The sequence below is a fragment of the Vigna angularis genome, chromosome 1 (assembly GCF_016808095.1).
Source record: "Vigna angularis cultivar LongXiaoDou No.4 chromosome 1, ASM1680809v1, whole genome shotgun sequence".
NCBI lineage: Eukaryota > Viridiplantae > Streptophyta > Magnoliopsida > Fabales > Fabaceae > Vigna > Vigna angularis.
The window spans coordinates 20,949,361-21,021,449 of NC_068970.1; the positions used below are offsets into that span (position 1 = coordinate 20,949,361).

The following is a 72,089-nucleotide window of genomic DNA, read 5'->3' on the forward strand; positions in this document are numbered from 1 at the left end:
AAGCTGTTTGAATTACTTAAGTATTGATAATTAAAAGTCCTAAAGAAATTTGTGTTAATAAGTGATGGTTTTGTGAAAGTATGTAATGTATGAGTTGTTTTTATGACATGGTTGATGTTATATGATGGTGTATGGGTTTGGTATGAGACAATATAGTAAGAATGCACTTGAATGACTATGAAAGTTTATGTTTGATGAATCAAAGTGGTTCTGAGGTACATTATTGATCCAAGAGGAATATCATGTGATTTAAAGTGGTCGGATTGAATATGAAATTAAGATCTCTCGGTGGGATCAGTTAGTGTATAGAATGAATGTGAGAGGCTTCCATATGGGGGGTTATCCCTAACACTCCAACGGTCTTTCATTCTCACTTAGAGAGGATTGACGCGTGTGGTGGGAGTAGTGGGAGGTCTTAGGGTAGACGCTATCACTAGAGGTCTATTCCGCGGTAACGGACTAGCCTTGTGTGTGGTCGGGTGAAACCCCTCGGCAATGGCTTTGCAAAGCAGTAGGGGCCACCACAAGTGCACAACCCGCCCCAGCTCTACATTCATTCCAAGTCCGGACGTGTCTAGAGTCTTAACATGATAGGATTCTTGCTTTAATGAGTTTTGTGAAATAAATATTTATGTTTATGATGACTTACATGTTTATGTGTGTATGGACGTTCTTGGAAATGCTAGATTGAATTGAAATTATATGTATGTTGGTTTGAGACCTAGCTCACCCTTGCATTGTATGTGTTGTATGTGTTTGTCTTCCCCTTTGCGATGATCATCCAATCCTTTGGATGTGAGCAGTAGGTGATGATGTACCTTTGGAGCAAGCTTTGGAAGTTGAGGAAGACCCAGTCCCTAGTGCTTAGGATTTGTACTAGCTCTTAATTTAAATAGCTATTTATTTTGAAAGACTTCTAGCCTTCATTTTATCATGATCTGTATTTTGGAGAATTATGAACTTGTACTTAAGTTTTAAAACTTCCTAGCCAGGCTTGGATAACTGTACTCCTTAATCCTATCTATTGTGTACTCTTAACTGCTTTCTATTATTATAATCGATGCATTCTACATATATACATTGCTATATATTTTGGGATGTCACATTTATGGTATCAGAGCAGTTTGTCCTTAGGATGACCTGTGAGTTGAGGGCTTGTCTTGCCTTCTCTGTGAAGAATTGAATCTAAATGGTATGATTTACCATTTCCTCCAAGTCTATATAGTAGAGTGTGTATCTAACTAGAAGTTTTGAGAACAGAAAACGTCTTGATAAGAGTAATGAAGGTGCACACTCATGACTTTTACTAGAGATGATTTTCCTTTCTTAATTCTGAAAGTTTTAAAAAAAAATAAAATAATAAGGGTGGCGATGCTAGTATCGTTGTCAATAGTAATCCTTGTCTTGTTCTTGCCTTTATGATAGTGTATTGTGCTCTATAGTGATAGAGGAATGCAGATTCAAGGACAACTTGAGTTGTATACCTTTATTAGAATTGGTTTAAGCCTTTGAGACAAATTCTTACCTTGAAGATAAGGAGTTAGAAGACCAGAATCTTGGTTTCACAAGACAAGTGAAGATATTGGAATTTTGAAGTAATGTTCTTGGGTGAAGAAAAAGTTCTCAAGGACAGAGTCAGAAGATCAACTATTGTACGTTTCACAAGAAGAGTTGAGTTCAAAGGCTAGAATAAGAGGAACATTGGGTAAGCATAGGTGTAGTAAGTTTAAGAAATCAATTTGGTTCAGTACATCAGTAAGGTCAGAGGACAAAAGAAAGGAAAGTATTGGTGATCAATGGAGTAGCATTGAGTGAAATCGGTATCATGGGTCGGTGTATCATCGATGGTTGAGATCTGAATAAGAAAAGGGGTGGATGGTTTGAAGTTTAAGTTAAGAAAGGAATAGGAATTCTAAAGTGGACCAAGGGGAATAAATATCAAGAAGAGAAGTAGAAGAAGAAGAGTTTGAGAAACAGTCGTTAAGGCATAGAGTAGAGTTACGAAAGAAATAGTTGAAGGCAGAATTGCCAAGTTGAGAGAGAGCATGAGGTCTTTGAAGAAGAATGAAGTATTGTAGGGTCTTAAGTTAAGTGAATAATTGGAAGGCGGTAGTAAAGTTTTCTCAGCAAGTGGACAATTTAGAGTCAAGTTTAGAATGATGTTTCAAGATCAGTGGTTCGTATAGAAGAAAGGTTTGATCATTGGCTGAGATGAGAGATTTCAAGTGTTGAAGGAAGGAGTACATCAGAATGTCAGTTTGGTAGGAAAGTATAAGGTTAAAGAATTAAGAGCATAGTGGATGAGAAAATGAGAAGAAAAGGTTTTAGAACATATGGCAAAGGGTGGTCACAATATAAGTTGTGAAAGAGGGTATCGCGAATGATCAGAGTTATGAAGCTGCATGTTGTGATAAAGTCAGTTTTCATCGAATGTGGTTTTATGGTGATGTTCAGTGACCGGTTGAGTTCGATCGAGATAGAAGTAGATGTTGAATAATGGGTTGCAAAAGGCAGTGAGTTGGTAAGTTCAGATAAGGTCAGAGGATTGGTGTTGTTGGTTAAGGGTATCTTGAGATTTAGAGGATTCAAGATAGGGTCTGTATTTCTGAAGATTCTGAGTGAAGAGGGCAATTCTTGAAGAAGAAGGTTTTAAGTTAATTTGGTCGAAATGAGTGCATGAAGAATTCTAAGTGATGTGGCATTTGTGGAGTTAACCTAAATGCTTGGGTTTGAAGTCTATATGGAGTGGTTTCTTGGCAAGGACGGAAAGCGAAGGTGGTGCATTAAGTATAGTTGAACGAAAGATGGAAGCAATTGTTATGTCAATCCAAGATGTTTGATAATTGTAAGGGAAGAAGAGATGATGTTGTTCTTTCATAAAATTGAGGTGTGATCATAAGGGGGGTTTGATTGTTCCAATTCGATTTTGGGTGGTTATGGTCTTCAAAAGAAGTATGGTTTTGAGAAAGAGAACAAATGGGTATGTATTAGACGTGGTTCAAGTTATATATGAGAAGAGGAAGGGTTGTAGAAGTCAGATGATTCTAGTAAGGATAAGTGGAGAAGAGAAGATAGATCTTTTGGGTGTAAGGGTTTTGGTTGGTGTTCTGTGACAAGTATGGGATTTTTATATCTTGGAGAAGTGGAATTCATTTTGGAGTGGGGTCTTAGGCAGCACCGGTGTCAGTTATGGATAGTTCTTGTTGAAGTTGAGTAGTATAAGAGGAATGTGGAGTTTTGGTTAGAGCAGCAGTGTTTGGACTCAGTGTAATCATAGGGAGGACTACAAGGTTGAAGAATCTCAAAAGAGAAATAGAGGACAAGTTGGAACAATCTAGTATAAGTCATAACAATCAGGAGTGATTTCGGGCATGTTTGTTCTGTGGAGTAGAAGACAGTGTTGAGAAAAGGGAATGACAAGGATATCATGGAAGTTTTGAAGAAGGTTTTTCAAGGGCGATCATTTTTGGGTTACGATTGACATAAGGAAGTGTTCTTTGAGTCAACTAGTGAACAAGGGAGTGTGAGGAATCAGAGTAGCGTAGCGGATGATGGTGAGCATGTTGTTGTCAATAATAGGTATGCATGAAGAGCTTTCATAATTTGTGGATTGGTGGTTTGTGAGGGATGAGTTCTTTGAAACAGTATTGGTGTTGTTATATGAGAATGAGTGGGAGTGTTTGGTAAACTTCAAGAGTCAGAAGTGAGTTTAGGTAAGGAAGAAATAGGTATCAAGTAGAGAAGATAAGTGAGTGACGGTTTCAAGCTGCAATGTCAACCTTAAAGTGAGAATGTATCAATGGACGATGAATAGGTTAAGTGGGTCAGGGGATCAAGGAGATTATTTGAGCTATGGTTTTGAGTTATAGTGGCAATCTACAGGTAAGGAAATGTCAATTGTTAGTTTGAACAGAGGAAAGATTCAGGTTCTTGGTGTGATAAGGATTAAGTAAGAGTGGGTTGAAGAATATGAAGATTAGGGGTCTATAGTGAAGTTGTAAAGCAATTTCATTAGTATAGTTGAAATACTATAACTAGTGAGTTTCTCAAAATGGTTGAGAAAGCGCAGTTTGGACAATCCTAGTTTGAGATGTATCCTAAGTTGGCTTGATACTGATCAAGCTAGTGATCTCAAGTCGAAGAGGTTACAGCTCTAAGTATGACTTCAGGCTAGTGGACCAAGAATTAAATAGAGTTCAGGTCAGTAAGATAACGTAGTGGAAATGGAGTGCTTAAATTGGTTTTGTCGTTCCAAGGAGAAGAGTTTTACTATGGTAATGGGATAATATAGTTGGAAACTATACTACTCAAGAGTGTAAATCAGTAAAGTAATGTGAAGTCTTCAGAATGGGTATGATTGAAGATGATCAAAAGCATAACAGTTGGTGGATTAATCAGAAGTGGTAGTGATAAAGTCAGTGGTATGATGGTTCTTAAAAGAAGCAAGAGGAGGTAAACGAGTACAATCACAGGTTGATTTGAAGTCAGGACTAATAGATGTTTTAGAAGAGAATTACAAGAAGTGGCGAAGGATAGAGGAGAGGTTGGCAGTGTGGCAGACACAATGCGATTGGTTAGGTGAAAGAAAGATTCTCCACAACTGAAGTTTAAGAGTTCAGATTTGTTTTGAGGATAATGGCTAAATCAATCTACACTATTGAACACTAGAGCATTTTAACATCGAGGCATGTGATGAGAGCAGGTTGTTCCTCTATTTGTTGAGCAAATTTTCAAGGTCAAAAATTTTTTATGTGTGGCAGAATGTGAGGACCTGAAAATAGGTGGCAAGAGCTGATAGGTACTCTGGATTAATGAAGCCAGGCTCTTAAAACCCATTAAGCTTAAAAAGCAAATTTTCCAGCAACTGGTTCATTAGCTCAGCCCTTATCTCTCTCTAGACCACTTGTTCTTCATTTTCTCCTCCTTCTCTCTACTACTCCTTCTCATTCAGCCGTTGCATGTCCGATTAGGTGGTGCCTAGATACACCTGACGCCGAGAGCTTCAAGTATCACCGATTACTTTCTCGTTTCAGTTGGTGAGTGTTCTTCTCTTTCTCTGTGGTTTCTAGGGCTGTGAACATGCAAGTATTCTACTTTGCATGTGATTAGTGGTTCTTCCTTCACTTTCTATCTCAAATTAGGTTTTGAGAACCGTTCTTGATCACTGAATGGTGAATCGTAGGGTCCTGTTGAGTCATTTTCACAGTGCAAGGTACTGTAGAGACGCATGTGTGAGTTGTGTTGTTCAACTTTAAGGTAAGGGGAGCTGGACATTCTTTGATTTTATTGTATGGTGTGCATGTGTGATGAAATATGTAATATTCTATTGTTTGGATTATATGTTAAGTTTTGAGGGTATGAAATGGTACGTATTGTTCATATGTGATGAAACTGTGTTGTGATGTTTGGAATTGATTTGGATGGGTTTGGAATGGTTATAATTGATCAATTGGAAGTGAGTGAAGTGTGAAGTCTGTATAACCTTGGTTGGATAGGAAATTTGGAGCTTATATAGTTCTTAGGTCACTTTGAGAGGAAGTGGGATAGTGAATTTGAGAGTTAAGGGTCTAGGGCTCTTGTAGTCTGTTGGAACAATATAGGGAGGTTATTTGTGACTTGTTAGAGTCATCAAACTGATCAAAACAGGTGCAAAATGGTTGAATCGAATTTGGGTCCCTAAGTGGTGGAAATTGGCGTTTTAGAGTTGAATTTGAGTTGTAATTACTTTAGAATGGTAGTAGGAAGGTTTTAGATCATCTAGACAAGTTTAATTAAGTATAAAATATAAATTAGAGGTGTTAGAAGTTGGGAAAAATGATTAGAAATGGTAAGGGGTGTGTGAGTTGCATAATTTACCAAAACTTACGTTCTGCAGATTATGCAGACTCGCTAAGCGAATGTTTTCGCATAGCGAGTCCTCGTATAGAGAGGTGCTCTCTGTTTGATCATTCACACAGCGAGTTGGTGCGTTGTGCGAATGGCTAGAAAGGGTTGCTCTCTGTTTGGTGATTCGCATAGCGAATCTGGGCGCCGTGTGACTGGGGTTGCCTGAGAAAAAGGCTAAATTAATTCGAATAATGAACTTGGTGCGGTATGCGAATTTTAGATGTCCCTTTGTCAGGAAAATTCGCCCAGCGCATCAAGGATGGTGCACTATGCAAATTTTAGCTGAAAAACACTTCCCCGTCAGGGAAATTCGCTCAGCGCACCAAGGGTGGTGCGTTGTGCGAATTATATGTGGCAGATTGAGTGTTTTTATGTTTTTGACGTTTTGGGAGTTCTGGACGTCCGTTTTGGACGTTCTTTAGTTCGTTCTGGGGTTTTTTGACCCTTCCGGAGCCATTGGTGAGGGTCTCCAAGCTGTTTGAATTACTTAAGTATTGATAATTAAAAGTCCTAAAGAAATTTGTGTTAATAAGTGATGGTTTTGTGAAAGTATGTAATGTATGAGTTGTTTTTATGACATGGTTGATGTTATATGATGGTGTATGGGTTTGGTATGAGACAATATAGTAAGAATGCACTTGAATGACTATGAAAGTTTATGTTTGATGAATCAAAGTGGTTCTGAGGTACATTATTGATCCAAGAGGAATATCATGTGATTTAAAGTGGTCGGATTGAATATAAAATTAAGATCTCTCTGTGGGATCAGTTAGTGTATAGAATGAATGTGAGAGGCTTCCATATGGGGGGTTATCCCTAACACTCCAACGGTCTTTCATTCTCACTTAGAGAGGATTGACGCGTGTGGTGGGAGTAGTGGGAGGTCTTAGGGTAGACGCTATCACTAGAGGTCTATTCTGCGGTAACGGACTAGCCTTGTGTGTGGTCGGGTGAAACCCCTCGGCAATGGCTTTGCAAAGCAGTAGGGGCCACCACAAGTGCACAACCCGCCCCAGCTCTACATTTATTCCAAGTCCGGACGTGTCTAGAGTCTTAACATGATAGGATTCTTGCTTTAATGAGTTTTGTGAAATAAATATTTATGTTTATGATGACTTACATGTTTATGTGTGTATGGACGTTCTTGGAAATGCTAGATTGAATTGAAATTATATGTATGTTGGTTTGAGACCTAGCTCACCCTTGCATTGTATGTGTTGTATGTGTTTGTCTTCCCCTTTGCGATGATCATCCAATCCTTTGGATGTGAGCAGTAGGTGATGATGTACCTTTGGAGCAAGCTTTGGAAGTTGAGGAAGACCCAGTCCCTAGTGCTTAGGATTTGTACTAGCTCTTAATTTAAATAGCTATTTATTTTGAAAGACTTCTAGCCTTCATTTTATCATGATCTGTATTTTGGAGAATTATGAACTTGTACTTAAGTTTTAAAACTTCCCAGCCAAGGCTTGGATAACTGTACTCCTTAATCCTATCTATTGTGTACTCTTAACTGCTTTCTATTATTATAATCGATGCATTCTACATATATACATTGCTATATATTTTGGGATGTCACAATTTTAATATAACTTCTAAAAACATAATAAGACCAAATCAAACTTTTAAAGCTTAAGTGACCAAAATATAAAAATATAGAAGACCATAAGGTTAAATTTAGCATTATGTGTGCTTAAATAGTAGAATAAAATAAATTCAAAATTTAAACTCATGTGTACTATAAATAAACACTTTTATTATTGTACAAAATATTAGTTTTTAAATATAAACTATCAATTAATACTTTACCGTTAGTACAAACATTTATTCCAATAATTTTTTTTAAATAGTTTATGGAAATTTGTACGGACAGTACGCAATAAGGCAGTATATTAAAAGGGTGGTTTGCTAATGTAAGATAATTTTTTATGTTATCTAATTGATAAAGGTTGTTTAACATTATTTGATAATATTTATAACATTAGTTTATTTGTTATTGGATGAAAGTGTTATTTTAGGTCACTTTTTTTCATTTCCAAAGCTTTGTACGAGAAGGAAATCTCATCGCTATTATAATCATTTTTCTTGCTGAGCTGCAGCTACAGTTTTTCATGTGTCTACACCTTATAGCATTCAATAAAATGAAGACGTGAATGCATTCAACAACTTCTCTTATAGCATGGAATGGATAAAAGAAGTAGACAACAAAGTCTACAAGCAAATAATTGGTTCCCTGCATCTAGATTAGATATTTGTTTCAGTGTAGATCTATGTGTTCACTTTCAAGATGATTCAAGGAAACTTCATTTAACAACAATTAAATGAATCTTTCATCATCTTATTACTATTACTAATCTTGCTCTATCCTTCAAAGGAAGATAAACTTTAAGGTTAATATGATTTTGGAACATAAATTATGTTGGAGATAAGATAGAAAGAAAAGCATTACTGGAGAGGAAACTTGGTTTTGTGGAATAGCAAACAACAAGGAATAATTGTTTTACCCACTGCATGAGTTGAGCATGTGTAAATCGTTAGTTGTTGTTCACAACTTATGTGGACAAAGAACCAACCAGAATATTACAGTGTTCACGAAGGTAACACTCTTATATGTGATAACAATGCAAACATTAGTCTATCTAATAATCTCATCCTATATTCTAGAGAAAAACCGCTTTATGAGGGTCATGTTCAAAAACAGATTATGGATTTACAGTTTGTACCCACAAAAGATCAATTAGTTGATGTTTTTAGTAACCTATAGTGAAAGAAAGATTGATACTTTTACAATCATTATTGAGCACATAATTTGTTAAAGAATAATTAATGAAGATATTTCATTGTTATAAACTATTCATAGAATCTAAGATTATTTAACTATAATATAAAATCTGAGTCACTTAAGTACGTTGTATCAGAAACAGGCAAAAACAAGTTGGTTGTTTAATCTGTACCTTCAAACAATTATTTCAATGTGCACCTCCAAAAATTTTAAAATTCCAAAACTATCATCTGTATCTCCAAATTTTTTCATTGAATTTCAGAATCCGATAAAGAATTTTTTATTTTCTTCACCAGATTCCAAAATTTGATGAAGTCTTTGAAAAATCCTTTATTGGATTTCGAAATTCTATGAAAAAAAAATCTTTTATCGGATTTCGAAATCTGTTGAAGAAAAATATAATTCTAAGACTATTTTTGAAAATTGGAGGTGCATAATAAAATGTTTGGAGGTGTAAGGTGAAACAATCAAACAAGTTAGCTTAGCCCGTTTTGGCCCAGCACGTCATTGGTCCATCAAATAAAAATGAGCCATTAGTAATAAACCATCTCGTACAAGACGGGCTAATGGATCGGGTCAGGTTGACCCGTCACTTTTTTTTTTTAATTTTTTCTTTTAATTTGTTTTCATTTTTTTTAATTTTTTATATATAAAATTTGTTTATATATACATATAAAGGAATATTAAAAGCATATATATTCATATAAAATATTTTAAAATTTTTTAATTTATTAGTTTGTGTTTTTTATTAGATAAATTAAAATAATTACTACATTTACATGTTAAATTACTCTATTATAACTATTATATATTTACACCTTTAAAAGTATAATATAGAAAAAGTTAATCTTTTAAAAAAGGTTTAATTGCTTCCTTTGTCCCCAGTTTGGTTGAATTGTGTCAAATTCATCCTCATTTTTAAAAAAGTTTCATTGTCGTCCTCACGTGGTATAAAAGTGTCAATTGAATCCAAACATAGAAAAAATTTGTGTCAAAGTAGTCATTTTTCCTATATCTCTGTGTCTTCCTTTCATATGTCACTTCTCTGGAGCTATGAAAAGCCTTAAATTGGATAAGGTAAAATGAATATCTGTACTTGATTGTATGAAAGGAAGACACAGAGATATAGGAAAAATGACTACTTTGACAAATTTTTTCTATGTTTGGATTCAATTGACACTTTTACACCACGTGAGGACGACAATGAAACTTTTACACCACGTGAGGACGACAATGAAACTTTTTTAAAAATGAGGATGAATTTGACACAATTCAACCAAACTGGGGACAAAGGAAGCAATTAAACCTTTAAAAAAAATTATTTTAATTTTTAATTTTAAAAAATACAAGTAAGACCAAAACGAGCTGACATGTTGAAATTGTCAGTCTAACCCGTTCCATTATAGAGAGACTAATAGACCAACCCATTAGACCTAGTCCGTTTTTCCACTCCTAATCAGAAAGCAATAAGTTTATAAACCTTGATTTATAATTTTTAATTTATTTGGCCTTATTGTCTTTTTTTTAAATCAAATGTACAACTCAAAAGTTTTTCCTCCATCATATAAGAAAAATGTAATTTTCTAGAAATGAGTCATCATTACATTAAACTAAAATTGAAATTGTCCTTGGAAACTATTTTTTTCAACCTCCCAAATAACTCATCTTTCTCTAGTAAAACCGACATTTCTGCATCCATGGTTGAAGACAAGATTATGATCAACATTTTGAAGTGTTCAAAGCAAGAAATAAAGTACTTTCTTGACGTCAATTAGTTTGACAAAAGGCGTCTAAACATCACTAAGAACTACTTGTCAAGTTACTAATCTATTTACCTAGATCTAGTGTTCATGTTTTAATGTAAAAACATACTTTTAAGGAAGAGGGATATCCAATGTTGTGTTGTTAACCATGATCATGAGTGAGACTACCACTGTTGACATCGAGGAATTGGTATTATTACAAGGTGACAACATGTGTAATAATTATTATGAAAAGGGTTTTGTATAGAAAAAACTTCAAAAATAGTGTGATCTTCCAAAAGAAGGTCGACCAAAACAAACAAGTGTGCCAAAATTAATATTTGATAATAGATTTGTAACAAGATATTCTCCACAGAGTTGGATTAAAGAATCATGTGATAGAGTTGAGAAAAATCATCGTCTATCTCTAAGACTAAGTGTTGAATAAATCTGATGAGAACACAAAGTAAATTTCTTGATTTCTTGGGACGTGAATGATCAAGAATTTATTTGTTGTGTTTTTTTGGAATTCGGTATTCATTAGTGTTTTAGAGATCATGCTAAGATCTCATATAAGTTTTATCAAGAGTTTGTTGCAAATCATACACTACTCCTAATGGATATAAAAATCATTAAAATAATAAAATTTTATTATTTTTAATTTACTATCACTTCTAAAATACTATTTTTTAGATCTTCACATTTAGTGTTTATTGATTAATCTTAAAGAGAAAATGAGAGTAATAATGTTAATGTTGATATAACAAAAATATATATAAAAACTCTATTCAAAAAATATATAAAATCTAAAAATAAGTAGAAGAAACTTTAAATTATTGTTACTAGACTAAAAATATTATTAAAATGATTGTAAATATAGAGGTATTGTATAATACCTTAATTAACTTAACTGGTTCCTGTAATGTTAAGTCGAATCCAGTGCAACGTGGAGGGAGAACATCTCCCTTTCCAACAAACGACACCAGCGACAACTGAGATCTCCAAAAGCTTCCGATTATTTCAAATACTTTTTTTTAGAGAAGTGCCAACAACTCCAGCGTCTAATTATTTAAATTTATTAAAAAATCATATAATCACAAAAAAAAATTATAAGAGATTCTTTTAGTTTTTAATTAATTAAAAATAATAGTAGATTATGATAAAATATTCCTAACATTTTATCTTTACAAGCTTAGGAAATAAGATAGTTTGTCGACAAAAGAAATGACAAGGAAATGACTCAATTTTCCCTACAGTTTGGTTATTGGTTATTAACATTAGACAAGTTAATGCAGTATTCTTAGTATTTAAACTTTCAAATTTCACATCAACAATTTTATTAATGTGGTTGCCATCTATAAAGTTCAAAATGCATTTTTTTTAATTACAGAAACTTTTTTATTAATTGCATGATTAATTATTATTCTTAATTTGTGAAAAAAAACAAATTTGAATCACATATTTTAAGACTAAAAGCATAGTTAAATTTATTTTAATATAATAGCAAATAAAGCATATTGTCTTTTGTTATAAAATATCAAAAGATAATGTTTAATAATAAAAACAAATACATATTGCATCAACTATAAGAATAAACATGTATACAAAATTTAATTAAAATTAATTTACATGCTATATAACCTCCATTAACTACACAATTAATAACAATTATTTATATATATATGAATTGAGTGCATGTAATTTTTTTTTTACTATAATTGGTGCATTACTCAAAGCAAAACCCCTTTATATAATTAGGTTTATCATTTATATAATTGTTTCAATAAAAAAAAAATACTTAAATTTGGCCAACGTGCAAGCCAGTGCAAGCAATAACAAAGTCTATTTTGCTCGAGGCAATAAAAAAGCCTGTTGACAATCATGGCAAGTCAAAATAAATTCAGATATGAAATTTCATACTTTGCTGATTATTATCATTATTATAAAAGTTTCTCAAACTAAGTTTATATTTGTGATTGTTCCTATTTGACAGTCTCTTTAGTTCCATTTGAAGATTATATATATATATATAGAGATTCACATATTGTTCTTATATATGTTCTAACTTTTAAGATTAAGAATTTTAAATTTTATTTTATTTTTTTATTTTAAATTAAAAATTAAAGTTATTAAAATAATATATTTTTTTTATAAATAAAAATATTTTTGTCAACTAAATTTATTACAGAGGTTATCTAAATTAACAAAATATATATATATATATATATATATATATATATTATTTATTCATTTATTTATGGTAAGGACGAGTTTTTATGTGATATTTTTTTAAAATTGAAAAAACTGAATGAACCACTTAAAATCTTTTCAATTCATTAAGAGACCAACATGGTAAATGTTACACTTTAATTTTCATTTTGACCCACGATTCTTCTTTTAAGAAAAAAAGATGATAACTTTTTTGGGGTTTGTGAAATTTCAAAACAAAAACCTTTGCTGCATCTATTATCAAGTGTGATATTCTATGAAAAAAAAGACAAAAATATAGTGATGTAGAGAGTTAACTACTCTCAAGATAGCAGCATATTTGAGAAACAATTTGATGGAAAAATTTGATGAAAAAAATTGATGGTGATGGTGATGGTGAGAATCAGTGGATCATTTAAAGCAGAAGAATGTAGATAAGAAATTTTAATGTAAAGGAGATTTTTAAAATAAAAAATATAGATGAAAATAACTTGTTTGAGGAAGAAGACAAGATAGATGGATTTTTTTTAATTAATATTTTATCTTTAGAGTGGTCAAAGTTTTTGAAATTAAGAATGAGTTACAGTAAAAGTTCTTTTCAATTTAAATTACTATCTTGATTTTGGGGAAAAAGATAAAACTTAATGAACTTTACAATCTTCCAAAATTTTGAAGCAAACAAGCAAATTTTACAATTTTGAAAAAGAATTTAAAATCCTATGTGTTCTCATTGTAATAAGATAATTAATTTTTCCTATATATTATCATTCATTACATTTATGAAGATTTGAGAAAACCTTATATAATATTTTGATATATTATAATTCATATTAATTGAAATATAAAATTAACTAATAATTATTCTAATTTAATTAAAATATTATAATAATTTAACCAATATCTAAAATATAAAATAAATGTGGCACATGAAGTGTCATTATTTATCTTTTTCTCACTAGTATACCTTTTTTTTTTGAAGATATAAGAGTCGTGTCGTTAAGAAAGTGTTGAAATGATAGCTGGGGTCTGTAAAATGTTCAGTTTTGTGGAACTGGAGTACCACATTACTTCCACAGAAAAACTATAAACTAATAAAATAAAGTTGATTTACTTTTTATGGTTTGATATGTAAACGTTCACCATAAGAGTAGTAACGAAATTAAACATTTTTCAACACTAAATTCGAGAGTAAAATTTTTATCTACAAAAGAGTGAAAATAAGTTTTAGTGAATTTTTTAAATAAAATATATGTATTTATAGGGTTGGAAAATCCTATATTACTTGTGTAGTTTGAATAAATGGAAACAAAATGTTAAAGACATTTAATGATAAAGAATAATAAAAGAAATCCTTCATGCCGTATTCCCTGACATATTTGTGGAGTATGTATACTTGAACAAGTGTTAGTTGTTTACAAGTTACAAACAAAGCTGATGTTTGAAGTAAGACCAATTCCTTAAAAAATTTTATATACTGTTTGCCTCGTTCAAACACATACCTTTTCTAAGTATTTGTTTTTTCAATGTATCATTTTGCAGGCACCACAAGGTGGATACTACTAAGAGCTAAGGGGCTATTTGACTGAGAAAATCAAGATTGGGATACAAATAAAAAACAAACAGATATGCACTTTCGTGGAAGTGGATATCTATATATATATATATATATATATATATATACTTCACAACTTGATAGAATTTTACAACAGTGCCAACGGCGAAGCAGAAACAGTCAACATAAGTTGCAGAAACTGAAGTTTTCTAATCAAAGGAGTGAGTAATAACCATTCAAAACATGATATATTCTATCAATGAATAAAAAAAAACATGAAAGCTAACCAACCTTGACCTCAAATATGCATATATAAAGCCTCCCACTATGTTGTGCTACACCATGTTTTCCCATTCATCTGCAATTTCCACCAACCCTTTTGCTTTTGCTCTCAATTTCTACTGAGACTACACCAATACTATTCAAAATCTTGTCTTTCAGAAAACAAGATCCAACCATGTTTAGATCCATGAGTACTCGGAGAGGTCCTGGAAGGTATGAGAGATTAGGTAAAGAATCAGTTACCACTGCACTTTTGAACGAGGGATTCAAGAGGAGCACCAGTTTGCCTTCTTGGGGACCCAACCCTTCACGAAAAATGGCTTTAGGTTCAACCTTTGGGGCCTTCAATCTTCAGAGAAACCCCACAAAGAAGGGAAGTAGCAGTGAAAAGAAGAGTCACCCTCTTCTGAGCTTCTTGGCTCTTCGTAAGAAAAAGAAAACAACAGCAAGGCCTGAATTTGCAAGGTATCTTGAATATCTCAAAGAAGGAGGCATGTGGGATTTGAACTCAAATAAACCTGTCATGCATTACATCTGATTAAGGTTTCAATGCAGAATATCAGTATATTTCGTGTAAGAATTTGTAGAGTCTGGTTACTTTTGGTATTAGTCATTCATTTGAATCGATTGGGAACATGCAAAGTTCATCAGCCTGTTTTCAATAGGTTCTTGTAATATAAAGATGTTCTTTTTTCTCAGTGATGGATTGGAGATTACATTTATTTTTACTGACTCGGTGTTGATAATGCTTTTGTTTTTAAAGACATTTCTTTTTATTCTATTTGGGTAAACTACCAAATTGCTGATGTCGTAAGGGGCAACTAACCAGTGATTATTTATTTGGGAATAGTGTGAAAATTTATACGACTGGCCATAGTTAATTAAACTATATTAAATTATAATTAACTATATTTTTAATAAACTAAAAAAATTAAACTACTTAATTCAATATCTAACTTATTATTTAAGGGTTTATTTTTAAAAAAACTAAACTAATATCAATTAAGTAATAATTGGATTTTGTATTCAAAAGTTAAACCTATTTTAGCTCCAGAAAACAGTAATAAAATATATAACTATAAATCCTTAAACTGTGAAATCGAAAAAAATTGAAAAATGACTGTGTTCCGATCCATATTAAAATATTATGTCTCATTAGTCCTTATTCAGGTATAAAATAATTAATATATACAATTTATTAAGAAGTAATGTTTATTTAAAACAATAATATAAAAACTTTAAAATAAAATATAGGTTTAATTGCTTGCATTGTCTCTAGTTTGGCTGCAACGTGTCAAAGTAGTCCATCTTCTTAAAAAAATTTCAATTACGTACAAACTTGGTTTAAAAGTGTCAATTTCGTCCAAACGTATGTAAAATTTGCTTCAATCAAGTCCCTTCCGTTAAATTCACCAAAACGGACGTTAATTTTTTAGTTCTCTCTCCTCTGCTCCTCTGCTTCTCTGCTCTGCTCCTCTGGACATTATAAAATAATATAATGATAATATAAAATATAAAATAATACATTAAGCAATTATTAGAAAATTTGAAAATATTATGCATATATATTAAATGAAAAAAATAGTATACATGGACTAAGTTATACGGAACTTCTGCACAGAGTAATGATTGTGGATGAAACTCTCATTTCTCATATATTTATACTTGGTTTTAGTTTATCTTACAAAAACATGAAAACTAAATCTAAACAAAAAGTATTCTTTTCATACCCATTTTCTGCTTCATTCGATAATTGCTTTTCGTAGTAAAATATTATATTAAAATAATAACAATAAATATAATTAAAATATTATAATTCGTAGTAAAATATTATCTAAAAATCAAATAATTCATTTTTCTGTTCTTTAACTAAAAAGGTATTTACAAAATTATTTATTTTGGTATAATATTGGTTGAACTGTTTCTACATATTTTCATTTTCTTTAAAAAAGAATTATACGTTTTGTGTTAATTATATATATATAATTTATCGTCATTAAAAGTATATTAAAAATATATATAAGATAATAGGATAAATCATATATATTTAAAATAATTTATTAATTTATTTATTTACTAAAATAGTTTTAAGATAATAAAATATAAGATAGATATTTATATTTGAGATTAATAAAATTATTTTACTTTAAAATACACACATATTTTAATTAATAGATACTGTATAACTTTAATTTTTTCTTTCAATTAACAGGCACAATTCTCTATTAATAAATCATATGTAGCATATTGGTAAAAAAAAAGTGGAATAATAATTTAGATAAAATCATTTAGTTACATCATGATCATGATTTAATTTATGTAAATATTAAATATAAGTGAAAAACATTTTACTAAAGGAGCAGCAAAGCATAGCAGCAGAGCAGAGAAGCAGAGGAGAGAGAAAAAAAAATTAACGTCCGTTTATGTGGATTTAACGGAAGGGACTTGATTGAAGCAAATTTTACATACGTTTGGACAAAATTGACACTTTTAAACCAAGTTTGGACGTAATTGAAACTTTTTTAAAAAGATGGACTAACTTGACACGTTGCAGCCAAACTGTGGACAATGCAAGCAATTAAACCTAAAATATAAAACCAAAGAGTTTACAGTTATCTTATCTGTATTAGTTGACAAAAATACATGAATTAATTAAATTATACATCAAAACATAATTAAATAGTTCAACTTTTATTTTAATTATATTAATTGATACTTTTTATTTTAATATTAAAATAAAAATAACTAAGGATCATACCTAAAAACATATAAATGTTAAATATTTAAAAATATTAATTTTTATACTCAATCAATATTTCTTAGTCTGTATTTATGTTTTAGTTAAGTTAAATTAGTTAAGAATGAAATAAAATCATACTGGTGCAGTATTTCCAAAAAGTAACATTAGGTTGATTTACGTGAACATGAATTTAAATAAATAAAAAATAAATATTTAAAAATGAGATAAGATTGATATTACATTTAATTAGGTTAGGTTTTTCGTATAGTTATCCACCTAACTTACATTATAAGACAAAATGAAAATGGAGGAGTGATTGAAAATTAGAAGTAAAAATCCAGTTTTCAACTAACTGTACTAGAAATGTAATAAGTTTAGTTTTTTTTAAATTGAACTAAATAATAGTATAATTAATTTTTATTAAAATAGATTGTTTTTTTAGTATAAAATAGTACAATTAATTATAGTTTAGTATAATTAAGTTATTTTTTTCAGTCCTAAAAATTTCCATGCATTTGAAATGTTATATATGAGTGTTTGATTATATTTTATTTTATGTAAATTTTGGTTTTATGATATTGTTAAGTTGAACTACTCAATTAATGATCAAAAGGAGCAAAACCCATGAATGAAGATGAAGACCCAAGCAGGAGAAGGGAGAGCTTTTTATCGCCTAAAGTAGTCTCCAAGAGTTTCTCTCCAGGATCCTAGATGATTTATATTTCTGAAAATTGAAAAAGATCTCGAAATTCTTGTGAAAACATGTTTAAATAGCCAATTTCACGTACTAGGTCCGACATTCTTGCCCAACGCCTCATTCTCGCTCAACGAGGCCTAAAAATTGAGGCTTTGACTTGTAACTCGTTGGGCGAATTGTCATAGCTCGCTGAGCGAATTGGGATATCTCCTTAGACGACTTAGTTTTGCTTATTGGTAGAGGTGGACAAAACTAACTGAATTGCACTAAATTATCAATTAACTATACTATATTATACTAAAAATAATGAACTGTTTAAATTAAAAATTAAACTGTACCATTTTATAGTTCAGTTTTAAAAAACTAAACCTCTAAAGTTGAAGTTCAGTTAACAACTCATTAACTTAAAACTACTTCGTTTTATACATTTTACTTGTTTGAGAGTCTCTAAAGTTGCAATTCAGTTTGACTATTGTCGACTTGACAAACTTTGACTAGGGTTGACTTAGTCAAATTTGGTCGATTTTTTACTAGAGGAGACTCGACCGAATTTGATGATTTTCAATAGGAGCAAATTGAGCCATATTTCGTTTAGAAAAAAACATGATTGAGTTTTGGTTGTGGTTGACTTGATCGAATTCGAAAAATTTTAGGTCAGAGCCCACTCAATTGAATTCAATCGAATATTGGTCAAGTTTGACTTGATCTAGTTTCGACAGTGGCTGTCCTAGCCGAATTCGGTCGATTTTTTTACTAAGGTTGACATGACCAAATTTTGGTCGAGACTGACTCTAGCGAGTTTTGGTTATGGTCATCCTAGCGAAATTCGCCTGATTTTTGGTCGGGGTGGACTAAGCCGAATTTCAGTCGGAACCGACTCGAACGAGTTTGGGTCATCGTGGTCCTTACTGATTTTTGGTGATGGTCGTTCTCGCTAAATTGAACAAATTTTCAATCGAGGCTGACTCGTCTAAATTCATGCGAATTTTTGATAAGGATTGACTCAATTGAGGTTCGATTGTGGACATCTCGACCGAATTTGATCAAATATTGGCTTAGGCCCATCTCAACATTTTGGCACATTTGGTCTGTCCCAACATTTGGCCTGAATGGGATCATCTCAATCGTTGGCTCAACATGACTCATCTCAACCTTTAGCCCGACCAGGCCTGTCTAGAACTTTGGCCCATGTCGGCCCTTCTTGACCTTTGATCATTCTTGATTTGTCTCGACCTTGGGTTTAGCTTGATCCTTCTCAATATTTTGTTCGAGCTGACTCTTCTTAACTTTTGGCATGTCTATTCTCAAATTTGGGTAAGGTTAGTCTGTCTTGACTTTCGGTCCGACCAAATCCGTCTCGACCTTTGGCCTATTCTAGCCTTTCTCAAAGTTGTGTTGTGTGTCAAAGTAGAAAACAACTTTTAGTGCAGTGTAGTTTGGTAGAACAAAACAATTGTTCAGTTCAATTCGTTCAAACTAATTTTTAGTTTAGTTCACGCAAATTAGTTTTTTATTTAGTGCAGTTTTTAATATTGTATTTCATTGCAGTTCATTTTGTCCATCCTTACTTATTAGTTGACTTGGAACAATCTTAGACAACATACTTGATTGAATTATAATTGAGTGATAATTCTTGATGTATATTTTAATTTTATGAAATTTCTGCTTATCTACAAAATAATCCATTAATAAAAACCAAATACTTTTTTTAAAAAAATTATTTAATAAAATTTTAATTATTTAAAAAATAATAACAAAAATACCAATAAAAAATAAAAATAAGTATAATAAAAACACTCATAATGACAATCATTAGTTATTCAAATATATGTTGTATTAATTCAACTTACTAATTCTTTTTTAGAAATTAAGAAAGTTTTCAAAATTAGATATCATTATGAAAAATAATGTAAATCAATTGGCTATTATTATTGAAGTATTATATAAGAAAAAGATAAGGACACATTTTTAATAAATTAACTTATTTCAATCATCGTGGAAGAAAAATTATATATATATATATATTAGTGATAAAATATAATGATAATTTGACACTAAATTTTTTTTCTAAATAATGATTAAGTTTAATAACAAAAAATAATTAATTACTATAATAATACATTTAGATATTAATTTATAAATTAAAAATTATTGATAATTAAAATAATTTTTATTATAAATAAAAAATATAATGATATGTGAATTGGTATTTAAATTAATCATTAATATTAATATCAAAATTTTAAGTAAAAAAAGAATTGATTTCTAAATTGATATTTAATTAATTAATCAGAGATTGAGTCTTGAAAAATTCATAATAAAGAATTTAAAATAATAAGGAACTTGGGAAGGGTAATTTTTATTAATCCATTTATAGGCAGAAATACCTGTCGAGAATCATATATCCCCTTTCAAATGCATAGCATAAATAAACTAATAAGAAGAAAAAAAATACAAGAATAAAGTTCATAAAATATTTAAAAATATATAATACTGCCTTATCATTAAAGACAATTTTAGAAGTAAATATAAATTATAACAAATTTAATGCTAATAATTAAGTTAACTAGGATCTACACTTGCTGTGAAGTACAAATTTTGATACATTTAAGAGTATAACATCCTCGAAACTACAGGGTATAAGTTGATAATAGGAGTCAAATTATAATATGAACTTTCGTGGAAAGTGATACATATTTCTGAAAAATTGAAGTTATGGGACGCCAAAACAGTCAACAAAAGTTGCACAACAACCTGAATGTTTTCAAATCACATGGGCGTAGTAAACATCCAAAACGTGATTATTGTAATATTGCTGAATATAAAATCATGAAGGACCAAACTGCTAGCTATCCAAACTTGACTTACAGGTGCGTATATAAAGCCACCCACTCTGTTGTTCTTACTCCAACTTTTCTCAGCTACCATTTCCACCAACCCTTTTGCTCTCACTTTCTACTGAGACTACACCAATATTACTCAAAATCTTGTCTTTCAGAAAACAAGATCCAACCATGTTTAGATCCATGAGTACTCGGAGAGGTCCTGGGAGGTATGAGAGATTAGGTAAAGAATCAGTTTCCACTGCACTTTTGAACGAGGGGTTCAAGAGGAGCACCAGTTTGCCTTCTTGGGGATCCAACCCTTCAAGAAAAGTAGCTTTGGGTTCAACCTTTGGGGACTTCAATCTTCAGAGAAACCCCACAAAGAAGGGAAGCAGCAGTGAAAAGAAGAGTCACCCTCTTCTGAGCTTCTTGGCTCTTCGTAGGAAAAAGAAAACAACGGCAAGGCCTGAATTTGCAAGGTATCTTGAATATCTCAAGGAAGGAGGCATGTGGGATTTGAACTCCAATAAACCTGTCATGCATTACGTTTGATTCAGGTTTCAATGCAGAATATTAGTATATTTCGTGTAAGAATTCGTAGAGTCTGGTTACATTTGAATCGATTGGGAACATGTAAAGTTCATCAGCTTGTTTTCAATAGGTTCTCGTATAATATAAAGATGTTATTTTTTCTCTGTGGGTTGGAGATGTTAATAGAACAAAAATATTCTTTTATACTCACTTGTTATAAAATGATGTCTGTGCTTCAATTTTATTTTTTATCAGAAAAATAAATATATTAAATAAACCTAATTGGATTGCCTCGATCTATGAAAAAAAAAGGACAGCAATATAACAAATTCTCTTGATGGGTTGTCATCATTTAACAAACTTAGTGAAGATTAAAATTTACATAGTTCATATTCTATAACGATTCCAAAAGTATTTATTCAAAAGATCATATCTCCATTTGTATTCAAATCAGTTTTTTTTTCATCTTAGACTTTGTGATTTCCGGTGGAACATAAAAAAATAATAATCTAATAACAATGAAACACGACCAAGAATCTCACAATAAAAAAGTCACAACATCAAACAAAACAAAAGGCATAAAGACATATATTGATGACACTCAGTGATTATAATTTTCAAACGTGTTTAAAATATCAAAGAAGTTTTAGATGTTAAAATTAAAGTTGTATTGATTTTAGACATGCGATTTGATATAAGCATCACTCAGAATACTGAAAAAAAGCTTTTGAATTCTTATTTGTGATCCAACCTAAGCCTATGTTGTAATTTGTGTTAAAATATTTTCTCAAATTTACATTTGCATTTCTAAATATGATATTGTTCATCTTTTCAAATACTCCAAATTGTTGTCACCTACATACATCTCCAAACAACATTGCATCTTGTACTCAATCATAGGTGTTCGATTGAGAGAAAATGAATATCTAAAGAATATGATGTCTTGTTTTTATAGGCAGCTTTATGTTTTTTATTCTATTTTGGTTAAATTACGACACTTATAGTTGATGTCGTTAGTTGCAACTGATTATAACTAGCGATTTCAGCAAAAACTAAAACCATTCCATGTCTTTTGAATGTTATATTTGTTTCACTATTTCGTTGAACTTCTCATGTAACTCTCAAATTGGGATCATGTAACTATCGAATTAGGAACAAAATTTTCTAATTTAAGATTTTGTGATTAGCTTTCTTTGACAGCTTGAATTCAAAATTCGAAGAGCACTAATATTCTGATATTAAAAGAATAAATAATAATAAAAAGTTTAAACATGTTTTTAATTCTTAAATTTTAATGAAAAATTAGAATTTATTTATATTCTAAATTTTGATTCGTTTTAAACTTTCAAAATAAATAGACATAGTCTTTTAATTTAATTGTACATTAAATTTTTTTGACACTAAATTACGTTAATTATTTTTTCACATATTAAATTACATTAAATACAATATTATAAATATTGTGAGGCTAATATTATAAGTATTATGATGAAAGTATATTTTTATTCTTTGAACTATTAAAAAGTTGATGTAAAATTTCTCCCTATAATCTAATAACGAATGAAATACATCATCCAAATATTAACTTTTTATTAACTTTTAAGTGATGTTAGACACGTCTACTAAAAGATAATGTTGTTTGCTCTTGATGATGTATTTTATGTCTTATGAAAGTAAGAGAATGAGTTTTATATTACTTTTTCAATACGAATTCAAATTTTAGATGTAAGTTTGAAGACTAAAACCGAACTTAACCTTAAATATTATTGTTTTATATTAGTTTTAAATTATGTAAAGATAAAAATGCAACAATTAATTTTCAATATTACAAATATTACTTCTAAAAACATAAAATATGTTTTATGATTTGTTTTTCTTAAAATCTCTTTTTATAATATTAAAAAAAATATTTTCTAATCATTAAAAAATTAACATATAAAAATAACTTATGAACATCTAAATAAAGTATAATTATTTTTAATAAAAAAAATGCAACATGAAGAGTAACTATTGAACGAAAATTGAAATAATATATATTAATATGTTATGTATATTAATAAGAAGTATATTAATAATGTATATTACAAATTTAATTCTATTAATTTGAAATATTTCTTATCACCTTAATTATATTACTTAATATTCAATATAAAAAATAAAATGCTTAGTAATAAAGGCTACATGGTTAAAAACATTTTAATTTAAAGTTAATAAATATTTCTATGTAAAAGAGTTATATTTATTTGAACTAAAAATATATTAAAACTAAATATATATTAATATAGTGTTATAGCTTAATAAATATTTGTTAAATTTGATTAAATAAAAGAAATGAAGAGAAAAAAAGGAGAAAAGCAAATTTCGTGCATGAGGAAGTTATGCAAACCTAAATTAAAATTCCAGTTTATTGACCTTATTGACAGTGATATTAAAACTGCAACGTGTTGTTGGAGCAATTGAACAGAAATCAAAGGAAGACTTGTCTTAAAGAATGAAGGAGAGACCGTGACAAACCACTCTTCCCTATCATTGTTGTTTCTCTTGCAAGCAATCTTTTTTCCCTTCTCATAGAGCCAAACAAAAAAACCATTCAAACATCTTCGTGTTCATTAAAAGTCAATGTTTGTTGCAGAATATTATATTCAATACTTATTTTTCATGCAGTGAGAATAGCCCCGGCCCATTATAATGAATACTTATTTCTTGAATATCACATGTATTAAATTAAGTTATTTTAGATATTCAGAGTTAATTTGAATAATACCTAATAAAGTGATAAGATTAAAAATAAATAATTTTGTAATATTTAAACAATGAAATAAATAAATATAAGGATAATAGAGAAGAAGAATAATTTGAGAGAGGATATTGGCACCCAAAAATTAGGTAAAAAAATGGGAAATGAATTAGGGCAAGGAAAGGAAAGGTCGGGTTGATTCCAGAGGTGTGGGAAGTGTGTTCTTCTAACAACCAAAAAATTAAAATATATCCAAAATATGTGCAGCTTCTCACGCCTCTCATTTCAGGGGCTGTCTCCTTCTCCTTCCTTCTAATCACTTAGTTCTTTTCACTTCACCCTTTTCCTCCTCTTCCTTTCTCCTTCTTCTTCGCTCTCAAGGTTTGTTTCTTCTTCTATTCACCTTTCTGATTTTCTCCTCAATTTTGTAGGAAATGGAAAAATAAAAAACAGAGAGAAAAACTGTTGTACCGATTTCGATTTTTATTTCTTCTACAGTGAAATAGCAATTCGGATTCCGGTATTTGAATTCCGTTTTTTAGGTCTCAGGCTACATTGATTTCCTTTGAGTTTTTCCCCTCTATAGTTATTATTGTTTAGGATTCCTTTTACTTTCTCTTTCATCGATTTTTTCCTTTTTCTTTTGCAACAAGAAAATTATTTTTAGGTTACAATTGTGGGAGCGTTTCTTTCTGTTTTTGATGTATTTTAAGGAGAGTATAAGGCGTTATATTAGGTTAGGGATTTTGCGTTTGTTTGATCTTTTTGCTGCTTGGATTTTAATTTCTTTGCGTACGCTGCTGTCGATTATTTTAATTTCTATGGATTAGATTAAATTATGCTTATTTGAAAATTCTGTAAGGTCATGATTATTATTATTCCTGTTCTAACGTCTGTTTCTTGGTCGGTTTGATATGATTTTGTACAGCCATGCCGACCTTTACTGCCATAGCATTTGATAGGTTGATAGAGCCTGGAGCCTCGAAACCTTCTTATAAATCTGCTCCGGTGCCGATGCCTGTCCCAAAGAAGCACCAGAGGCGGAGTAGTGAACCGGCAGTAACGAAGAAGCCCGCTCCTCGTCCTCAATTAAAGCCAGCACTCTATGCCACACCTGAGGTGACGCCGCTTCCAGATGCACCCTCTTCATTCCCTCCTTCTCCGTACATTGTGAATCACAAACGCCGAGGCCCACGCCTCATGAAAAGTTCTTCTGAGGCCAATGTACAGGCCAAGCAGAAGGATCTTGATGATGCGAATGCTAATGGTAAGAGCAATGATTCTGTGGTTGCCTGTTCTGACGGTGATCTCCAAGTCACTACTTCTGCAAACCCCGAACCTGTTACTGCTAAGGAGGTGCTGGTGAATGGAGTACATGATACCGGCCTTAGTAGCAACAATAATGGTGACCTTGGGCACAGACAAAGGGAAAATGAAAGTAGTGGCGTTCTTAATGGATCACGTATGGATAAGGTAGTGGCATCAAATTTGGAAAGAGCTGGTGAATGTGAAGACTTTTTTGATCCACATGATTCAATGAGTATAAAAAGTTGCACAGATGGTGAGGATACAGGCATGGAACAAGCTATGAAACGGGCAGAATTTTTTGATGCTTGGGAAGGTAAGTTGAGCTAGTTTTACTGACAATTATTTCTTTGGAACTGATTCTAGCATGTAGGCAAATACAACCATAGAGGGGTGTGCTGTCCTATAGAGTTTGAAGTCGGGTGTAATGTATAGGGTCATTTTGCTTTTCATTTTATTACTGTTTTTATTATAATAACTTTTGTTTTCTGTTTTTCCATATTTTCTTCATGTTACTATTGTGGTCATTGCTGCAGTGATAAAATGATATCCTAGTTTGTCCATCGATTTATCTGTTTTAGTGCATAGTTGGAATGATGATTAAATGTGAGGAAGAGCATCATCAGTTTATGTCTTGAAAGTATTTCATGATATAAATTATCTTGGCTCTTTTCTTCCTGTAGAACTCTCGTCTGACAGTGGGACTCAAAATTTTCAACATGACATTGAAGCTGATTTGCGTGAGATAAGGTTGAGTCTATTGATGGAGATTGAGAAGAGGAAACAAGTTGAAGAATCCCTTAACAGCATGCAAAGCCAGTGGGAGAAACTTAGACAAGGGTTATCGCATGTGGGAATTGTTTTGCCTGCTGACCTTACTACTGAGGGTGGGCAGCTGAATTCTGATCCTATGGAAGATGTATTTCAGCAACTTTACATTACTAGGTTTATATCAAACAGCATTGGGAGAGGGATTGCCAGGGCAGAAGTGGAGATGGAGATGGAAGCTCAATTAGAGTTGAAGAATTTTGAGATTGCTCGACTATTGGAAAGACTCCACTGTTATGAGACCATGAATAAGGAGATGTCTCAGAGGAACCAGGAAGCAGTAGGTGAGATTTATGTCATATTTTTGTCTCCAAGTGTATTAATATCACGCTTATACTTCTATCTTAAACTGAATATAACTATTTTGCCGTTAATGTTTGATAGATGTACATTTTGCTTAAAGCTATAATTGGTTTGATTTGTCATTTTATTTTTCCTCCAAACAAGTCTCTCGCTTTCCTTTTCACATGACACAAATATTTGTTTAGAGATGGTTGAATAAAAACCCGGTTTTGGGCATAGTATCTGCTTTTTATGGTCCTTGAATGGGAATGTGGTTCATAGTTTTATCGATAAGAGTAATAGAGTCCTATGTCCATAACTGGGCCTTCTGTATGATAATGTAAAAAAGTAAGATGTTAGGCTGTTTGGTGGCTTAATAATGTTGATATGGGCTATATACACACAAAACCTCCAAGACGAGAGAATTACTGGGAGAAAAGGAAAGGTTACAGAAAGAATTTATTATTATTGTCTAGTGAAGATCAATTGAACAGTTATGAATTGTGACGATATTATACGTGCTCATATCTTATGCTTTGTTAGTGTGATTGCAATATACAAGTGTTTTGTACTTGCAATATACATACCGGTGATGCCTACCCATTTTAAGTTATAGCTGATCTGGTCCAAAACTATTTTTATTTAGTGGTCAACTGTCCCGCAATGGCAGAATTTCCTTAATGGGTATGCAATGCGATGAACTTTTTTGCTTAAGGCTTGCACAAGCACGCATTCATAGTGACTTATTTTCATGCAACTGGGAAAATTCCTGTTTTTCTTTCGGTACCGTGTTCATCCTAAAATATATGCGGTATTTTGGTAGGCTTGTGTCATCTGTTATTCTGTTTCATTTATGTTATTTCTGTCTTGTTTAGAGATGGCGCGGCGTGAGAGACAAAGGAGGAGTAGGAGGCTGAGATGGATTTGGGGCTCCATCACTACCACGCTTGTACTTGGTACTGCAGCAATAGCGTGGTCCTATCTTCCGGTGGGTAGAGGATCAACTTCTGCAGCTCATGATCCGGTTCCTGAACATGATGATGCAGCCAACTAATATACCATGTATACCATCATACTAACTTCATTGCCGAGTTATGGTATAGGAGGAGAATAAAAGTTATACGTGCTTCTGTGTGGCTAACATATCTCTTGATCATTACAATTTTGCAGCGTCCGGAGTATGTGCATAATTTATTTAACATGTCCCTATTACTGGAATGTCTAGCCAGTAGATTAGTAAAAGGGTTCAGTCTGAGTTGATGAAAATAATAATACACCATAATTTCCTATGGATATTCTGGGGTGCAAAGTATTCTTTTCACCCGCTACATTATCACAGAGCATATTTTTAATTAATTCTTTATGCTTGCTGCTCCAAGCATTTTGACACCACTGAAGAAATTTGATACATGATAAGAGCATGCCAAGGGTGGGTGAGGAGGGTTTATTATTTTTCGGTTAGCGCTTGAAATAAAATATTGCTTATTGTAATTTTTCCATGACCTATATTGGCTTTGTTTATGTAGCAGATTACGTTATCCTGAGTGGATGCTGCTTATATATTTATGTGTATGTTAGTTAGGTGTTAGATATATTTTTACTTGGGAGAAAAGTCTTTCTCAATTTTGGTAAGATTAAAAAGTAAGAGTGGCTATTGTTAGTCTAAAGTTAAATTTGTGAGGTTAATCTAAATGAACGGTAGATGTACTCAAACTCCGATAAATGTTGTATTTTGTAAAACGGGGTTTTAAACTATTCTCTTAAATTATTTAAGAAATTTAGGTTTTACTTTTGTTTAATAAATTGTATTATTGATTTTGTAATTTATAAATAATTTTTAATTAATAATAGAAAATGTATTAGAAAATTCTTGCTACCTCTTCTCTTTATTCATTCGCTTTACCTAAACTAACTACTACTCCAAAATGACTGCAATTCATTTATTGATTATTTTCTTATGAAAAGTTTATTTAAATCTTACAGTACTTTTTCATTAAATAGATCAGCAATACGTTGCAATAGGACTGGTCTCAGTCTGGGTAATGCTTACTTGATATTTGTTTTGTTTAAAAACAATTGTCCAGTGGGTTTGTTTTATATATACAAATATTTAATGATACTTGTGAAATATTTTATATTTTATTTTTTAAAATTTTAAATAAAATTGTTAAAAAATAAATTTGTAAAATATAGACTTAGTAGATAAAAAAAATATTTTTTGAAGTAGAACTCAAATCAAATTAATCACTAAAATGTTAATGTAAATAAATTTGATCTTTCTAAAAGGTAAAATTAAATTATTTGTCAAAATATAAATTTTAAAAAATTAATTTTTAAAAGCATAACTTTAATTTCGTAATATTAAATAAAAAACATATGAAGTCAAATATTAAATAATTATTTTGATTAATATTTTTTCACTAACATTTTATTTTGATAATTAATTTAAATAATAATATATATACTTTTATTTCTTTTTTGTTGAGGAGGTTTTAAATATGGATATTTAAGATGTTATTTGTAAAAAAAAATAAGCTTTTCATTATTGGTCATAAGAGAATGTAATTTCTTTTTTATATTCTCTATGCTGATGATATTTTTTGTTTTTTTATAGAAGAAAATACAACGTGTAACAATATGACACACTTCTTCTTCCTTTGTTAGACGTCAAAAGATTTTTCTTCAATGATATATTTCTTTTACTTATTTATGTGTGTCAATTTTTGTCGGAGTTCCTAAGACACAATGTTTTCATTCTTTGGTTGATAAAATTTGTAAAACTTACTTTTTTGAAAAGAAAGTTGATTAGTATAATAGGTAAACTTTAGTTAAATTTGGTGATTATTGGCTTGTTATTTTATAACTTTCATGTTTATAAATGACTTATTAAGCTTCTTCTCAATGAATGGTAGATTCAAAATTTTGTTTGTACTGAAGATACACAAAAATGAGAACTTCTTACTATTAAATAGTTTATCTTGTTTGGTTATAACATGGACGGTGGTTTGCATGTTACTAGTATTTAGCTAGAAAATAAAACTTATCTACTACATTTAGCTTAGTAGTTTTCTTATGACAAAATAACTGAGCTTGACTATTCTTAAGTTTAAATATTAAAAATACATATTCTTTAACTCATCTATGGCAAGATATAAAGGTTGTATATACTATTATTATTGAACATACTTTTTGAACTGCCAATAAGAATAATAGTATTAATCTTCAAAATAATCTTAAAAAGGAAGAAAATGAAGAGATGATATAAAAAAAGAAAAGAGATAAATGAATAAAAAGAAAAATAAAAGAATTAGAAAAATGAAAATTTAAAATAATAACATGTAACACTCACAAAAATAACATTATATCAGTTTAACTGAAATATTAACATTACACAATTTTAAATATAATCATAACTCAATTAAATAAAAAGCATTAAATATTTATCTTTGATAACCAAAGTACTAATTAAATAATTTTTTATATATATAAACTAGCCTAAAAAGTATCATAAAAAGTGTTATTTTCAAATTTTAATTTTTTTTGTTATTTTTGTTGGAAGTTTTATAAATATATATAGGTGCAAACCTCCTTTTATATAATTGAATTAGAATTAGAATTTATTTCTTAACAATTTTTTTTTGTTTACATATAATTATTTTCTTAATTTATCTCCACTCTTTTGACATAAAATAGTCATAATTTTTCGTTTTGTATTTAAGATTATAATAACCAATCGATATTTAATGATATATTATAATTTGTAAACGACAAATACTCTTCATAGAAAAAAAAAGAGTTCACCACAAAGGTACTACTATCCTTGACAGCACTGTTCAAGGCAAATAAGAAATCGATGCTTTTCATTTTTTATTTTTTATTATTTTCTTGGCTTGGAGAATATACTATATTTTATAGGAAAATAAAAAACGCTATTTTGATATTTTAAAAAATTCTACATATATAGGAATACAACAGAGTTCCATTACAAGCGCTCACCAAGAGAAACGACGTCGTGGTAAGAAAAGTGGTTAATAGTTAATAGTTAATTTTATCCTCTAAGTTGGATAAAAAGAAGTAGCGGAGCGGAGCAGAGACATTGGCAATGGAGAAGCTGGCTTCTTCAACTGCAACTGTTCCCACGCAACACTTCCTCTTTCAACTTCAACACTCTCTCTTTCCCGTTTGCACCTTCGCTACCTCTCACCGGAACCGCACCGAATCCCTCTCCCACCTCTCTTCCAGAACCAGACACCGTCGCTTCCAATCATTCCACTCCAAACAAGACCAGCTCTGGGTCGGCGAAGAAGAATTGCAACTACAATTAAAGGAAGCAGTAGAAGACGAAGGAGATTCGTATTTGGACGATGATGACTCGTCTTTCTTGTCCCTCAGCGACAAGCCCGACCGGAACATGGCCTTGCTCGACGATTACGAGACCGAGGAGCTCGACTTCGATACCGGTCCCGACCATCGGAGCGGTCAGTGTTTCGCATTAGGGTTTTTTGAATTTATTTTGTTTCGTTCAGAAAGGAGTTTCATCAAGAATCTCCCTGATACACTCTTTCTACATGATATCGGATAAATTTAAGTGAAATTTACTAAGTTAGGAGAGGCTGCTTGAATGATGACCTGGACTTAATGAAATTTGATAGACTTTCCAATAAGTTTCAACCGTGATAGAGAGTGCGTCAAAAGGATTATGTTTGGACAGGGTTCAAAAACATGTTTGAAAATCTAAAATGCCTGATATGTGGCTTTAGAGTTGGTTCATGCTTTTACATTTCTTCAAATGCAGGATATGTGGCGTTACTTGGGAAGCCAAATGTTGGAAAGAGTACACTGGCGAACCAAATGCTTGGCCAAAAGTTGTCAATAGTTACTGATAAACCTCAAACAACCCGGCATCGAATTCTGTGTATATGTTCTGGCACGGATTACCAGGTTTTAATCTTATTATTGGTTCTTACTTCGTCTGTTTGGTTTTGTCAGCTTGTCTAGTGGTTACTTGCTCCTGATGTGGTGTGTGGGCGGTAAAAGTTGTTATGCCTGTTTTTGTTATTTCTTAAATGTGGGATAATACTTATTTGGGTTCAGGTTGGACCATCCAAAATCATATTTGGAGCATATTTTTGAGTTGATGATTTATTTCATTCCAAAATCAAAGTGATCTTTCACTTCATATATCATGCTCAATGCTGTCCACATTTCAAAGAGCGTCATTGGCTTCTTATTGTGGGAACTTTTCTTAGTTAAATCATTAACTAGAAAAGAGACATCCAATTACATGAATGCTAGTTTTCTTGGATGTTTGTCATCCTAGCTTTAGATTAAGTAACGAGTAACAACATTCTAATCCTAGTGCCTTTTTTAGAGATAAATTATCTCTCATATTGACATTTCAACTGTTAAACTGAAACTAAAAGACGTGGGGGTAATTTAAATTAATAAATTGTTCTCTTTTAACATTATACTAAAACACAATTTCAACATTATACTAAAAGATGTTATTTTTGAGTCATGTTAATACTGAATTTGCAATCTTATTGGATGTACACCTGAATTTATATTTTTTTCATTTTCTGACCTTAGAATCTGTTGCAGATGATACTTTATGACACACCTGGTGTTCTACAGAAGGAAATGCACATGTTAGACTCAATGATGATGAAAAATGTTCGCAGTGCAGCAGTTAATGCTGACTGTGTGTTGGTTCTTGTGGACGCACGTAAAGCTCCCGAAAAAGTAAAGATCTTCCTTTACAAGAATATTTTAGTTTTATTTTCTTTCCTGCTTTTCCAAATTGCTTCCTATCTCTAGATTGATGGATTGTTGGAAGAAGGAGTAGGAGACCTCAAAGATAAACCACCCACTCTATTGATTATAAACAAGAAGGACCTTGTTAAACCTGGGGAACTTGCAAAGAAACTTGAGGTTGGAACAAAATAATTAGTATTTATATTCAGATGTAATTCACTGGTTTTGGCATGTTTATTTTTCTAAAATTTTATGTCCTAATTATTTAAAATTCCTTGCAGTGGTATGAGAAATTTACTGATGTTGATGAGGTTATACCTGTTAGTGCCAAATATGGTCAGGGGGTTGAAGATGTAAAGGACTGGATACTGTCAAAGATTCCCAATGGACCAGCTTATTATCCAAAGGCATGTCAAAAGTCAGAATTTTGTTTTCCTCATTCAAATTTCATGTTTTCTGTCCATTGTTTCATGTCACAGTTTGAGATAAAAGGAGGAGCCCATTAAACCAAACCACAAAATAATAATTATTTTTGCTACTCCACACCTGACTACAGAAAGAGTAAAATAGAGTTTTCATTTGCTGTTTAAACTGAAATAAAAACCAGTAGTTGCCTAGGCTTTATGTTTAAGGTCATTGAAGTGAACTAGGCTGTATATAAATGTCCACGACAGTCGCAGATACACATTATTTTACTTGATTTATGACAGTTCCGATAAATTTTAAATTTTATATAATGACAGTCAAACAAACAAGTAACTGAGCCTTTTCCCAGTGATGTGGTGTTAGCTTTATAGATCCTGTGATGCCACAATGTTGTCATGAATCATGTTAATTTTTCTTGTATAAAGATGTGTTATAAAGAAAATAAAGTGACATTCATCCATGACAGGTCAAACTTTATATACATCCTACTTGAGAAGTCACACTATCAATTTGAAGCTTAGCATATGTATCCTGATTAATTTTGTGACCTTCAATCCAGCAATCCCATTGTGATAATCTTGTCAATATGCCATACCACCTATAGGAATAGAGTGGCATGCAGTTACAGACTGGTAGTGACATAGTAATGGTATGGAGAAGGTTGTTAGTACTTTCTCCCAATTAATGTGTAACTAATTACACATTATCTCTGAATGATTTCAGTACCCTAAGAACTGGAAAAATAAGGCATTTGAGATGATATTTCACATACAAGTCTCATCGACCTCCCATGGTGTGAACAATGTAAGCTGTAATGCACCATAACTAAATCGCCAATTGTGTAGATACCACCCCATCAATATTGTTCACGTATTACAAATAGGGTATGATATTTCGTCTTGCTCTGTACAGATTTCATACACTGGTATATTGTAGTGCAGATCCCTCCGCTATCAGTATAGCATGTTATTAGAAACTTTGGATACAATAAGAACCTGAATATACCCCCTTGCCATTTCTTCTGCCTACTTGTTTCTCTTATGTTTTATGCTGCTTTGACGTGCCTGAATTTGCAGGATATAGTCAGTGAGCATCCAGAAAGATTTTTTGTGGCTGAAATTGTTAGAGAAAAGATTTTTATACAGTATCGAAATGAAATTCCATACGCATGTCAGGTATCTTCATTTTTATGTGATATAGCCCACCTTCCTCTCTCAAATTGAAAGAATAACTAATTTCTTTTTGTAAAAATATTTGCAAATATTTTCTTATATCCGATTCTTTCAGGTAAATGTTGTAAACTATAAAGCTCGGCCAAATGCAAAAGATTACATACAAGTAGAGATTTTGGTTGAGAAAAATTCACAGAAGATTATCATTATTGGAAAAGTATGTCACTTGTACCAGAATTCAGTGGATCATTTGTGGAATTATGGAATTTGTTTATACAGTCATAGAGTCACAGCAACAGTGCCAATGTTATTTCTGCTTTTCTGGCTTTGTGTACTCCATAACACCGAAATTGATAACATCGTTGCTAAAAAGAATTTTTATCTGTCTTGATAGTGACCTTGGACATGCATTGCAACTGAAAGTAATCTTAGACTCCTGATATGTTTATTCATCTCTAATCTTAGAAATTATCTTTATTTTGTAAAAAATCAAATTACTGCTAAAGATGCCTCTTCCCGCTTTTCAATGAGCAGTTAGCTGATGAATATGAACAATAACGACTTCTATGTTTTGCTCAAATACATCAGGAAGGAAAGGCTTTGAAACTGCTTGCAATGGCTGCTCGCCTTGATGTTGAAGATTTTTTACAGAAGAAAGTTTATCTTGAGGTGTGTGCCAAATTTTTTATTCTGTATCTGTGCTACTCGTTTTGAATCTGGACCTGCATATTTTCCTACTTAACCTTGCTTTCAAGTGGTAGTGTGGCATACATTTTCCCTCTAGACTGGAATGTTTACTCTGTATATATACCGGTGTCTGAACTCTGAACAGATTGAAGTAAAGGTTAGAGAAAATTGGCGACAAGATGAAGGGCTTCTAAAGCACTATGGTTATGGGGGTCAGATACGTGTTATATAACGTGAAGATGGCAAACAAAAAAGTTCATCAGACATCTAGTATAATATGTAAGTTAAGATCTCTCGCCACGGTTTGCATAAAAACTTCAGCTGTATATGATTTTGGCTGACACTGACCCTCTTCCGTTCCTTGTAGGCCTGTCAATTAATCGCTATTTGGTAAAAATGTGAATTAAAAATATTTTGAATGGAAAATTTAAGACATGGAAGCAATTTTCACATTAGCTTCTCTTTCCTTTCTCCTACCACATTTACATTTATTTTTGTTTTCCGCTGAATTGTAGGAATGGGAGTAGCAGCAGTGTTACTCATACATATTACCATCTATTTCTCAATCATACAAATATTTTTAAGGAAAAACTATTGTCAGGGTTCGTCTATGTTTTGAACTCTAGCTGTTCAACATATAAAAGAAAAATTAAGTTGGGGTTGTGAGATCAAATGTAATGCTCAATCTTACAAGTAGGTGCCAATTAAATCGGAAAACGCATTAACAGTTTCATTCTAACTTTGTGTCCGTCTTTCTTACTGTTTTCAATTGAAAGGATAAGAAAGAAACAATATATGACTCATTAGCAATTTTGCAAGGGACTGGCTTGCTGAGCTTCTATTTGGATTTGTGCTACACTTCTATAAGTTATTCTGCTTCTTGATTAAATACCAAACAGAGAAATATCAAATATGAAAACATGCAATGAAGTTGCAATTCCATTTTGGATTAAATACCAAACAGAGAAATATCAAAGACACGTCGACTAAAGGTCATTCATTTTAGGCCTCCGAAGAATATGAAATCACAAAATTGCATCCAAGTGTTTATCTTTTTTCAAAGTTGTATACTTTTGTTTTTATATGTCTAATAGTTCTATATTAATTTTTAAAGTCAAAGGTAACTTAAATACTTTTTTTTTCCTCGTCTTTCTTTCTGATGCTTTTTTTAGAAATAAAACTGTAATTTCTAGTTATGTAATATTCTTAGAGTCACCAGTACTAGACCACTCTTTGCAAATTTTCCTTCTTTGTCAATTACGCCACAATCTTAACAACCCAAAATTAGGGGTGATAATTAAATTTTTGAAAAATAAAACGGAATGTAAAATTTTAAATTCCAAATCATGCTTTTATTATTAGAATCAACCAAATAGAAAACTTTCACTTTACATAATTTGTTTTAAAAAGTAAAAACACTCTTCATGCAATATCAGAATTCTAATTTAATTTACATTAAATTACACAAAATTTCAGTTTTAACCCCTATACTACTCCATCTTAATTATCTGAAAAACATTACCTTAACACTTTTAATATATGACATTAATTCTCCTCAATCATATTTCCCTATAAAAAAAAAGGTTTCTATAAATGCACGAGAAACACAAAAACTTGAATGAATTTTACAAAAACTAAAAATAGTAATTGTTATGTAGTTAAAACTAACTACTGAAGCACTAGTTATACTTAAAGTAAAATTGGGCTTTAACTAAAATTTTGTTGTAAGTAGGCTTTAACTCAAGTAGGAATATATAGGGAACAAGCCAACTCTTTTGAACTTTAAGACTACACTTGCTCATATTCACGGGCTCAACTTCAAAGCCTGTACCTATGGGCTATGGGCTATGGGCTATGGGCTATGGGCTACATAGCTGAATCGTTTTCTTTAAAGTTTATGGTAGTAGTAGTGTGGCTGTGAAACCAAGAAACATGTTTGGTTTGTCCGTGAAATAAGCGGAGAGAGAATCGTGTCCCATAGGGAACAACACGATAATAAGTTTAAACAACAAAAACAGCAAACAGAATATGCCATGGAAAGAACATCACCATTTTTGGTGAGAAAATGGTCAATGTCACCCTTTTGCAGAACCCATTTAAACCGCACGATCGATTATTCCAATTTAAACGATTTGGAAAACGAAATATCTATGTAACTATCAATGCAGTGTAGTTGAGATAAAGTGTTTAATTAACTCTGCATAGTATCTTCTAAAAACATTTACAAATATTCCTCTTCCCATCTTTTGCACTTTCCAGGCCAGAAAGTCGCATCTGTTTCTCAAAATAAGCTTCTGTTTTCAAAACAAAATCGCTTTTGAAGATCGTTGTCTAAAGTTGAACGTAATTTTTTCATGGTTTTTCCTTCTCTGTCTTAAGATTCCGGTTAAGCTATTTTCCACCATCAATGGAGCTGCATGCCGTTTCACTTTTCATCTTCCTCTTATCCTTATCTCTTTAGCATATCATTATATAAAATAATCTCTCTATGACCAACTTTCAATTAAATGTTATAAAATTCATTGTTGAAAGTCACATATACGATCATGGTTATAATAAAAATTGTGCTAAAGGTTGATGGATTATATAGTAGTTGCACTTATAGTCTTTTAATGTGATTTTTTTAATATCTTGCAAGTCAAAGAGAACATAATTAAATCAATTAAGAGAGATAAAAGAGAACAAATAATATGCTGTTAAAGTACTTGAGTTGTACATGCGAATTTTTGTGATCTTACATTTGGATATTGTTGTATATGTTTGTTTTCTCAAATATTTTGGTTCGATAACTTGTCCAATATAATTTTAGTGAACCAAATCAATTTTATGGATTTTTAATTATTGGATTAGGAACTATTATTTTTCAATAAAAATTAGAGTGTAATGATTTTTAAAATTCTATAATTAAAACCAAATTTATATGCAAACCGCTTATATTGTGGATTAAATTCATAAATATATTCAATTCCTTGAATTCTCTTTTAATATGATTTTCAATAAGAAATTTATGTATATTTTTTCAATAATCATTTTTTTTGTATTTTAATATTAAGGTGGAATGACGTGTGGAGATTAAATGGTAGCAAAGAAAAATGAAGAAGATGAAGATGGATTGAAGTGGTTAAACTGGAAACTTAAATTATAATATGTAAATTGCAAAAAATTAAATAACTAAGAGTAAAGTGGAAATTGATAAAGGAAATATATGAAAGTAGTGACTCAAATTGCAACAATAATCAAATATGTCATTTTGTCTGTTTGTGTCGTTCTTAAAATCTTTGAATTGTAATTATAATTTTTCACTCCATTTTTACATTAATAACCTATTTATATTTTTCTCTTTTTTCTAACGTTAAACAAAAATAAAAGAAAATTACATAAATTGTGATAATTGCTTCAAAACTACTAAAGTTGTGTTAGTTACACCTACCAAGTCCATGTTGAAGTAGTTATCATATACTAATTTCCCTCTTCAATCTCACGTTGTCCATCTTTTCGATTCTATCTTGCGAATGCCTCTCACGATGCACCTCTTGAATTCTTGATCATTCTCTCTTCACTTCAATTCATATCTTGGCTTTTATTTCGATTCCCTTTTCTTTGATATACAATGTGACATCATTCTCTTAATTTTGTTCTCAACATCGTCATCTTACTTATATCATTATTTTCGATTTTTTCTACTTCAATAACCTCCTTCAATGTCTTCATTTTGATACCCTCAACAATGTTATATTTGTAGCAGACATTCAAAAAATAAAAACATGGACTAAGGTAGAATTATATATATCCAAGGTTAATTAAATAAACCTAAACAATCAAATTTCCATGTCAATCTACTATTTATTTCAAGTACGGAGGAACTTGTGTAATAAGAAAACCACACAACAATGTGATCATGCAATCAAGTGTTGGAGTCTCATATTAGATAAAAATTGAAATATAAATAATATATAAGAACAAAGATTAAAAAACCTATTCTTTTAATATTGTAGGTTGAGAGTAATATCATGTTATCTTATAAAGTTGGTTTATGACCATTGATTTTATATATATATATATATATATATATATATATATATATATATATATATATATATATCATGTTTCTCTTTATGCATAACAAACTATAGTAGTTATCTAGTTTCATCATGGTGACTAACTAGTATGTTTGGATAATTCATTATGAAAGGTATTTTTCGTGCTTCTATTGGATGGGGAACATGTATCAAGATGGAAGGACTCACGTTTGAAAGAGAGCTTCTTGGAGGTGCGATTTAGAGTTTTACATTAAATAGAAATTAGCATGATGAACAATACATAGGGAAAAAAAAAACCAAAAACGCATTAGTTTAAAATTTTGGATTAAAATTAATGTCAGATATTCTTGTATGTAATTGAATCTTGACCTATTCATGTATATCTCCCCATCATACGCAAGAGAACCAATTATATGAATTTTTTTATCATTTAACTCATTGATTGTATAAAGTTGATTAAATAAGGATGCATACAAGTTTTTAGAACACACACATGTACTTTCGCAAAATATTATATTCCAATATCGTACATTTTGCTCTCCAATCAGTCATTTATAATTGAATCAATAATATCCTCAATTTAGTCATATTTTAATGTCTATTAACAATTCATATTAATTAAGGGTGATATATTTCTAACATAGCTTAGCAACTAAAATTAAAGTATGTGATATTCCTATCTTTAACAGAATTCTGGAAATGTTCTGTTAGACCACCTCCTTGTATGTATTAATATTAACTAATTAAATTTTAAACCTATCAAACCTCTTAATAAAATAATTATAATTGATATTTACCCAATCAATAATAATATGAAAAAACCAAAATAATATACTTTTCGTTATCTAGGCGCATGCATAACCAATATCTTGTCAAAAATAAATGACGTTAATAATTTATATGCAACTTTTAGAAGAACAAAAATGCCACTAAAGTTAATGACTCCATAATTAGAAATGGGAAAGTAACTTTTTCTCACTAAATTGATAACTTACTTTTGTGATAAAATATTGTTTTTTACCTAAAGACCACTGCATCTATTATAATAATAATTAAATAATGTACGGTAGACATGTAGATAATTTGAAGATTTTTTTTTTATTTGTAGTACATTTTTAACATTTTAACTTTTGATTTAAGAATATATATTTTTCACCGCTTAAACCTAAACCTAAATCCTAAATAGACTATTATTGAGTTGATTAAATTGTTCAGCTGAGAGTTTCTTTGGGTAAAATAATATGTTGAGAATAACTTTTTAACTAACTAGATGACAATTATTTTTTAATAATAAACTATTACATCCAAATGATAATAACTAACATAAATAAAATTTGAAAATATAGTGAATCATCTAAAACAACAGAGTTGTCAAAATAATATATGAGAAGTTAAACTAAGTAATAATTTATGGAAGTCTTGAAATGATGTTTTCATAAAAATATACTTTGATTCTAGATAAGATAAAAATGCTAATCCCAAAGTCTTTTCCGAGAAGAAAAAGAGAAAAGAATCGAGCTATAAGGACTCGTGCGTTTAAAGAATAAGTCTCATATTTAAAATGTCAGAAACCAACTTATCAAGATAAGAAGTAAAGTGGGAGAATTCAATAAGAAAAACTAATATTTGAAAAGGACTGAAGAATGATATGAGATCGTTAATTTCTTATCGGAATTGTTTAAAAGAAAAGGGGCATAGAGTTTTGTTGTTTTTGATAGTAAAAGAAAAGAAAAGTGTTTAATGTTAATAATAAATGCAGAGTTTGAAAATATATGCAGAAGGATGATTGAAGTGAAGTGAAAATGTATGGGAGGGCCAACATACATGCATGTCGATCGCTTGGCTTTCTGCATTATTATTCTACACAATATCAAAAGTAACACTGCAAACAGCTACATATCATATTCCTACAAACTACCAACTCTACTCTACTTTAATACTCTTCTTCACCATTTTTCACCACTCTTTTCTCATCAGATATCTGTTTTTCATCTTTTCTTCTTCTCTGTGTACTCTGTCATCTTGTATTTCTCAGTCCTACCCTACCACATCAAGCGTCACGCTTTCTTATCATCAATAAAATATTAAGGAAAACGATATCTATCTCACGTTCAAATACTTTTTACTTCTATTTCATACTATTTTTCATTATATTTTTTTATAAAGACAAAAGTATATAATAAATTGTCAAATGATAATTATTGATGTCAAAAGGAACTTTTTTTTCTATATATTAACATATGAATTAAAAAAATAATTATATATTGATTTTTTATTATTTATAAGTGTTACTATGGGCTATAGCCGACCGAGCGGTAAGGGTGCAGGAAATCATCTACTTCACTATGGACTCATATACTACCGATCGGTCTGAATGGCGTATGATCTCGAGCGAGGAACCGAACCATCAACATGCAGGAAAGTCTTTTAGTTGTCTGGTCCCGACAACCGTTGAGTAGAGTTAAAGCACAATAAATGTGATAACAACTACCGTTAAACAGTTAAGGTTTGTATTAATGACCATTAATAGGTAAATTAATTGGTTATATTCCTTTAAACTCTATAAATAAGAGTTTAGGCTTGAGGTAAGGACACATTCAACTCACACTTCACTATGCCCTATTTACGTCCGATCAGGACTTCAATATTTAACTGTAACAAACAGTTCATAAAACCGCTCCTAACTTGAGCGTCAGAGTGTCTTTTGCAGGTACCTCCCCTCTTTTGCCAAGAGGGTGACCGAGCGATCAAGACTGAAGTTCATCGAACGACCAATATTGAAGGTGACCGATCGGTCCAGACTGGAAGCAGACAAGCGGAGAGCACAAGTCAAAGGTTGGTGTCTCGGTCTCACAAAATCCCTACCGAAACATTTTGACGCCCACCGTGGGGCCGAAAGCAAGCTGAAGACACCCAATGGTGACCACAAGAAATATGGAAGAGCAGACCACCAGAGATTTAATCAGAGAGTTACAAGCCCAGATTGAGGCACAGGCGCAGACCATACAAGCGCAGGCACATACGCAGCAAGAGATGCAGCGGAGGCATGCAGAGGAGATGGGGGCGCTAAGGGCCGAACGGGTCCCTCCCGAGCGGTCTGCCTCGAATCGAGAGAATGCTAACGAAGCAAGCCATAATCACGCCAACCCGAACGGTCGAGCTAGAAGGGAACCAACACTCCTATAAACCGTTCGGCCTACCGGTTTATTTCCCTTTACGGTGACCATCATGCAAACCCCAATGCTAGAAAAAGCTCCTCCTGTATTGGATAAGTATGATGGTTCAGCTGATCCGGATAATCACCTGAGGACGTTCGGTAATGCAATGGCATTCTATACAAACAGCGACCGAGTCATGTGCAGAGCCTTCTCATTATCACTTAAGGAAGAGGCATTGGAATGGTATAACACTCTTCCTCCCAACACAGTGGATTGCTTCGCTACTGTGGAAAACCTCTTTAGAAAAAAATATGCATCCAATTGGAAACAGGAGATAACACCGGCGGAATTGGTAAATACTAAGCAGAAGAAAGGATAAACTTTGAAGGCTTTTATGAAAAGGTACACTGAAACCGCGCGGCGGGTTAAAGAGATCGATCAATCTTTTATCATCAACAATTTGCCTTCATGTATGAGACCAGGATATTTACGGAAAAATTGTATGCACGGCCACCAAAAACTATGGAAGAGCTCTAAGAGAGAGCAACTAAGTTCATCCGTATGGAGGAAATGCGTTTGTCACAAAGGAAGCGGCAACAAGAGGCTGATGTAAGCGGAAGTAGAAAGGATGGCAAGCGACCGTTCGATGGTAACGATAAGAGTGGGGAGCTTCCTCGAACATTCAAGTTTCACCATTATACAACCCTCAATGCACCTAGGGCAAAAGTTCTCGAAGAAGCCCTCAATGCGGAACTTCTCACACCTCGAAGGAAACCACCTCCAAGAAACGCAGATGAAAGGAAAAGTTGTCGGTACCATCAAAATCATGGACATACTACATAAGACTGCATCACATTAAAATATGAAATAGAAAGTCTTATTCGGGCGGGACATCTCCGTAGGTATACTCCTCTCGTTGAAGTTAAAGACCAAGAGGTAAAGCCCTCTTGGCCGAGAGGTAAAGCCCTCTCGTCCAGATTGAAGAAAAAGATCGAGCGATAAATCCCGCTCGGCCGAGAGGTAAACTCCTCTCGTTGAAGTTAAAGACCAAGAGGTAAAACCCTCTTGGCCGAGAGGTAAAACCCTCTTGGCCGAGAGGTAAAACCCTCTCGTCAAAGTTGAAGCCAAAGACCGAGCGATAAATCTCACTCGGCCTAGAGGTAAACTCCTCTCGTTGAAGTTAAATACCAAGAGGTAAAGCCCTCTTGGCCGAGAGGTAAAGCCCTCTCATCCAGATTGAAGAAAAGGACCAAGCGGTAAATCCCGCTCGGCCGAGAGGTAAACTCCTCTCGTTGAAGTTAAAGACCAAGAGGTAAAACCTTCTCGTCAAAGTTGAAGCCAAAGACCGAGCAGTAAATCCCACTCGACCGAGAGGTAAACTCCTCTCGTTGAAGTTAAAGACCAAAAGGTAAATCCCTTTTGGACGAGAGGTAAAGCCCTCTCGTCCATATTGAAGAGAAAGACCGAGCGGGATTTACCGCTCGGCTGAGAGGTAAACTCCTCTCGTTGAAGTTAAAGACCAAGAGGTAAAACCCTCTTGGTCGAGAGGTAAAACCCTCTCGTCAAAGTTGAAGTCAAAGACTGAGCGGAAAATTCCTCTCGGCTGAGAGATAAATCCCTCTCGACCACTAGAGTTGATGTCAGACCGAGAGGAAAATCCCTATCAACCGAACGGTTTTCACTCTCATCAACCAGGAAGCTCTGACAACTAGGACTGTCAAGTATGCAGCCAGATTCAATACATGAAATCGTTCGGCTCAATAAGATATAACAACTTGAAGCACACGAGGAGAAAACTCCTCAATACAACGAGAACAACCTCCCTGAAACTCATAAGTCCTATAGTTAACCGTTCGGCTAAAGCCGAACGATTAACTCGGACTTGGGGGGCTTATGTTACTATGGGCTCATAGTCGACCGAGCGGTAAGGGTGCAGGAAAGCATCTACTTCACTATGGACTCATATACTACCAATCGGTCTGAATGGTATACGATCTCGAGCGAGGAACCGAACGGTCAACATGCAGGAAAGCCTTTAAGCTGTCTGGTCCCGACAACCGTTGAGCAGATCGGTCCAGACTGGAAGCACACAAGCGGAGCGCACAAGTCAAAGGTTGATGTCTCGGTCTCACAAAATCCCTACCGAAACAATAAACATTTTAAATTATTAACTATCTATACGTATCCGATCTACATTTTAGAGTTTAAAATTAACCTATACAGAAAATTTAACTTTGTAAAATATGAGCATCAATTGTACAAAAATGTCTTTTATTAATGTCACAAATGACCACAGTTAAAACACCATTGTAGTTTTAAAAAAAATGCAATCACAAACTCGTAAATAATTGAAATTTTATAACGGCGGTTGCTTCTAAAATCGTTGTTGAAAATTAAACAAAACATATATGACGGTGCTTCCCTTAATGAACCGTCACTAAAATTGAAATTGGTCACATAAAACAATGGTTACATGCGCAATAATCGTAGTGGAAAGTGGTCAGTCACTGCTCCTTATTGGTGTTCATCCACATTGCTGAGAAGGAGGGTTTGCACATCCACCCACCAATCTACATCGTGTTTTGCCTTTGCGACAGCCACTTAACGCCACCGCTTCTTCTCCATGATCTTCCTCTGTGTTGTAACAAAGCTCTCCAGATTAGTTTTCTATTTTAATTATCATTTAATTTTGGTTACCATATATAAAATATTATAGTATATAGAATATAAAGTTAGATAAGCTTGTATGTTTTTTTAAAATGTTAATATAAGAAGCGGTGGCAAAGAATATGTGATTGTCATAATATATTAAAATGTTTTACTTTCTAATTTGAAATACGTGAATAATTAGAAATATTTATTTTGTTAAACATTAGGATTGAGTAGGGATTGAGTAAAGAGGTATCTAACTTTCGACAAACATTGAGTGATCCTTAATTTTCTATTCGAGATTGAATACTTTAATTTTTCTAGTACTCCTCCAATTTTAAACAACCTAAAATTTTAGTGTAGGTTGTATTCACAATAATTATATCAAATCTTGAATTATTCCACATGACAGTTTGAGAAGAGCATGTTTTATTAATTCATCAGTACATAAATTATAATATTTATTTAATATATTTTACTCAATTTTGGTTTCTTGTTCTTTATGTTGATTTTCAAGTGTATATTTGAATGTTTAGATTTTGCATCACCACTTATCTTTCGTGTCACCTCAAGATTAATACGAAAATTTGTCAAAATGTTGTAAATATAAGGGGTGATGATTATAATTTATGTACTATTCAATTATAATAAAATGAATATTTTCCAATGAGATAGGGTCATACCTTTTATGAGAAAAAAAAGTGAGATGTTGGACCAAAAGGGGAGTCAAGCTCTCATGAATTTGTTTTTGGTACCAATCCAAAAGGTCTATTACCAATGGAGGTATCTTATGTGTATATAAACTCATGTCCATCTCTTATTTTATCCGATGTGAGACTTTGTTTGTACCCAATAAGTTCCTGTACTTTCGACGTCATAATGTTAAGTTCTGCACAAAGCTTCGCAAGTCAAACTCAACAAGATGAGCTTAATAGCTCGACAGTTCGAATTCATTAGTTTAACAGGATGAGCTTGACAACTTAAAGTCATATATGACGTTAGAGAACCCATAAGACCAACATTTGAAATGTATATGATATCAACTACCGGAATAGTTCTATGTTTAATAGTTCATTTTATTTACAAAAATATCATCGATAATTTTTTAGATTGACTTTTTTTTTAAAGTGACTTTGAATGATAGATGTTAAAATATCATTTTACACTAGTATATCTCATTTTACACTTTCCTTATTCTCATCAAATGATAACATCTTCTCTAAAATACTCTAATTTAAATTAATGCATATAGCTTTTTTACCACATATTTATAATATTTTATTGGACTTTTAATATTTCATAATATTTTTCTTACGATTTTGTTATATAAATTCATAAGAGAGAAAAATTTTGCGGACTCTTTTAGGATTCTATTATGTGGAAGTAATATGGTTGTAGTCAATTAGACATGTAAGAATTTAAAATCTGCTATGTAAGAGTTTTTACATAATTTTGTGGAAAAAAAAAATCCGCTAAAGGAAATCTATGAAAACACGTAAATGAAAACAAAAGTGCTTTTTTTTTTCCAGTAAACTGGAAATTGGTAGGTGATTTTCTAAAGAATTTTAATTGTATATGTAATTTTTTGCAATTTTTGAAGTTAAATTTTTTGTAAGCATGAAGACGGAGACAGTAGCTGCTTCATTAATTTAAACTTAATTTTGTTTTGATGACTGGTGAGGACGGTCATTCAACAAAACTTTTTATGGGTGCCGTGGTCAAACTCCTGGTTTCTGCCTTCAGCTTCATACATTCATTGCATTCCTTTAAATATGCAATCAAATTTTGAATTTTGAAACATCTTGTCAATCTGAAGGGACTTGATAGCTTCTTCACAGTAGAAAAACCCTACGCCTTACTTTCTCAGGTGACATCCATTTCAATACAATTACTGTAAGTAATCATAATTTTTAACAAAAAACAGTTTCCATATACATGTTTTAATAAACTTTCAAAAGTTTATTAAATTAAAGGTAAATGAAGCATGCATGTATGTGGTGAATGTTAGGTGTGAATTGCATAAAAAATTAAATTTGTGAAAGATAGTGGATAATCAGTGCAGAAAAAGAAGTGATTTTATAAATGAAGAGAAGCAGTGAAAGAGTAGAAAATAAATATTAAAATAATGTATAAATAGCACTATTATTACTGTTGTTACGTCTTGAACTGGTCCCTCTTTCGTGCTTCACTAGAGCGACACGTGATGAATGTAACCTTTCTTTTTGCAACTTGCAATCCCGTACGGACCTCACTCATCACGTCTTTTACGAACCTCCTAATTAACTCACTGATTTATTTTTTATTATTTATTTAATTTTCGTTTACCAACTTCTTGAGGGAAAATGTTCGAACAAAAAGACATATAAAGTTTAGCAGAAGAGAGAAATGAAGCGTGGAATGTTTCAAGTTGGGCACTGCGCATCCACGTGAGATCAAGAACAACGTTCAATTGACTTGGTAAGAAAAATAATATCTGAAACAGATATAATGTCAGTCTCCTTGGGAGACTCCTATAATCAAAGATAAAAATTTCCAAAAGCTAATTTAATAAAGCGTATGTTTATGTTTTAATGAGTTTTTGACAAATTTGGTTTAGGAAAAAACTGACAATGTTATTAGTACAACAAAATTGTTTCCTCTTACAACAATAAAAGTACGAGAACAGAATGCAGAAGCTGTAACCCCTTGCAGCTTGCAGTGTGACTAATACATCGCCTCACGTGAAATTGCCACATCTTATCTCAACACCCTTCGCCATGACCGATTCTTCTCATTATCTCTCCGCTCCACAATAAAATATCTTCCACACCAAAAAAATAAAAAAAAGAAGGTATCTTAGAGTTTGATCTTAAGCTATCTCCCACCATTTCGGGACCAAGCAAATCACCATATTTAAATACTTCCTTATTATGCTAAACTATACATAATCGCCCGCTTAGTGATGGATCGGATAAACAATCATATATTTTTGAATTATTTAGTGATTTATGAGTGAATTTGGTTGATAAAAAGCAAATTAATTCATTACAAATATATAAATAAAGGTTTAAGATTAAAAAAAAAAAATTTGTATTTATTGTGTTATTAATTCTTAATCATCAATATTAATCTCATTTTGATATTGGAATGTTTTTTGCTTTGAAGGATTTGAAGGATTTGTTCTACTTAATATTTAGACTTTAAAATAACATTTAGACTTTAAATGACTCACTGTAAATTAGACTGACCTCCATCCGTATTCAAAAGAATACGTATAATTTGATAATGATAGTTTAATATGTCATTGATTTCAGATAATCTATATGTAAAATTGCGGTTTAATCTATATTAAACTTCATTTTATTCTGATAACAATGAACTTACGTTAATTAGTAATGTAAATAAATTTATCTTCGAAAATATTAAAAAAATAAATTTGTATTATAAGAAAGTGAAACAGGAGAATAAATTTATCATAAAAGACATTGATGAGAAGAGAGAAAAATGTTGGTGGGAGTGGCAGGTGGCGGAGTCTATAAAAGAGCAAGTATGTGTTAAAAGAAGCTTCACCTATGCCAACTTTCAGACAGTAAGCAACAACTCCTCATGCTCTCTCTATCTCTCACTCTCACTCTTCTTTCTTCAACCCACTCTCACCCTCTGTCTCTTTTCTCCCAATTTCTTCTACCCAACACAACAACATAACCTTTTCTTCTTCAAACTCATACACAACACTCGCTCAGTGCTTCTTTCTGTCTTCATCAATGGACCAGTTTCTCTTCAAACCAGAAAAGGCCAACGCCATTCAAACACAAAACCTCTTCGCCGCTGTTTCCAAAACCCTTCGCATTCTCGAACTCTGCCTCCTCTTCCTCCTCCTCTCCTGGCTCCTCACGCGCCTACCCTTCGCCTTCGCCCTCTCTGCGCAATTCCTCACCCGCTTCCTCTCCTTCGCCGCCAGCCCTCTCTTCGTCTTCGCCCTCTCCAACGCCATCATCGCCGCCCTCCTCGCCCAGTCCCGTTGCCTCGCCGGCCCCCGCTCCGCGGCCGACGCTCTCTACCACGATTTCCTCAACTCCCGCACCCCCGTCACTGTACTCCACGCGCCGCCGCCGCGCGTGCATCCCGAGCCCGAGTTCCATGACAAGCAGGTCATAGCCGAGACGGTCCAGGGTCGGCCGAGTGTAGAACCCGCCGCGAAGTACCGCCGGAGCAAGTCAGAGAACTGGAAAGGAGACAGCCTAAAAACGCCTCGCAGGCGAAATCTCCGTCGGTCGGAGACCGAGAAGCGGCTCGAAAACCCACAGGAAAATTTGTACCCGCAGGATAAGCTGAGCAATGAGGAGTTCCAACGCGCCATTGAAGCGTTCATCGCGAAGCAATTGAGGTTTCTTAGGGAAGAGTCTTCTGCCATTGTTGTTCAGAATCCGTCATAGATTTTCAAACCTAGAAGAAAAAAAGGGTTGAATAATGAAAATCTGTTTAAAAAAAGAAAATAGATAATATATGACAGTGGCTCTACCCGTTTCCTTTGTGATCCAGTGTGGATAATTTTCACTCGACCGCATAACATTGTCTGAAAGTGTGTGTTTTAGGGTGAATAAGCAATGGCTAATATTGTTAGTAATGATTTTGTTTTTGGCGAAATCAAGGTAAGGTAATGACGTGGAGATAATATAATTGAATGAGGCTTAGAACTGAAGAATATGTTCCTTGATGGAGAATTGGAAGCGATGCTGATCTTATTCTACAGTTTATAGTTTTATTAGCTAGCTATGAGAGAAATGCAGGGAATGGTATTGTATTCCTAATAAACGTGAATGGTTGATGCTTGATTTATTCATGTAGCATCCTGAAAAGCAAAAACCAGCTACATATAGTTGGTAGGATAATATTTCCAACTATCTCAAGAGTTGCAGGAAAAGGAAGGGATGCATTTTTTTATCCAATATTTCCACGCTGGAGGAACCAGCAACAAGAGTACTATCGTTATTCGCATTCCATGCAATACACAGATAACCACATATAATGTCACCAAGTTGGCCAGTCTTTTTTTTATAAGCATAATTTGGAGCTACCAATTTTAGTACATTCAATTTTGAATTCATTCAAACTGGAATTCATCTCACTAATTAATATATGAGTTAAACATATTTTTTTTAAATAAAAAAATAAGATTTCTTTATACTAAAAAATTACCATACTAGGATTTTGAGGTACATATGGTATAACCATTTCAACTTTTGAACTACTAAATAAATTCCTAAACATTTAATTTCACTGTCATAACTCTCTCACTTGTGTGTTGAAAAGAGATATCACTCCATCAAAAAGAGAGAATATACACATAGGCAAGAGTTAAGTGAATTAAGTGTTTGAAGAGTTATTTTACCAAATATTACTCTAAATCTTTTTAGTTAAAAATTAAAATATCAATCTATATAATTGAACAAATAAATAAATTAAACATTAACATAATTGAAACATTATTTAATAATATTATAATTTTTAAAATATAAATTATCGATTTATATCTCTAAAAGTAATAAATAACTTAAGAAAAATAGTAAGAATAATAATTAAAGAGTTATTATTAGTTGGTTATAGATTAACAAACTTTGAACTCAGTTTAAACTCACTTAACCTAAGTAATTGGGTTGGATTAAGTTTTACCCATATTTTAAAAGGTTGAATTTTTTTCAATCTAACACAATTCAAACACTCACAAGTTAAATTCATTTTAAAACTTGTGAAGAAAGAAAAAACTAACTTTTACTTTTAAAATATTTCTAATTTATTTGCTAATTATATAACACTTTTCAAATAAATAACACAAGAAATTGTTTTATTTATATAAATTTTTAAGAATCCAAATATAAATTGAAAGTTTCCATTAAATAAGCAAAAAAAAAATCTTATTATAAGGGGACAAAATTCACAATCTCCTCAAAAGAGTCCACTAACTTTCGACTATATAAACTATATAAGTTTTTGTAATTAAATTTCTTACTCTTATAGAAAAATGTCATAAAAAGTGGATATATGTTTTATCATATTTAATTATTTGTCAACTTAATCAACAAGAAATTTCAGAAAAAATTACGCATCTATTACCTTACTTTTATGTACATAAGCTTTTCCTATTGAATTTCTTCTTCATAAGCAAATTCTCATAAAATAACTGCATGGTTGTTATCTACAATGGGGATTTTATGATGTTTTATTATTATTTTTTGGTAAAAGCACCAAGTTTCAAATTATTTGAGGAATTACATGGTTAAATTTTGCTCCTATGATAAAATAAAACATTGGTTAGTTTTATTCTTTTTGTTTTTGGGTTTTTAACAGTGAACTTGAAAGACAGTTTTTCCATGATTAGAAACATAAATACTTCAATTATGAATTAAGTTTTGTAGGCTCTCTATTATATGGTATCTAATATATAGCTAACTATGCAACTTGATTTAGCCATGTTCCTATGAAGTTATGGCAATCACTTTCGTAATACTATAGATTTGATTTGATCGTGTCTTGTCAATGACAAAGTTAACCACATTGCATTCCCCACCCCGCCCCCTTCCACCATTTATCTGCCTTTTTCTTCAGCTAAAGCTTTCTCTAGTGGATAATTAACGCCAATCATTGTCAAATTATGGCTTGATCATTTCATAAAACAAATTCTCTATTGTTCCCACACAGTACCCTTTCTGCTACTCAATAGAAAAAAAAAACGACACTTTTATTACTTTCTGTGAGGAGATTATAATCTTCATACATAAATCTTGTTTATGTCGGCATGCATCCAAACCTTTCCGTTTTTCCAAAATGCCCTTTTTCTCTTCCCGCTTTTGCTACTTATTGGGATAGTCATCATTACTCCCACAAACAATCACTGTTGGAGTGGTTCAGTGCTTGGGTTAGTTTTCTTGTTTTACTTATATAATTCCCAACTTCTGAAACAACTTTTACTTTCATTAAATTCATGGCAGAAATAGCCAAAGTGAAAAATATAAAAAAAAAAAAAAGGAAGTTCACGAGAAGGGGCATGCTCCCATGCCACCACCACCATTAGTCTTCGTGCCTAACTAACACACCCTTTTCCTCTTAGTTTTCACTTTCTCAACAGGAACAGCATTTCATGTTGTGGTCTGTCTCCAACACTTGTATCTTTAAATAATTAATTATTTTCTCATATGAAGCAAAATCTTGATGTAAAATGTTTTGAAATAAACAAGAGGAAGAGAGTAAGATGTGTGGAGTTTATTTGGGTCAGTGGTGGGTACCCAAAGACTCTTACTTTATTGAAGGCAAAGACAAAGCATTAAGCATTAAACAATCCAAGCAGTTGGAGAAAATTTTGAGAGAGAAAGGCCCTTTTTAGAATTGGAATCATCAATCATTCAGTAAAGTTGAAAACCTTCCATGGTCATTCTTAAGAAAGAAAAGTTGCGAGTGTTTAACTTTGAGAGGAATAATTGAGGGCCATAGATGGTGTTACTATCTTTCTATAACCCTCACATTCTTCCATGAAACGAGCTTTAATATGCATATTAAATGGGACCCACCTGCTTGAAAAGCTCTATATTCCCAAACCCACTTCCCTTATTAAACCACATAAAAACAGGACCAAGTCATGATTATGTTTTTAGGTTCAGACAAAAGTTTGCTCAAATTTATATTATCTGTCGACAGACATAGTATAATTAATACATTTTCATATGTTGAACGTTTCCAAAATTTTGATCTTTATCGAGTTTGTTAGTGAAAATAAGGTTCCCGAGTGAGCAACAGCAAATACTGCAAGATCACCCCATTTTTATCATACTCAAGGTTACGAAAGAAATACCCCAATGCCGAAAATTGCAAGCATATTAACTTTTTGAAGTTGGTATCTCTTACAGCCACAGTCACCAATCATAGGAAGAGAAATCATGCATGTCAGAGAGCCAGGTACATCTCTTCCCAGAGCCACCAAGAAGAAGGAAACTTATAAGACAAAGGAAACACTGCCTTATCTTCCACCAGTGACACAGATCATCCACTTACGGAAACCTTTCCAACATTATTGTATCTGTATCAAGCACGTTTTGAGTCCCGATGTTTTTCGTTCCAGAGAACATCATCAAAATTTACTGTGTCCACCACTGCCCAACCAACGCAAAATGGAAAATAATAAATATACACAAACGTAAAACAAAACAAACAAGTACTAAAAATCAATTATGCTTCGCGCAAAAGGAAAATCTGTCATTTGTAATGCACACCTACCCCTGCAGTAAATTATGCCGGACTAAGTAATTGACAAGGGGTTCATATATATATACATATACATGTACCGCATATGGTCTACTTAATTTTTAAAATTAGGTTTGTTACTTGGTTTGAATGACGTTGATGATTATACTTTGGGACTTTTGTACCAATGGGTTAATAATAGTTGAGAGAGTTAATATCTTACTACTTTCGGAATCAAAGTTTGAATTTTTGTTGGAAGAAATGTTCATTATTTAATGTTTCATAATTAATGTCCCAGACTGGATTGTTTGGGAAGAAAATAGTTGTAAGAAAGAAACAGAAATATTTAAGGGACTATCGGCTTTAAATATGCGGATATTCAGACAGATCAATTAGGGTAATCAATGGCTTTTCTAGTTCCATGCAGCAAAATAAATAAATATGCGGATGGAGATTTTCAAGGATTAATTGTGGTATTTGAAGTTTAGGGTCTTTTTATGTGAAAAATCGAGGTATTTAAAGTACTTTCAATTTATTATCTATCGATAAATTTGGATTGATTTGATGCTTAAAAAAGTACAATTAAATTTGAATTAATGGACACCCTTTTCTAAAACCAAATTTATAAATTGAGTTTTAAGATAAAACTCAATCTACGATTGGATCTAACTGGTAGCTGATAAGAAAAGTTTTATCAACATTTGCTTTGTTGGGAGATTCTCGGAATATGTAGACTTTTAAAAATCGCATAATAAAGGTTCCTTTGTTGTGAGAAAAAAGACTATTATTGAAAGAGAAACATGTCCTGACTTGTGCAGTTGATGGAAAGCAATACACAATGACTGAATGTTTCAATTGGTTGTCATGTCTATAGTTTCCTTTATGAAGTACACTATTCATCTTAAGGTATTTGAAAGAGCAGACAAATATAAGGAGGAAGAGTATTTGGTGGTTGAGGTGTTTGCCATTTCAAACGAAGAAAACGAAGCAATAATTGAGCAGCAGCAACTAGACATATATGTAGTTGCTAAAGAGAAGCTAAATGTAGTAACTACTCTAGCCTTCATCATAAGCTGGCTTCTCTATTCAATGGCTTTTGTCTTTAATGCAAAGGCTGATCATGCTCTAAGGTGGGGCCTTAAACAAAGCCTAAGACTTTGTATTCAAGCCTCACCTACAATGAAGGGATGTTGGTCCTGCGGTGGCATGCTGCCAATTTCCATTTTTTTACTATCTTGTAATTTTCCAGTACCATCCATCATCTACCTACATTTTTTACTTTTCCATTCAAATTTTAATTCAATTCTTCCTAATGTCACATTCACTTTCCTTCAATATGTAACGTGTTTTGAAAAAGCCCTATTTTATCTTTAATATTGTTCTAAAGGTTTTGTTTGGGTTTTGATACATGACAAGAGCTCAATTTCGATTGATGATGCATATTGTGTGATTAAACTACAAGGGGGTGCCTTAACATTTGTTTGTTAATATCAACTTTATTATTTTGATGGTCGAGTAGGTTTTAACTAGTTGGGAAAGATCCATTTTTTATCTACAAATACTAAAAGCTTCTTTCTATTTTTATAAAATAGTTGGTTGGTATTGAGAAAACAATCATATCGTTATTCATTAGGAAGATATATAAGTTTCACATTAATTAGACTTATACTTGGATTTTTACAAGTTGAAGAAACCTTATTCTGCATGCTTTTACACAAAATTATTCTTTGTTAATAAAATAAAACAAGAAATTATCCTTTTATCACCTTACAAAAATTTAAGTGAATTTTGATAGCTAAAAACTCATAACAATTATAAAAATATTAACAAAATTTTGACATTAATAACTTGATTCTTACACGTTTTTTTTTAAATATAGTCTCATCCATGCATGTTGACTAGACTAGCTTTTTTTTTTTTGTTTTGTTACGTTTTTACCATGCAAAAATATAATGTGTGATTTCTATTAATTTGGTATATAATAATGTCTTTTAGATCTTTTATTGAAGTAAAGTGCTTAATAATAAACCCACATCAACTTTATCTCTCAATTGGAAAATATTCTTGTGAAGAATACATGACAATGACTTTGCTTTGACTTCTTTTTTTTCATCTCTGATAGAGAGCATATTCTTTTGGGATTACATTAAAAAAAATACACGAGGTTGGTTGAGAAAAAAATTGTTCGAAACACTATGGAAGTCTGGAAAAAAATAATGAAGTTTTTTGTTTTTTGTTATTGAAGGTTATCTTGGGTAAATGAAGGTGATTATTGCAAACAAAATGACAAGTGAATGGGAGATATAATATTTTGAACAGAAATAGGATAGGTTGTTCTTAATATTAGAGTAAAAAAAAATTAAAACCTGGAAAATATGGGAATATGGCTGTAGGAAATTAGTGCAAAATATTTAGTATGACACCGAAATTTGTTTATTTAGGTAGAAGATGTTTAAGAATTTGTTCACAGTTTATTTGTATATGTTTTAAGCTGTTTTTTTTTTTAAATATGATATGATGAATTCTTTTATATTTTAGTTATCAGTAAATACAAATTCACTTTAACGATCAAATTTTACTAAAAACATTCACGGATGTCTAATAATTTTTAATTTCAAAAGATTAAGAAAAAAAATTTATATAAAAAAGTCTTGCGGTATCCAATAAAAAAATTAAACATTAAATGACAGATATTATATATTCAATCAAAATTATGAGGAAATTTGATGACATCTAATTGAGATTTTAAAAAAGTATAGAAGAATTACTTGGTATTCAAAACAAAAATAAATTATAACAAAAAAGTACATCTCTATAAATACTTTTAGGAAAAGCAATACAACAGAAAAAGAAAATGAACTTTTGATAAAATTAAAATTAATTCACGTACGAATTAAAGATAATTTTTTTTAAAAATTTACAAGATAAACTTCAAAATTAACTTATATATAAGTTAATTTTATTAAATTTTTAATTAAAATGTTCTCCTTATTTTTTAAAATATGAAAAGAATTTTATTTAAACATACTATAATTTATTATTTATTTTCCTGCGGTAAGGGTATCTTTGTTCATTTATGTCCACCTGGGGTTGGTACAAGCCTTTCACAGTCGTTCTTCAAAAGGGTGTTATTTAGACTTTAGTTAGACCAATCTGTCTTAGATTTCTTTTTAGCTTAATTATTATTTTGATGTTTATATTTAGGTTTATAATTTCTTTTGATTTTATTTTTGTTTTAATTAAATTTATTTTTTATTAAATAAAATTAACATAATATCTTTTATTAAATTATGCATCAAAATTTAAAATGTGACTCATATTAAATTAGAAGACTCTTAAAACATAATTTAAATTTTAATATGTAACAATTTTCAAACGATATTTATGTTAATTTAATGTAAATGATTAAATTAATTCCTTTTTATATAGAAAATCACATTAAGTTTTTTTAATTGAGTAAAAGAAAAAAAACCTAAAACAAATAAAAAATCTAAATATAAACATGAAATTAGTAATTAAATTATTACCTTTTATAGTCTACGATTTTATAAGTGATGTACTATAAAAGGTTCATATTTGAATTATAGAATTTGAAAATATATTTTAATTTTCATGTTGATAACTTTTTGTCAAGTATACCAAATCGTTACAAGTAATATATAGTAAGTTTAGAGTATCGTTCTTTCAAAGGACTTCTGCAACATATGACAATTCTTCATTTTATAACTCAATTAGACATCAAAATGCACAAAACAACACAAAAAACTTTTTTTTGTATTTTATCAAAACAGTTGGTGTGCAAGAAATTTATATTTAAAACAAACTTCGTTGGAATTGGATTTCATGAATCATAAATGAATATAAAACTTTGTTTAATATTTCATTATTTCATTCAAACATTCACATCAAGGCATACTAGTCATAATCCCTTAGCAACTAGTTCTAAAATAATATATGAAACTACTAATTCCTTAGTCAATTTAACATACAATTTGCATTAAGTCTGATGCTAAGAATGATCAAGTTATATTGAGTCTATCCCTAGATTCCAAATCACTTAAGTGCTCTAGACATTCAAATAACATTATATTTTCATACAATGATAGTAAATTTAAGAAAGAGCATATGAATGTGTTGGAAGTTCCACATCGACTAGAGATAAAGCCAATTCATACTTTATAAGTGGGTGCAAACCTCACCTTACAAGCTGATTTTGTGGGGATGAGTTAGGCTTAAAAACTCCACTCCTAATATGGTATCAGGGTCATGGTTAAAGCCTATTTTAACGATATTTGTTGTTTGCTGGACATATTGTTCCATCCGCTATCGGGCCAATTTCATGCTTATCAAATTTAAAATACATTTGTAAATTCAAAAGTATATTAATAATGTAAATCTAAAATTTTATTCTAGATTATAGAATGTAAATAATTTTTAGATTTATAAATTACTTTATCCTAAAATGTATTTTTTTATTATGTCTGAAATGTATTTCTAGATTATATAGTTCATACATAATGTATTTTCAAAATTCAGATGTGTATTTCGAAATATTCATTTTCAACTGCATAATTTAAAATACATCTTTGAATTATTTAAGTTTTTAAAATATTTGCAAAGTCCACTATAGATCCAAATTGTACAATAAATAATTTGGTATTTTTCTACACTTATTGAGGTGTAGAAAGAAGGTATGGAGGTAGTAAAAGAAATACCTTAAACTTTCTTTTAAACTGTTGGGCTACCTCTTGTCTTAAATGGGCTTTGTTATTTTCCAAACTTCTTCTCCCTCGTCAGAACATTCCTTCATATTTTTTTATTACTTTTGAAGAAAAATATAATTCTAAAAATATAATTCACAGAAGTTAATTTGAAGAATTTTTTTAAGCTCCAGAAATAAGCTTTCTGAAACTTATTTTCATAAGGTATTACGGAAGTTAGTTTTCAGAATATATTTATTTGCAAACAAAATGTGAAAATTATGCTAGCTTCCTTTTACAAGTATTTCAACGTACAAATTTAAATTAAATTAATTTTATAAGATTAAAATAACTCAATCAATATTACAATTATTTATCCAAAATATATTTTCATTTCAATTAGGATTTCTTCTTAAATGGTTTATGCATATAATGATGCAGGTTTTGATGTGAGCACAAGAAGTGGGTCAACTCAGAGATGGGCCTTGATTTAACGATCAAGGTACCAAAATTAAGAGACTCCTACTATTAACACTTCACCATTTTACTGTACATTGTACCCTTTTATTTCTATTATTAAATGACATATTTCTTATTTCTCATCATCTTCTCTTTTTTCTTCCAAAATATCACAGTTCTGAAAAACCTATTTCTGAAACACCTTTAATTTTCATATTTCAAAGGAAAAAAAAATTCGTTTCAGAAAATGATTTTTCCAATGTTATTTATTTTTATATATCAAAATATGATTGTTTCCTTAACATCCCAAAATATAAAAAAAAAATCAACACATTTCAAGAATGTATTTTCTAAAGCACAATTTATTTTATTTTAATATTTTAAAAATTATTTTTTCGAACATAAAAATGAAATAACATTTCAAAATATAATTTATGTAATATTTTTGTTTTTTAATCCTACAAAGTATTTTCTTAAATATAAAAAACATAAATCTATTTCAAGAGGTAAAACTTAACATATGTAGTATCCTTTTGGTTCTCTAATTTTCTTATACATGATGAAATTGAATATTGAAATATAATAATATTAATGTAAATTTTAAATTGAGGAAAGATGAAAAAGAAAAAATAAGTGATAATGTTATTCAACATAAATATGTTTATGGGTAAAAAGAAAAAAAAGAGATTTAACTACTTTTATTTTACTTTACTCAACATTATTCATTTTATTGCAAAAGTAAGAGATAATGCTATATAATATGTTTGTCATGGATATAATTAAGTAACGCTCAAATACACATGAAACATTTATGGGTAAAATGTCCTTTTATGTTAGTAACAACAAATTTTTTGTTGGCTAATTGATATATAGAGCTACTAATTAATTTGTAATGATGTTTATTATAAAGATATGTCTAATAATATTTATAAAATATCTTATCACCCATATTAAAATTGTTGTTAAGTAATGAAAAGTACTTATATTGAAATATGAGTTTGTTGAAAAGTTTTATGTAAATATTCTTGCAAAAAAAAAATTGAAACCTTTTATTTTTATTAGATTCATGAATTTAAAACTTTTTTATTACATGAAATTAAAAGAAATTGTTTATTTTGTTTATACTAGAAATAAAAGAAAAATATTATGTTTATTGAGTGGTATTTTAGTACAATAAGATTGTTATTTCTAAACATTGTATTTTTGTTGTTAGAGGATATATTTGTGATGATGTTTGAAATTTAGGCTTATGCCTTTATCTTCAAATAAAATATTCAATACTTCTTCTTTGATTAACTTTTGCAAGTTTTTATGTGTTATTTTTGGCTATGTCATATAAATTTAAATTTTATTAGAAGGACGAGTTCTGTTAATTTTATTGTTAAATCTTCTATTGTTTTAAGGTAAAATTTTGAAGTTAAAAGATCCAAAATGTATAATTATATAAGTACATCTTCTTTTTGAGAAATTGACAATTGAGTGTTGTATTAGATGAAGCAGATGTGGTTTTAAAAATTTTAATCAACTGGTTTATTTCATGTGTTGGTAGCAAATGAAATTTTTTTAGATTTGGTGATTTAATTAATGTGTATAAGCGAATATGAGTGTGATTGACAATATTTTGGTATAAAAAGAAATTTTGTTGCAAAGGTTAACAATGACATAACTTAAATGGGTTGACATTTGAGTTATTTTGTTTTTGGTAATGACAAATTATATTATTTTTGTATATAATAAAGTTAGCAATATATATGTTGTGAAACTTTATATTTTGTTTGTCATATTCTCGAATAGACTTTCTTATGTTGTGATGAAAATCATTATGAGTTATGGATAAAAGAAAACCTCATTTAAAATATTTTAAAGTATGAGGTTGTCTTGCAAGTGATAATATTAGTTGTGATTACGTTTATTATATGAAATTTTTTAAGATTATTAAATGATATATTAATACAAATTGAGTTTTGTTTTTAGTAACACAACCAACTACTGGTTGTGTTTTTATTTTGGATAGAGGTGCAGTATCATGAAAATCTATTAAACAAAATGTTGTTTGATATATCATGGAAGCAAAGATTCTCATTGTAAATACTATTGTTGTTGAGAGAAATTTTTATTATCTATATGATTTACCATTATTAATACACAGTCAAGTTTATATGTATAAAGTTTCCAGAAAAAAATTGTAAAGAAAAAAAAGCATATAGGAGTGAAACATAAATTTATTAGAAACTTATAATTACTAATTATATTAATTTTCTTGACTTCGTCATGTTAGAAAAAATATTATGGATGTGTAACCAAATAGTTTATGCATTAACAAATATTATTCGTCGAGAGGAATGAAACTAAAGCTCATAAATTAGTTACCATAATAGACATCCATTTTTGCATGAATAATGATCTCATGGAATGAAGTTAAATGGATATTAAAAAAAGATTGTTGACTAAATTACACCAACTGATTTGATGAAATGTTATGGCTCATTCCTATGGTAAGGTATACTATAAATTGGAACAATAATAAGGTTGAGGTATGTGTACTATCATGTTTATTTTTAAAATATCTCTTAATAAACTCAATGAAAATTATTGTACAAGTGTGACTTACAAACCACCCTTTAAGGGTTTACCTAATGAGTATGAAGGTTGTCCGTCATAGACATTGACAAGTCTCTAAGTGATACTCATGAGACAATATACAAACACAAGATCTTAATATAAACCACTAATTACAACTTAAAATGAACATCGATATTACATATGTTATTTACTAAAATTGGATTAGAAGAGATGTAGCTCAAGAAAATTAAGTTTTTACATTTTCTCGATGGAAGTTTATAAGAATGTGTGATGCTCAAACCCAAAAGGTTTCTTGCTGAAATAAAATATTTTGTTTTGAAAGATGATACATTTGTTTTATTTTTACCTTTTAAATTATGTGGGGATTGTAGAAAATATTTAATATAATTTAAAAATTAAATAATTAAAATAAAATACTATTGTTACTAATGTTTTTATACAATATTAATCTTATAAGTAAAATGTTATTTATGGATAAACAATTTCTTACATTTATTTTATTGATTACACATTATTTTATTTTAAAATCAGATTTATTACAATTATTACTAAGTGTCTCTTTTACTTATAAATATCTCTTATTTACATGGAGAAAATATATAACAAACAGATCAACTCATAAAAAATGTTTTCAATCTTCTCTTCTATATTGTCTTTTAAACATTAATTGGTGTTTAAAAATACGATAGATTGAAATCCTTGTTATCTTCTATCAATACGATAGGTTGCTATATCTTAGGAAAAAAACATATAATTTTGTTGTTCTTATTAATGAGAGTGTTTTCTATCTAAGGACAGTGTCTTAGTGTAGGTTATTTCTATTCTTTTCTTCAATTGTAATTGTATTATATTTTTGTTATTATTGTTTAACTTGATACATCTTCTATTATCTATGTCTCTGCCTTATTTTTATATAAATATTATTATTTAAATATAAAAATACATAACGTATACTACCTATAGTGGATATTCCCCTTTAAATAATTTTACATGTTATTGTTGTGTTATGAATGATACATAACATCGTTGAAGTAAAAATATATATAAAAAAATAAAAAAATCAAGGGAATATGAAATATAGGGTGAAATTTGATTACTATATAACTGCATCTATATGATATTTAGTTTATTTTTTCCTTTTCAAAAATATATTAAGTTAAGAATATATAATGATAAATATTATTGTATTGAAAAGAGGTATACTGAAGTATGGTAGAAAGATAGGATTATATTCCTGAATGTGATTTGAGAAGACAATAAACCATTTTTTGAATGTTCCAAAAGTGATTACATGCTAAAAAGGAACAATTTATTATTTGAAAGCTTGAAAAAATGATTACGTGTTCGAAAAAGAATAAATATTCATTTAGGCAAAAATTATATTAGACGTAAAAGTTGTATCTATTATGTGTATATCACTATAAGGATAACGTAGAATTGAAGAAAGATTAAATATTTTTTTGAGTTTCTTAAATTTTTTGTGTGGAATTAGATTTTATCTTTTTTATAAATTTTGAATTATTTTTACTTTTAAATTTTATTAATGAATGAATATAATTGTGATCTTTGTTTGTTTATGTGACAAATGTTCTTAATATATTTGCGTTCATGTGTTAGTATATGTGAGTCAACGTTGATTACCATATAAAAACATTTTTAATATTAAATAAAAATATTCAAAATTTGAAATAGAGAAAATCTAATTTGTATGTTAAGAAATTTAAAATATATTTAAAGTATTAAATAATCATAAGTAGAATAATAAAATTGATTAATTTGATAGTAATATATAGAAGTTAGCTGATGATAGTAAAATATATTTAAAATATTAATTTGATAAAAAAACAAATTAAATATTAGTTGTTGATATTCTAATTTTTGTTTTGAAATTTAATTTTTATTTATTTTACATTTTAAAATTCATATATATATATATATATATATATATATATATATATATATATATATATACACAGACACATATTAAAAATACATTTAATCACCTAAATATTTATTTTTAAGATTAAATATTTTTTACAAAAAAATAATATTATAAAAACTAAATTGCCTCATGAACATCTCCACTTTTAAATATTTGTAGCAAGTCTAATAAAATATTTACATTTGTGTTGTTTCTTTAATCCATTTAAATTAAAAATGTTTTTGAATTTGTTAAGTAACAAAAAAAAAATCACAAATTGAATTATTTTTACTGAATTTTATTTTCGATTTTTTTTGTAGAGAATTTAATCGAAAAACAACTCAATTAAAACACGGAAACTAAATTAGGTGCAACTCACATCATGATGGAAAATATGGAAAGGAAGGACAGAGTGATATGATATATATTGGCTTTTTCTTTCAGTTAAAGTGATGCCTATTTTTGCTTGTTCATGGTTATCGTCCTTCTCATAACCCTTCTAAATTGAGCTGCCCTATATCTCTTTATTTAACTTTCTTCCTAGTTAGATGAAAATCTCATAGTTGATTTCACAAGATCACTGATTTCTTTTCATTCCTTCGCTTTATGCTTTTTCTTAAATTCATTGTAAGTATCTCCAATCAAGCGAGCTAATCTTCAAACAAACAATCAATTATTGAAATTTAAATGTCACGGGTGGACTCCTTAGGACGAAAATGTGTGACTGTGTATAGTGAATAAATCGACAAGAAGCACTTTTGTTTTGTATCAGTGAAAGGTAGTTGTTGCACACGCCTTCAATGAAACAATCTTTCCAAGTGAAATAATCCAACAACGTTTCTTCATAAAAGATGGAACGGATGAAAGATATTATTACAAGACTGAGAGAGAACCATCTTTTCTTGATAAAAGAACTTTTGTACACTTGGATCTCATCACGGAACCAAAATTAAACCAAAACACTTAAGAATTTGAAATTGGATCTTTCAATTAAAAGAACACAAATATTTACAAAAAAACGAAATTTTGATAAAAATAATCAATAATTTTTTACCCAAATTTGTAGCGTGACCTTTATATAGGTGGCAGGAGATTATTGGATTGAGAGAATTCATGTGTGTGTTCCTGAAGGTTGAAAAGTGGAGAGAAATCTTCTTGTAAAAGACCATATGTATTTATAGAGTTTTAGGTCCAATGTCATTTATATAATTTAAATAAAGAATATATCTATTAGAGGCATGTTGTTAAAAGGCATTAATAGTTATTTAAAACATATAATAAAATTGTCTAGATTTTAGTAATGGATTCTTGTTGGGACGCGTTACTTAGAATATTTGGGTTGGGTATATACATAAGCCTGTGTAGTTTCGGATTTTGATTTAGCCTTAGATGCTCTTGATTGTTCTTGTGGTTGGATTTTGCCGACTTGTAGAGTTTTCAAGGGGATTGACTATTTGACTAAGCTCTTATGTCGTTTGACCATTCAGACGAGCTTGCAGGTGGATTGGCCATTCGGCCGAGCTTATAGGTGGATTAGCCATTTGACCACGTTCTTATATCGTTTAGACATTCGACCAAGCTTGTTGGTGAATTAGGCATTAATTTGACCGAGCTCTTATATTATTTGGCCATTCGGTTGAGTTTGCTGGTGAATTTGACCGAGCTCTCATAATATATATATATATATATGTATGTATGTATATATATATATATATGTATGTATATATATATGTATATGTATATGTGTATATATGTATGTATGTATGTATATGTATATGTGTATGTATGTATTAAACAACTTTAAATTTATTGCTTTTAACTTTCAACTATGTGTCTAAAAAGTGGAGAGGGCTTTTAGCTCAAGAGAGAGTGTGTAAGTCGCAACCTTTGGAAGAGAGAAAAGAGAAAGAAAAGTTGTTGGCATTTTCACCGAGCTGCTTTAGTAAAATTGTGAATCTCATTTCATTCATCGTTGGATCGAGCATAAACTTTGATAAAAGGTTTGTGAATATGGTTCTTCGTCAATTAAAGGTCTAAGGTTAGAGAAACTAGTTCTACATTGTTCCTCCATTTTAGATTTCTCCTTCTTTGTTCTTCGTAGTTGAGTGCAGTATTTTTTTGACATATTAGTCGATTGTAGGCAATTGATTGTGCTTTTTTATTTGAATATCTTGTACCTATAAGTGATCTTAGTGAATCTTGATTCACTGGATTGTGCATGTAGGTTTTTACTTCTTACATTGAAAGAGTTTTCCCATGTTAAAAATATTGGTGTTCTCTTTTGTTATTATTATTTTTTCATTTTCTTTTGTTATTTCTTCTCATAGATTCTTGCAAGTTTGGAGAAATTATTTCCACATCATACTTTGATATTTTTTGTTGTTGTTATTTCTTCCATCTAAGTGGCATCAAAACTATTTGGTTTGGGGTTCTATTTACATGCTTGAATGATGGAGGTAAATATAAAGACGATTGTTTTAAATGGTACAAATTATCTATTATGGAAGGGAAAGATGAAAAATTTATTCTTTATGATGAAATTACATCTTCTTTTCTATGCTACACAAAAGCCAATTTTTTTTCTAATGAAGAATGATACTTTGAGCACCAACATGTATGTTGTTTTATTCGAAAATGTAAAAAACAATGTTTATAATCACATTGCTAATGAGACACATGCTATAAACAATAACAAATTAGATTTGTTGAATTGCTTGATTAATTTGAGGTCCATGGAGAATTCTTCCATTTCAAATCATTTAAATGAATTTCAACGGATCCCATATCAATTGACAAGAATGAGTATTAATTTAATGATGAAGTTTTGGAACTATGGTTACTGAATACTTTACGAGAGTATTGCAAGATATTTTAGGTTTTAATTACAAACCTAACCCGTAATGACTTTTTTTCTTTATAGATGACAAAGAATAGTGCTCTTAATGAAGAGATGAGAAGGAAGGCACATGGTTCTTCATACTCGTACAAAAACAGTGTATAACGTCACGCGTTTAACGTTCAATCACTGAATAGCCAAAGTTAAAAATGATCGGTAGCATTTTTGTAAATAAATGTAATTATTAAACGTCGTTCAGAATTGTAATTCGACGTAAAAGGATATAAATGTCTAATGCTCCAGCGTTAGACGTCAAAAGGTTAGTGAATTACATAAAAATTTGAGCGGGAGAATGAAAATTCATTCACTTTATCTTAGCGCGTGACACCCTATTCTTTTCTCAAACTTTTCTCAAACGAAGTTTGACGACCATCACATGTAATCTTTCTTTCATTTGATACAAATACATTTTATGTATGATTTTCGTTTGTTTTGACCGATTATTTTCGTGCTTTTGTTCTTCATAGGCGCATTATGTTTTCTTTGTTATCGGTGACGACACTTTATTTCGACGAACGCATCTTTTGAAGGTTAGTTTTTGTTTTTGTTTTAGAGAACTTATTTGTTGAACTTGTTTGTTGTTTTTTTTTTGTTGAACTTGTTTGTTGTTATTTGGTTGAACTTGTTTGTTGTTGTTTGATTAACTTGTTTGTTGTTGGTTATTGTTGTTTGTTGTTGATACTACGTTCATAGTTCTTGATTTATAAAATACCAAAAACTAAAATGTGTTATTTTTCTGCTTTTCAGGTCTTGTAGAGCCGTAAAAAAGGATCACAACTAATTAAAAAAAACAAAAAAAAAATTATTAACATCGTATATTAACAAAGTTCGACATTAAGTTAATGTCGTATATTGACAAAATTTGACGTTAATTTAACGTAGAATTTTTTAAATTCAACGTCAATTTAACGTCTCCTGATATGACGTCGTTCGTCGTTAAAAGTCCAAAATATTCGACATTGTATGCAATTTTTGTACTAGTGATATCAATCTCAGGTGCTTATCACAAAAAATAAGGAAAAAGTCAGAAAAGAAAATCGAAAGGTGGTAGAGAGAAAAGTATGAGCAAGTCCAAGTTAAGATACAAAAATATAAAGTGTCATTATTGTAACAAAATTGAGAACATTCAAAAATACCGCTTTAAGAAGAAAAAGGAGAACAAAGACAAGTAGAAATAGAATGATCATTATAATGATCTTGTTACCACTACTATTATAGGTGGTGTTCTTTTTCTTCTTTTTGATTGAGCCTGTTAATCTTGAATCTAATGAGAGCATGTAGACAATTGATAGTGGTGTTACACTGCACATTACACCAAGGAATAAGTTCTTCATATCTTATACTTATGGTAATTTTAGAATATTAAAGATGGACAATGATAATGTTTCAAAGGTTGTTGGTGTTAGTGATGTTTGCTTATCCAAACCAACATGAAAGTGTAATTATTATTTAGAGGAGTCAAACATGCTTTAAATTATTGTTTTAATCTAATAGTTGTGCATTTACTTAATGATAATGGTTTTTATTTTCTAAATTTAAAAAACAATATTCAAATAAGATTTATTGATAATTATTAGTGAGTAACTGTTATCAATTCGAATAATTATTTATCCATATTTATTATATACTGTATCTATTAAAAGTATTTATTTAATATTCAAATACCTCCTAGTATCTTTACTCGTGACTAATCAAAGAAGATATGAACTTTACATTTTAATAAGTATTTTAAAATTGAATTACACATTTAATCTGCGACGACACTCATTCAATGTTTTAGAAGTAATTGAACCTATTTTAATAAATAATAATTAAAATAATACAAACATTAAGTAAATATAATACCATAATTTTATAATGTTAAAAATTTTAAAAATCATTTTATTTAATTTCTAAAACTCAAAATAAATATTATAAACATACCGTAATAAAATTATTTTAAATTGATATATGGTCCATGAATATTGAGTTTATATACAATAAAAATGAAAATTAATATAATATAAACGACTAAATTATGTTTTAATAAAAATGATAAAATAATTCGTTACAAGTCTTACTAAAATTGATTTTGTATTTATTTTGAACCTTTTTATTTTACAGTTTTCATTTATCGGTTTGACGGATTCTTGGTGGTTCTTATCAGTTTTGCTGGTTCTTTTTGAATTTTACGTTCAGTTTAAACTTTAAAATTGTGATTTTGAATCTTAACCTTTAATAATTTGATTTAATAGTCATGATTAATTGTTTCGTGTCCTTAAGTACTGTGATAAGATAAAATATTGTCAACATTTTAATAAACAATTTAGTCTTACTATATGACATGTCTATACCAAGTTCTTTGACAACGTTTTTGACCCCCAAAACCCATCTTTATCAATCTCTTTTCACTTTTTTAGCATTAGATAATAAACATATGGTTGTTTGATATACACTACAAATGTAAAATATTCCGAATTCAACAACCTGGTTTTGTCGTATAATGTTAGTGTGAATGGGAATGGGATACTTTCGTGCATAACCCTACAACTATGTCCTCTGCATGCTTACGCATCACAATCATACCATCAAATAATTCCCATGCTCATCACTATAATATTCTTTGCTTATTACTATAGTATATGACGATTATACCATGACCTCTGCATTCTTACCACATCACATTACGTCGATTAATGGGCCATTCTTATTTAGATAATTTCTTTTAAAAATATATTCTTTTCACAATTTTTTAATATTCAATATTGAGCTGTAATTCAGTGTTATTAAGTTACAATTTTTTCTTATACATATATTAAACTTATTGTTTTGTTACTAGTGTCTATCTATCTAGACACTGTATTAGTTGTATATATAACGTGTTTTTCACAAATTTATTTCTATTATTTCACTGTAAAAAATCATTAAATAATAATTAATTTTATAGACAAAAAATAAATAATCATTATATATTAACTAATTTAGATATCATTTTTATAAACTAAAAGTTAATTGATATTGAAAATAGTTTCTATTATAAATAAAAACTTATAATTGATTTGTGAATAAGAGTTTAAATTATCTTTAATACTAGTTATAAAGATTTAGTTACCAAAAATTTAGTATTTAAACTAGTTTTCAATTTAAAATTAGAGACTAATTTAGAATCAATAATAATAAGTAAATAAAATATTAGAAGCTAATATAAGAGATTAATTTAGACTCTAATTTACAAATTAATTATAATTTTTGTTATAATATAAATTATTTTAGATACTAATAATTTTTAGTTTATAAAATTATATCCAACTAGTTAATATAGTGATTAATTATTTCATTTTCTAAAATTAGTTATTATTTAATGATTTTCTTGTAATAAAAGGAGAGAAATAAATTTATGAAAACAAACACTATACTATACTAATGCAGTATGTACAATTGATCGACAATAGTAACAAATTTTAATGAGTTTGATATATATAACACTGAATTATAACTCATTATTGGTATGAAGAGTAAGATTGATGGTGCATATGAACAATATGACTTTCATTCTTATTAACATTTTGATTATTATACAATGAAGAACTATAAGCTGCTATGAGGTTTCAAAGGATGTATGATCTTGTTAACGAATGTTGCAAATATGTTGGAGAAGTAGGAATGGAAACCTAGGGAGTCGCGAATGAGGAGATTGAAAAGAAAGATAGCAAGGTGTTGTTCATCTTGCATAATCAAGAGAGAATGTGTTAAACTATAATTCATATTTATTAACTTACAATTTTTTTTCTAATAAATATATATACATCATCATGCTCATTAATTTATAAGTATTACCAGACAATAATGAACATTTTATAAGATATGCTTGTTTTTCACAAAATTTATTTTGTCCTCTCTTTTTATCTTCTCTTAGTGTGTCCCAATATAATGTATTGATGATAACTTTTTATAACAATAATTTGGTAAATAATTAAATTGGTGATGTTTTCGTGATTTCGGTGCATGACGTTAATGCCATGAGCTCTGCATGATTACGGTATAATTGGCCATCTTAATTTACTTAATTTGACTTTTTCTGATTTTATAATGTAATCAATAGCCAAAAAGGATACGTACTACAACTATTTTATTTGTAAATACATGGACAATTTGTCGTTCAATTAGTCCTCTGACTTCTCCTATTAATTGCTCTTTTTTAAAAGTTGACACGATTATTACCAAAATGAACTTGAACTTTCTACTCATTTTTTTTGGTATGCTTCTTTATTTCTTCAAATTACATTAATTTTAATGTTTTGAAATGCATTAAAAACTTTTATTGTATTAAAATCAATATATTTTGAACATATAGAAAAAATAAAAATTAGTAATAAATCGAGACTTAAAATAAATCCAACTTACTTTTGGAAAGAGTAACAAGACCGAAATATTTCATCTATTAGAAAGTTATTGAACAAGATCTATTTATATTTTAATATGTAACTTATATTAAAATAGGAAAAATTATAATTGTACTTTTATTTTTTTATCACGGTTTTTAGATTCAGCTCAGTTCTCTTTTTTAAAGCTTAATTTAATAATTTGAATTCTTTTCTCAGTTTATTAGAATTAATAAAATTGAGCACACTTTTTTAAAGTAGTTTTGTACACCTGGATATACAGTGACTTTTTTAATTCTTTTATAGCTTGCCACTTTTCTCATGCATTCTTCTAACCACTTCAAAAATTATTTTGAAACTTCTATTTGTTGGGTTTACCAAAGAAGGGATTCATCGAAGAGACACAAAACAAAAGAGATTTGAGTCCAATCATATAAAAGATTGACACCACTCTCTACCAAAAATCTTAAGACAATGAATTAATGGATCTTTTATCCTTATATAATGTTTTACTTTCTTATTTCTATCAAATGTGAGACTTAGACTCACACTTGAATTTTCAAAATACTATTTTAATCGTAGAAGATAGTTTTTACAACAGACAGTGTTATTTTATATACTATGTTCATAGAAGATTCTTAAAATCTATTTAGAAGAGTCTCTTTTTAATAATTTTAAGAGAAAAAAAATTAAAGAAGAAATTATACAAGATAGTTCGTATAAATTAATTTATGTATGCATTAACTTTAACTTATGAAACAATTAATTTTAGTTTTTTTCTTAGTTTTCTCCTTATACGTCCTTATAGATAAATTTTACAAATGTTTTTCTTACACTACTATATATTTACGTTCTACAGATATTTGTCAACAACATTCAATTGTCGAAAATGGTGGATGAAGGGATCCAAAATTTCAAATTACATCAAGTCATCGATTGAAGGAGACAACTCAAAAAATATGAAGTCATATATAGCTCTAAATTTACATCCAAAAAGAAATTCTAGGCAATCTTGATATCTCTAAGTCTAATTTCTTATTCACATTGAATCTTTCATTAATAATTCATGTTTGGGTCCCTCCTCGACTACCAACCAACTAATTCATCACAAAATGTGTTCATACTATATGTAGAATTTACCTAAAGATAATTTGCTTGAATGTAAGGATGTATATTTGAAAAAAAAAAGTATTTTCATATATCACGTTATTTAGTAAAATCTTATTTTTAGCAAATTGTTACAATAAAACGTCATAAGATTAATAAAGTAAACAAACTTATCTTAACTTATAAATATAATATTAATATAATTATCTAAAATAAATAACTATAATATATATATATATATATTTAAATTTGTTTCATATATGACAAAAGTATATTAATGGTTAATAACAACGAAAATGAGAGTATTTTCATAGATGACTTTCCTATCAAAGGGAACATGAAAAGTTGAAAAAGTGTATAAAAAGTTATAAAGAAATAGAAAAAGTTGTATGATACGTGAGAAACTGGGATAAAGAGCATAAGAAAAAAACATATAAATGAAACAAATGTATACCTAATAAAATATTTTGATAAAGAAAGAAAACATTTTGGAATGTTACAGGCGTCCTTCTTTGGTTATCAGTGTTTTATTGTATTATTGCTCTTTTATTATAATAATAAATAATGAAAAATAATGTTATAACAATGATGCTTATTAACAGCAAAATGAAATTATTTTAATTTCATTCTTTTATAAATCTAATTGAAATATGTTTATTTTTCTTTTATTCTTTTAACTGTTTATGATTAAGTGAAGTAAGAGAATTGTTTTCTGCACACACATGGGCTGTAGTGGATAGAGGTGTACTAGTTAAAATGTGTGGAGGTGATTCTATGAAATCACTCAAACATGTTATCTTATCCATGTTTGAAGATTACGATGTTTAATATTTTTTTTTTCAAATATTGTGCCTTGGTTTCCAACAAACATATATTTAACTTTTTGTGGAAAATATCTATATTATTGCCAATGTAACAAACACAAATTGTGGACTTCCTCGTACACAATTACACTTTTTATGACTTTTTTAAAATAACTAAACTAATCTACAACTTTACATTTTATATCAATCATTCTAACATAAATAACTCCATAATACAACACTAAAAGAAGGAGTATGTTCTTTTGTTTATTATTATTTTTTAATTTGAAAACTAAAAATTAATATGTTTCTGGCACCGAATTCTAACTAAACACTTCCGAACTCTAAATAAATGCTTCCGTTTTAATGTTGGCAGAATAATCAAGAAACTTTAACCTACTTGTAGACATTAAAAGTGTCTATTAAATAAAATAAAATAGCCTAATTTATTATCAGTAAATTAGACTAAATTTATACTTATATTTTCAAAAAAAAATCAGTTTGGATTTTATAAAAAACATAATTTTGATATTTATTTTCTAAAAAACATAATTTTGATATTTATAAATCAGATTCAAAATAATTTTTTTCTCAAAATCAATTTTAAATTTAAAATAATTTAAATAAATTTTGGGGATATTATATATCAAATATATGAAAACACAAAAAAAAATGAATAAATATATCTCTAATTTTGTTATATATATTTTGCATTAATATATAGTACTTGGTATCTATATATGTTTTCACATCTTAGGTATTGTA

At 30.1% G+C, this 72,089-nt stretch overlaps 5 protein-coding genes across 7 annotated transcripts; all 5 read left to right on the forward strand.

The window, feature by feature from the left end:
* The first annotated feature begins 14,506 nt into the window (after positions 1-14,506).
* Positions 14,507-15,177, forward strand: LOC108341400 (uncharacterized). The gene has a single exon (XM_017579088.2). It carries the CDS (start codon positions 14,625-14,627, stop codon positions 14,985-14,987), a length of 363 nt encoding a protein of 120 aa, XP_017434577.1. The 5' UTR covers positions 14,507-14,624; the 3' UTR covers positions 14,988-15,177.
* Positions 15,178-20,801: 5,624 nt separating this feature from the next.
* LOC108346089 (uncharacterized) lies at positions 20,802-21,406 on the forward strand. Its single transcript, XM_017585058.2, has one exon. The coding sequence runs from the start codon at positions 20,901-20,903 to the stop codon at positions 21,261-21,263; it is 363 nt and encodes a 120-aa protein (XP_017440547.1). The 5' UTR covers positions 20,802-20,900; the 3' UTR covers positions 21,264-21,406.
* Positions 21,407-24,131: 2,725 nt separating this feature from the next.
* On the forward strand, positions 24,132-27,750 carry LOC108346065 (uncharacterized). Its single transcript, XM_052871702.1, has 5 exons — positions 24,132-24,360; positions 24,908-25,600; positions 25,968-26,396; positions 27,270-27,456; positions 27,565-27,750. The coding sequence occupies exons 2-4, from the start codon at positions 24,910-24,912 to the stop codon at positions 27,446-27,448; spliced, it is 1,299 nt and encodes a 432-aa protein (XP_052727662.1). The 5' UTR covers positions 24,132-24,360; positions 24,908-24,909; the 3' UTR covers positions 27,449-27,456; positions 27,565-27,750.
* Positions 27,751-30,444: 2,694 nt separating this feature from the next.
* Positions 30,445-35,162, forward strand: LOC108346075 (GTPase ERA-like, chloroplastic). Of its 3 annotated transcripts, none has more exons than XM_017585043.2 (10): positions 30,446-30,872; positions 31,190-31,335; positions 31,996-32,136; positions 32,212-32,325; positions 32,430-32,555; positions 33,651-33,749; positions 33,862-33,963; positions 34,335-34,415; positions 34,579-34,712; positions 34,949-35,162. In XM_017585043.2, the coding sequence occupies exons 1-9, from the start codon at positions 30,497-30,499 to the stop codon at positions 34,663-34,665; spliced, it is 1,272 nt and encodes a 423-aa protein (XP_017440532.1). In that variant the 5' UTR covers positions 30,446-30,496; the 3' UTR covers positions 34,666-34,712; positions 34,949-35,162. The 3 variants fall into 3 exon arrangements, with proteins under 3 accessions (XP_052727663.1, XP_017440532.1, XP_017440524.1); XM_017585035.2 differs by lacking the exon at positions 34,949-35,162 and adding an exon at positions 34,801-34,883; XM_052871703.1 differs by lacking the exons at positions 32,212-32,325; positions 34,949-35,162 and having other exon boundaries at positions 30,445-30,872; positions 34,579-34,883.
* Positions 35,163-47,807: 12,645 nt separating this feature from the next.
* LOC108339377 (uncharacterized) lies at positions 47,808-49,293 on the forward strand. The gene has a single exon (XM_017576517.2). It carries the CDS (start codon positions 48,024-48,026, stop codon positions 48,693-48,695), a length of 672 nt encoding a protein of 223 aa, XP_017432006.1. The 5' UTR covers positions 47,808-48,023; the 3' UTR covers positions 48,696-49,293.
* Positions 49,294-72,089: the final 22,796 nt, after the last annotated feature.

What these genes read in the sequence shown, in the direction of transcription:
- LOC108339377 (XM_017576517.2), top strand. Translation starts at nt 48,024, where the DNA reads ATGGACCAGTTTCTCTTCAAACCAGAAAAGGCCAACGCCATTCAAACA.
- LOC108346065 (XM_052871702.1), top strand. Translation starts at nt 24,910, where the DNA reads ATGCCGACCTTTACTGCCATAGCATTTGATAGGTTGATAGAGCCTGGA. An exon ending in ATTTTTTGATGCTTGGGAAG is followed by an intron (nt 25,601 to 25,967) that starts GTAAGTTGAGCT and finishes TTCTTCCTGTAG; the next exon opens with AACTCTCGTCTGACAGTGGG. An exon ending in GAGGAACCAGGAAGCAGTAG is followed by an intron (nt 26,397 to 27,269) that starts GTGAGATTTATG and finishes TGTCTTGTTTAG; the next exon opens with AGATGGCGCGGCGTGAGAGA.
- LOC108341400 (XM_017579088.2), top strand. Translation starts at nt 14,625, where the DNA reads ATGTTTAGATCCATGAGTACTCGGAGAGGTCCTGGAAGGTATGAGAGA.
- LOC108346075 (XM_017585043.2), top strand. Translation starts at nt 30,497, where the DNA reads ATGGAGAAGCTGGCTTCTTCAACTGCAACTGTTCCCACGCAACACTTC. An exon ending in CGGTCCCGACCATCGGAGCG is followed by an intron (nt 30,873 to 31,189) that starts GTCAGTGTTTCG and finishes CTTCAAATGCAG; the next exon opens with GATATGTGGCGTTACTTGGG. An exon ending in AGATTATCATTATTGGAAAA is followed by an intron (nt 33,964 to 34,334) that starts GTATGTCACTTG and finishes CAAATACATCAG; the next exon opens with GAAGGAAAGGCTTTGAAACT.
- LOC108346089 (XM_017585058.2), top strand. Translation starts at nt 20,901, where the DNA reads ATGTTTAGATCCATGAGTACTCGGAGAGGTCCTGGGAGGTATGAGAGA.